At 36.7% G+C, this 72,089-nt stretch overlaps 1 protein-coding gene and 1 pseudogene across 2 annotated transcripts; one reads left to right on the top strand and one right to left on the bottom strand.

Annotated features, from left to right (window-relative positions):
* The first annotated feature begins 25,133 nt into the window (after positions 1 to 25,133).
* On the top strand, positions 25,134 to 48,170 carry MACC1 (MET transcriptional regulator MACC1). Its single transcript, XM_017956857.3, is given in 5 exon segments — positions 25,134 to 25,164; positions 25,167 to 25,247; positions 26,758 to 28,799; positions 33,222 to 33,410; positions 45,969 to 48,170. Coding segments are annotated over 5 exon segments (2,556 nt in total). The 3' UTR covers positions 46,182 to 48,170.
* Positions 48,171 to 51,448: 3,278 nt separating this feature from the next.
* LOC101019589 lies at positions 51,449 to 54,671 on the bottom strand (annotated as a pseudogene). The gene has a single exon (XR_160363.5). The product of XR_160363.5 is annotated as an E3 ubiquitin-protein ligase TRIM68 pseudogene (transcript).
* Between the last annotated feature and the right edge of the window lie 17,418 nt (positions 54,672 to 72,089).

Genomic DNA, 72,089 nt, shown 5'->3' with positions numbered 1-72,089 from the left:
GCCATGAAATATTAATTCATGCTAGAGTTTACCTCAATTTTAAGAATCTTTTTTTTTGTTCCTGTTGTGGTTTCCTCTTCACTCTGTTTTTCATTAAATGTATTCCTATCCCTCTTTAATTAAAAACTAGTTACGATTTTATTACTATTGTCCTCTCTATGTAAAATAATATCTTAATATAAAATAATGTGTGGTCATTAAAAATTAGAAAATATAGAAAAGTTAAACAAAATTAGTATGATCTTCCCATTTACATGTGTTTACATGTGCTGGCAATAATTTTGAATGCAGGTGCTTCCTCACTTATCAGTGGGTTACATCCCAATGAGTCCACTGTAAATTCAAAAAATTTAGAGTTGAACCATTGTAAGTCGGGGACTTTCTTTGTCATTTCAGTCTTGTTTCTTTTCATCTGATTTTATAAAACATGATAGTAATTATTCTGTGTATTTTGTTTTGTACCATGTCTTAAGTTATGTCTTCTTACTATACTCTCCTAAGCATGTGTTATGCTGTTAAATACTTTCATCAAGATTATTTTTAATGACTGTGTAATATTCCAATGAAGGGATGTTTTATAATTAATTTTGTCTACATTACAGGATATTTATACGAATTTTTTGGGTATTAAAATTGAGTAGAGATTAACATCTTTATATATAGGTTTTTTAAAAAGTGTTATTTATATTCCCTAAGGAATCTTTATAAGTTCATTCTTCCTTTTTTTTCAAACAGACTAATTCAGGTTCCTCAAACTAATTCCTTAGACCTTGTTGTTATTTATATAAATTGTCACAGTTTCCACATAGTATTTTAATAATTCTTCCAGTGGATTTAACTATAATAGACTAATTTTCCATTTTTAGTATGTTTGACTCTCGTTTATTTTATTATTTTACCTTTTCAATATTATGCTACATTTTTTATGGTGCCCTATTATGACCAAAGCCATAAATTCACACAGCCTTATTATTGTTTTGGTGATTATAACAATACTGTAATTTTTAATTACTTAGTATGAGTTAGTAAATATAGTATTGGACCAATTTTTCTGCTGAAAGTATCCAATCCTGCTTAGAATGTTGTTGGTCATAAACACCTCATATTACTTATATTAGAAAACCTGGAAAGTGTCCCAGTTAGCAGGTCCCTTTCACCTCATAACAATCAAATATGATTTTAGATTACAGGAGGTTATGGAACGGTAACAGGAGGGAGTAAGGAAGAAAAACAACTTGTGCAGCCAAGAAGCTAGGCTTTACTGAACTGGAACTCTATTGGAAATGTAATAGTAGCTCTGTCCGTTAGGTGGTAATTCTGTAGTTATTCCTTCAGAAGAGCTACTCAAGGCTTTCTACAATAGGGTCCAAGGACATTCGCCATATGTGACTTTGTGTGTAGTCAAAACTGTAGTCATTGAGAACGTGGACTCTCGGGCAAGAATCTTGGGATTTTTCTCCTGTCTTCTTTACTTCCTACCGGGATGATGTTGGGTAAGTTAATTAATCTCTATGTATCTCAGTCTCCCCAGCTGCAAAATGTGGACAATACTGTTACCTATTGCACAGTATTACTGTGAGGGTTAGAGGAGATAACAGGTGCCATGCATTTAAAAGCCTGCCTGCACAGAACATGCCCAGTAATTGCTAACTATTATAAGTTTCTGAAGATTCAAGTTAATGTACATTGGACAGTCTTTTCCTTACTTTTGCTAGATTTCTTACGTTTTCAATTTCTTTATTTTCTCATATCTTATCTTATTAGTAATGATTTTAAAACATTAAAAGTAATTTATTTCACTTCGTTCTCTATTTTTATACTCCTCCCTTTATGAAAAAGCAGAAAATTTTCTTTTTCATATTTATAAATTAAAATCTGTTTAAATAAAATATTTGTTTGTTTGTTTGTTTTTTAAATAAACTTTGTAAGCGCCATCTCATTTTTAGCTTGGGTGTCCAACCCAATCCCAAGACTTTTCCTTATTTCTTGTTCTTTTCTATGATTACATGTCAATTTCATTCAGTTGATGCCTCCTTGGTTTAGGTAATTGTAATGCCAATTTTTGATATTTTTTGAATACCAGAAGATAGATTTTGCAAGAATAAATATCTCAAATATTCTTTTAAAAGCTTCCAAAGGAGAAATGGCTGGGATATTGATAGAATTTGAGAGAGCAATCTTTCTTATGAGTTCTTATGATAGCAAAGTGTAAGCCTCTGTTCAAATAACAAATAACAATTTTTGGAGGAATTCAGGCTTAGTTTTTCTAGCTCTTAGAGAGAACTGATACTATTTATTCTTCACAATCTTACCAGGAGATTGAAAAGTAATGGCATGTGTTCTACCCTCACGATTAAAGAGGCAAAGTTCTCTGTGAATCATAATCAAAGAATCTTTGACCTGAAGTAAGTTCAAGTTGAGAATATTCTTGTCTCTAAGACTTACTATAATAATGTTTAACTTGCATGCCTTTATTATAAAATCAATTATAATATACCTTTAAAGAAAATAAGAAATAATATGAAATATTATAAAACATTTCTTCCGGTTTCCTTTTGAATAACCTTTCCTTGGGAAATGTTACGTCATTTCTTTCAAATGTTTCACCAATATTGATAGAAAACAGTGCTCCTACGCAAAGAAAAATCTTTCTAGTTAAGAGAAAAGAGTGTTGTTTAATCAGTGAAAATATTTCAGCAGACAAAAGGTAAACATTTCTATCATACAAGGAGCTGAATTATATTTTTCTCCCTCTGTGGATCATTCTCCTGAACAGATATCCAAGAAATAGCATAAGTATAATTATACAGATATAAATGCAAGAAATTAATTAGATGGGTTGAAAGTTTATAACAATTCTTTACTGCTTGCTTCTATTTTTTAGTGAAGTAGTTAGCCAAGAGTGTATTTGGTAATGAGGAAGAAAAAAGGAGTTTTGCAAGTTTGAAATAAGAGTAGAAGAGATGAGAAAATTGTTTCAGAGAGTGGGAGGGTGAGTTAGGTACAAGCATATAAGATTTGGTGTAGTCTTTGTTGGGCACAGTTGAGATTGCTGCTCATGTTTAAATCCAACCCATTTCAGCAAAAGGTAACAAGTTGGATGTTGTTAATCTTGGGGTTTCTCAGATGAGTATGACTGAATAAAAGTGGTCTCGGGACACTGCTCGGGTGATGGGTGCACTAAAACCTCAGAATTCACCATTATATAATTCATCCATGTAAAAAAAACCACTTGTACTTCAAAAGCTATTGAAACATTTTTTTTAAAGTGTGTTTGAGAGTTGAGAGCAAATGACTACAGTGTTGGAACTTAAAACCTAAACAGATGAAGGAAGCCAAGAAGGACCTAATGAAGTGAGGAATAATCCTTAAAAGTTAGAATCAGGGGTTAGGTGCGGTGGCTCATGACTGTAATCCCAGCACTTTGGGAGTCTGAGGTGGATGAATCACCTGTATTCAAGAGTTTGCTACCAGCCTGGCCAACATGGTGAAACCCCATCTCTACTGAAAATACAAAAATTAGCTGGTCGTGTTGGTGGACCCTGTAATCCTAGTTACTTGGGAAGCTGAGGCAGGAGAATTGCTTGAACCCGGGAGGCGGAGGCTGTAGTGAGCTGTGATCATGCCACTGCACTGCAGCCTGGGCAACAGAGTGAGACTCTCCCTCAAAAAATAAAAAAGCTAGAATCAGGTATTGAAGGACCCTGACTTGACTAACTCTTGGAATTAGGATATTACAGGGAAAGAGGCGAAAGCAAGAAAAATATGTTGTGGAGAATTTCTCCTTCTGATGAATGTTAAAGCATCTCATTGCATTAGATTCCATTTCTACAAAACAAATTACCATTTAAACCTAGAGATTTAAGGCAATAACCATCCATTAGTTCACAGTTCTGCAAGTCAGAAGTCTGGCACAATAAGGCTTGGCCCTCTGCTGAAGGTATCACAAGGCCAAAATCAAGGTGTCCAGTTGAACTGAATTCTCCTATGGAGGCTCTGAGGAAAAATCTGCTTCTAAGATTGTTTTTGTTAGTGGAAAGAATTAGTTTCTTGCAGCTGTAGGACTGAAGTCCCTGTTTTCTTGCCAACTACAGCCAGGGACCACTCTCAGCATTTAGAGGCTGCTCATATCTCTCAGTCTTCAGCCCAGCAATGGTTTGTCAAATTCTTCTCACGCTTTTAATCTCTGAATTCCTCTTCTGCAACGAGCTAGAGAAAATTCTGCTTTTAAAGGGCCTACTTGATTAAGTCGGGTACATCCACAAAAATTGCATTTTGCTGTATAATGCAACATAATCATGAATGAGGCATCTTATCATAACAGCAGACTCAACCCACATTCACAGGAGGGGATTGACATGGTTGAGAGTCACTGGGGGTGATCTTAGAAGTCAGGCTACCCCACTAGTCAAATTCAATTAAGTTATATTTAAATATTTAGTTTGAAAGATTGATATCTTTCTAGAATAAGAAATTTCTACAGTTTAATTTGTTTTTACATAAGATTTCCACATTTGTTTTTGTAAATATTGTGTATTATAGATATTGCTGCTATTGTTAATGAGATTTTTTTCATTACATTGTCTATTCTGTGAAAGGGCCATATATGAAAAGTGACTCCCGTGTTTCAAAGGAGCCCAGAAACCAAAGAATGAGGAAGACAAATTGAGGTTGTTAGTATTGGGTGTTTTACGGGGGGAACTTACAAACAGAAGCATGGACTTGGGCGGTAGCAAGACAGGCAACTATTCGCACTGTTTCTTCCCAGGCCCAGGGCTTATCTACAGTAGGAAAAGGTATATAGGGTCCAACAAGACAATTAAAGGCAACCCTCCAGAATAGGCAAGAATGCGATGTGCATCGTATCCTGTAATTTGTGCAATAATATTAAGGTTGACTTGTTCTTACACTAAGAACAACAAATAGGAATCAGGAGGCACTCATGGGACTGGGGTTAATCAGAAGTCAACATGGTGGGTTAGCAGCCATGATGGAGTCACTTTTGTCTCCACATTATCAAATTGATGTATCACTAATTTTTATTATTTGTCTTTTATTTGACCTCCTAGACTTCTCATTAGTTCTAATAATCTGTCAGTTATTCTTTTGAATTGGTTAGGAGTATCATCATATAGTCTAGAAATACTAACTTTTCTCTCTTTTGAAATTTCTATGTTTTAATTTATTTTTATTGTTTCATTGCATTGGTTATGAACCCTTTGGTTACTCTGAAGCAAATTAACAGTAATATGGAATCTCATTATATTGTACCTTTTAAAATGCAAATGTTTTTAGTATTTTATCATTAATTATGATATAAGAGAAAGGTTTATAGTAAATACTCTTTACCAGATAAAAATTTTCATCAATTTCTAGGTTGTTGGCATATTTTTATGATATTCAATATGGAATTTTAGCAAATGATTTTTTAGAATGCATTGAGATAATCATAGTTTTTACATATTAAATTAATACAATGATTACATGAATATATTATCAAATGCTGAAGCAGTCATTTGTTCCTGGGAAACCTATCTTTGTAAGATGTGTTATTCATTTAATACACTTATACGTTTTATTTGTTAATATTTTATGTACAATATTTAATCTAATATTCAGTGGAATTTCACTATAATACTACAATATTTTATACTGTAACTGTCCTTTCTATCATATAATGCTTGTTACAAAGATTCCATTTTTCTTTGTAATAGGTATTATTTATATAATGAAAGATTTTTATCACTAAAAGTTTTGTCAGAACCTGGTATGGAATCAAATTGTCCAGGTCATTTTTAGAACATAGTTTTAGCTGGCATTCCTATTTCTTTCACGTTTATTTGTACATTGAGAATTTTTACTTTGTAAGTAAATGTTAATTATACACACACACACACACCACCACATACATACTTAGAAAAATTTGTAGTATAGTCATTCAAATTTATTAGCTTAAAGTCACATTTATGCTTTTTCAAAATCATTTATTGTTCTTAGAATCTGTAGTTACATTCCTTCTTTGATTTTGTTTTAATTTCCTTTTTTTCTACACATATTTCATAAACATTTGCCAATATATATTTGCCTTCTTAATGAATCATACTTTGGAATTATTATTATTATTGTTATTTGAGATGCAGTCTCATCCTGTCATCCAGGTTGGAGTGCAGTGGTGAAATCTCACCTCACTGCAACCTCTGCTTCCCGGATTCAAGTGATTTTTCTGTCTCAGCCTCCTGAGTAACTGGGATTACAGACACGCACCACCACACCCGGCTATTTTTTTTTTATTTTTAGTAGAGATGGGGTTTCACCATGTTGACCTGGCTGGTCTCAAATTCCTGACCTCAAGTGATCAGGAATCACTGATCAGGAATCAGTGGGAGTACCTTGTTCTCCCAAAGTGCTGAGATTACAGGCGTGGCCACTGTGCCTGGCCACACTTTGGAATTATTGATCAATTAAACTGCTAATTTTATGTACAGTATTTCAGTTTGGCTATTTATATGCTTTGCTAATTTAAGCCTATACATTTTTTTTTCTTTTCCCTTTTTTTTTTTTTTTTTTTAAATGGAGTCTTGCTTTGTCACTAGGCTGAAGTGCCAGGGTGCAATCTCAGCTCACTGCAACCTCCTTTTCCTGGTTTCAAGTGATTCTACTGCCTCAGCCTCCCGAGTAGCTGGGACTACAGGCACGTGCCACCATGCCCAGCCAATTTTTGTATTTGGGGTTTCACCATGTTGGCCAGGATGGTCTCAATCTCTTGACCTCGTGAACTGCCCACCTCGGCCTCCCAAAGTGCTGGGATTACAGGCGTGAGCCCCTACGCCTGGCCATGCCTATACATTTTTGAACATACTTTCTTTCATTATCTGAAGTGAATAAGTATATTCTCTCCTGAACAAGGCAATACTTTTACTTTTTAATTTAAAAATTTAGCAGAATTTTGATCAAGATGATCAACTTCAGGCTTTGACACTATTTTCTCTCTCCTAAAAGTATCAATAAACAGCTCATATTAAAATAGAAAAAAATATCTGGGCCCCAAAGCAAAGTTGACGATTCGTAGAGCAGAATTGGAGTAGAAATACAGTGTGATAAGGTGGTTGAAACCACAGACCTACCATACTTTGTGTGTGAAAGCAAGAGTGGCAGCTGAATTTTGGCTTAAGTAATTAGATTTAGTCTTAAAAGATCTTTGTTTGAGACAGAAGACCAGAATCTTATTTGTTGGTTGAAACCACTGGTTGATGTCAGTTACCCTTAACCCCCAAATCATGGAAGCCCTTTGAAAACAAAACAAAACAAAGCAAAAAACTCCTGCTGGCTTCCGTGTGGGGGCTTCAGATATTAACAAGAAGCAGCCTAGGAAATTGAAAATACTCAGAAACAGCCTCCAATCAGGAACTGAACTAACTGTTCACCAGGCTTTTTGCATGGATCTGCAATATATCTAATACCATCATGGGACAGAAGCAATACCATTTAGTGAAGCCAAGTGGAGGCAACCGAAATTCACTAGACAGAGAGAAGAGAGCACAGAATTGAGGAGAGAAACCCAACAGACAAAATACCTTCTAATTAACATGACCTTGGAAACCAAAAATCTGAAACATTCGAATAGAATGCTGAGTAAAATATCTAGCATAGCCATAATCAAAATGAATTAATTATGTAAAATAATCTGAAAAAAATCAGATTTTAAATGATGGAATTTTTCTTTTTTCTGTAAGATAGCAAGACCTTATGCAAAGGACAAAAGGAAAAGAAAAAGCACTGATCAGAAAATTTAGAATTGACAAATGCAGTCAGAGTAATGGAAACCTAATATATGGAAAAAGAAAACCTCAACAAATTGGACATTAGCACTGATTTATTTGTTGAGAACACACCATGAAGCAAAAGAAGATAAAAGTTCATAAAAGTCAATAAATATGAAGAAAGGAGTATTCATTTCATCAGAGTTCCAGAAAAAAAAAATTCAGAGAAACTAGGATCGAAAAAATAGTTGAATATTTTTCAGTATTGAAGAAAGGTATGGGTTCTCAGCATGATAAAAAAGGTAAATCTGGGCTGGGCACCGTGGCTCAGGCCTGTAATCCCAACACTTTGGGAGGCTGAGGCGGGCGGATCATGTGAGGTTGGGAGTTCGAGACCAGCCTGACCAACATGGAGAAATCCTGTCTCTACTAAAAATACAAAGTTAGCTGGGCGTGGTGGCGCATGCCTGTAATTTCAGCTACTCAGGAAGGCTGAGGCAGAAGAATCGCTTGAACCTGGGAGATAGAGGTTGCGGTGAGCCGAGATCGTGCCACTGCACTCCAGCCTGGGCAACAAGAGCGAAACTCCATCTCAAACAAACAAACAAACAAACAAAAGGTAAATCTGCATAGGTGTACTGCAAAGTGAAACTAAAGACTATCGAGAATATAGAGAAGTTCTTTAAAATTTAACAGAAAGATTAAAAAAAATTGCCTACAAAAGAACAGTAACCAGACTGTGGAAGATGTCTCATCAGCCTAACCCATGCCAAAAGAAAATGAAAAAATGTCTCAAAATGTTGAAGGTATACAACTATAAATCTTGTGAATTCAGGACAAAAGCATAGATCATAAGAATAATTATGATCACAGAATTGTATAAAATGTAGGCGTAAATTGAATCAATTATTCTCTGGGGGGGGGGTGTGTGTGTGTGTGTATGAAATAAGATTAACATTCTGGGCAACAATAATAGTGTGCAATCTTTCAATAAGCAGAGATTTTAATGATCATTTTTTGTTTGAGTATTAGTAAGAAATATAAAATAAATTTATACATTCTTATGAATATTTATAAGTAAGTAGGTAAACTGAGATCTTAAAACTTACCACAAAATGTATAGAGTTTAGAAACCTGGAATTGGGAACAAGAGGAGCTGTTGAACATTTTATTCATCTAATAGAAGGGGGAGATAAATAAAAGCAAAAAAGTAAACACAAAATAAGGTAATGGAGAGAAATTTAAAAATGATGTTTTTAAATGATGTTAAAGGGATGGAACTCAACTATTTAAAGGTGAAGACTTCCAGTCAGTGTGAATTGTTTAAAAAAGTCCAGCAATTTGGGGCTAGACAACCAGTCAAATGGTTGAAATAAGATGGGAAAAGATATGTCAGGTAAATACTTTATTTCGTTGGATTTAAGACTTCCCCCATCTTAAGATGCATTATTATTTTATATAATACCAAAAAAGCCAGCTAAACTCCAAAATTAATTGCATATGCATCACAATTTCAGAGACATTAAACTGTGAAAAACATGTGTGTTAAAATGGTAAAGCACAATAATCAAAATAAAGTTGGTATAGCAATATTAATATCACATAAAATATAAATTAGAACAAAAAAGCACTAATAGGGATAAAGAGAAACACCAGAGAAAAATAAAGAAAAAATCCTAAGAAAATATAACCTTCACATACTTACTTGGATTAACAGCAAAGCCCTGAACTATTTCAGATAGAAAGCACAAACTGACTGAATTACAAGAGACTGAGACAATTTCAAAATCATGGTGCGAAATTTTACCACATCTTCAACAGAAACTTAAAAATTAAACAGGTATAAAATAATTATAAGAATAGAGTGTATTTGAACAGCATAGTTTAAAAAGTTGATACAATTAGATACAAAGAGACAGAAATTTCATGCCTAATGCTATAATTTATTAGTTAATTTCAAACATTCTGTGATTGTGTATTTCCAGTTTTTTGACTTTTTATTTTAAACTAATCATAGAGTCCCAGGAATTTGCAAAGATAGTACAAAATCCTATATACCTTTCACCTAGTTCCCCTAAGTGACCATCTTACATAACTGTAGCACAATATCAAAACCAGGAAATTGACACTGGTACAATGTATGCATGTATAGTTCTTTGACATTTTATCATATGTGTAGATTTGTATAACTACCAGTGCTATTAAGATACAAAACCAGTTCATCACTACAAAGATCTCCCTTATGGTACCCCTTTATAGTTACATCCACTCCTCTTGCCTTCACCATCCCTATTCTCTGGCAACCACTAACCTGCTCATCATTGCTATAATTTTATCATTTAGAGTATGTCCTGTAAATGAAATTATACCTTATGCGACTAGCTTGTTTCACACAGCATGATGCCTCAGATGTATCTAAGTTGTTGCATGTGTTAATAGTTTCTTTCATTTTATTGTTGAGTAATATTTCTTGGTTCTTTAAATCATTTACTCACTGAAGGACATTTTGGTTGTTTCCAGTTTGGGGCTATAAAATACAAAGCTGCTATAAACACTTGTGCAAATACATTTCTAGGAAAATAAATTTTCATTTCTCTGGGATAAACATCCAGGGTGATTGCTGGGCATATGGGAAGTTTATGTTGAATTTTTAAAAGACATTGCATAAGGCTAATCTTTTAAATTAACTATTATTTTATCCCTATTTTCAAAGAACCGAGAAACATGATGATTAGTAATCCAGGCTTTGAAAACAATAGACTTGATCAATTCAATAGGGGTTGAATCTGGCACTGCCGTCATCAACAGTGAGACTTGACAGATTAATTAACCCTGCTACAGTTCTATGCCATTTTATCTCACATATAGACTTCTCTATCTTTTCTTTTTACCAGCTTTATTGAAGTATAATTGATGAAGACTGTGTATATTTAAGATGTGCAACATGTTTTATGTATACATTATAAAATGAAATTAAATTATAATCTGACCATAAAACAAGTCTATTCAGAAACCTAAAAATATACTCTATTAATAAGTTTTGAGAGAACACTTGTTGTACTTAATAATTTTTTTTACAGTTTACAAATCACTATAAGTTTTGAGAGAATGTTTGTTGTACTTAATACTTTTTTTACAGTTTACAAATCACTATCATCTTTAACATCTGGCTTGATTTCCACACCTGCCCTATGAGATGGGCACCACAGCATGAACGGCGGCTCAAGAGGTGGAATACTACCCAAAGATATGGAAGAGGTCAGTTGTAGTGTCCACTTCTAACACTGATCTCTGATTTTCAGTGTTGTCTTTTCTTTGCAGCCTACAATGGAAAGATTTTTATTAGTGTTCCAGCTGAATATTCGCTATATTCCAAATAGTTCTAAGGAATTGATTTAAGGCTACTCCAGCTTCACCGTCAGCAAACATATTAACATTAGGTTTTATCATTGGGGCCAAGAGTCATGTTAAAATGCTATTTCTTCATCCAAGTGAAGGATAAGAAGGAGAAATAGAAGAAAAGCCTGCTTTTAAGATTAAACACGTTGACAGTCTTCTGGTGAGAGGATGAAATGTTACCTAAAATTTTTCTTGGTTATTTACCAGTGCCAGAGCCGCAAAACCCCCTAATATATGAATATACAAATATACATGCATAGTTCTATGAACATATATGCATGTATGCAATTATATGAAAATGCTGATTTTGCAATACATTTGAAAATATATCAAGAGTTATATATATTAGATGCAGATATCTTTGAAAATAACCTATAATAAGTGTTTTTTATGTTCTATTGCTAGATCAATTTTTTAAATCTGCCTTTGCCTGTCATTTTTTAAAGTTGATGATCCGTGAAATAGAACAGAAAAACCAGAACATTGATTAAATATATGTATGTATTTTGTACATATTCACACACATTTATTTTATGATATTGGTGGTAACAGATTTCTTTTAATGGTTGTTGGAATAATGGGTAGTTTGGAAAATAGTGCTTTCAATTTTGCATCATATACCAAAATAAAACATTGCCGGGTTAGAGTTCATCAAAAAAAGTTAAAGCCATAAGGAATCAAAGCCAATATAAGTTAATGTTCATTTTATCTCAGGGTAGATGATATCTTTCTAACCATAAGTATAGAAACAGAGGCCAAGTCAGAAAAGAGTTATAGATTTGTCAACATAAAATTAGAATATGACATAAAATATCGTAAATAAAATAGAAGAACTGAGAAGATACTGGGAGATGATATTTGCAATATGTGATATTCAATATATAAGGGTTGATATATTTAGTATTAGAACATTTTTCAAGTTTATCAACAGAAAACTGGGAAAATGGTAGTATAGGATTTTCCAAAAGAAATACAAAATAATGAATATATATTTTTTAAATTTAAGGATGTAAATTGTTCTTGAAAGGCAAAGAGTATTTAAATGAATGTTGATACCATGAATAGTCATATACAAATGTGAACATTATTTCACATTCAGAGATACCCACACAGTACCTACTTTTACTATATGCTTTACATTTCCCTTTTTAATAATATTTTATGTGAATAGGGAAATGCCATTTGAAATAATACACACGAAACAAAACATCAATAGCAGATTTTGGGGGTAAGAATTGTATTTTATTCTCATACTTTTCTTTATTTAAAAACTCTGTACGCTGTATATGTTTGTATACCCACACAAGGCATTATACCATATAAAATATTTTATATCTTGCTTTTGCACATACCATAATATCTGCAATTTCCCAAATAGTTATAATTTTATAACATTGATTTTGCTGGGGCCATGAAATTTAGTTAACCATTTTAAAATTTCTTTCTCCTACTTGAATTCAAACAGTAGATTCATTGTATTTGATCCTAGAAGTCTTAAAATGAACTTCTCACATTCCTTCCCCTGAAATATTTAAGTTTTCCCCGATGTTGACAGGGGAAAGCTTCCCAACACGATTCTTACAGATGAACTGTCATCTTATTCACTGACAAATTCTGTCTGGTTCTCTTTTATCTTTATACACATATTGCATTATCATTTAATTTTAATAATTATACCAATATTTATTCAGAACTTATTCTAGAATTATGCTAAGTGCTGGGGTCTAAAGAGGATTAAGAAAATCCCTGTGATTCAGGCAACCTCAGATCATCAGGAAGTCACATGTAAGTGCTAAATGTTGTCTGTTCATCCAACTAACCATCCATGAACTTACCTACTTCTTTGAAAGCATACACCCAAATCAATTTTTATAAATCAAATCTGAATCTATATATGCAAAGGCAGGCAGTTATCCATGTTATGAACATACTCATGTGATGCAACTGCTCCTCAAAAGACAGGAGAGTTCCTTTAGTCTCACTTTCAGAGCTAGTTTCCCCATCACATCCAAGAGCATCAACCTCAGTGACCCCAGTCAGTACTAAAACAGGTTAATGGCACCATAATTTAAATGAATTTATTACATTTTAGATACTACTGGTGAGTTGGGCCAAGATGGTTTGTGGCTAGGACCCAAGATCAGATTGTCCATTAGCACAATGGGTTTGAAGCAGATAATGCTAGGCAAACACACAATTTTATGAGTGGCTGAGCTCACACTCTATTTGCAATGCACTTTTTGCAGAAGCTACAGGCAGAACAAGGACTTATGCCAAAGGCAACCTTTACATCACCTTACTATCCAGAATTGTCTCTATCTAGATCTTACAATTCAAAGGAAAAGAAAAGACAAAGATATTGACCCCGACAATCACACTAAGGGAGGAAGAATTTGTCCCTAAAACCTAGAACAAAACTAGTCTTTCCTATAATCACAGGGTTATACTAGAAAGGGCCATGCCACAAGAAAGAGAGCTATAAATTTTTCCTTTATCATAGTGAAATCGTATGTCTAGCACAGTGTCCTGAGACATGTTTGTGCCGGGCTAAGGATGGGCATCTTCAGCTGCCATATGTTTTATTATGTTTAATAATATACTTTTATGAAACAAAACAAAATATGTGTATTGTCACCTCATACTTATGATTTGGTGGCTCTCAATTTATCTCCCAGGAGTTTTTTATAAAAATAAATGAAGCCTGGGATCCATCTCGGACTTTTGGGATGATTTCTGGGCATCTGTATTTTTAAAAATAGCTCTGAAATTGATTTTGATGCAGAGGAAGGGTTGAGAACCCCAATTTTATACTAAACTGGTTAGGGAAAATGATAAGGAGATAGAAAGCAAGAACAGGACAAAACTCCTAAACAGCAGTCCAGGAAGACCCCAACCTGGCACCAGGTGGTGCTGTGGGGACAACTCTGAGCCTTTTTCCAGTCTCCCCAGCTGATCACAAGGAACCCACTAGCTTCCCCAGAGCGGCACAGGCTCTCGGCAAGGAGGCAGGCTCCCGACCTTAAGTATTCCACCTGCATTAAATAAAGCGGGGGATGGAGGAGAAAGGAGAGGAAGAGCTCCTTCTTAGAGAGGTTCACTGTCACTTCAGGCGGTTAAGTGACGGGGTTCAACTTTTAGGTCGATCGAAAGAATTAAAAATGACAGTGATGGGCAGTTCTGCCTATTCTATTCCGAATGGTTTCTTCTGTATTTTATTTTGTATTTTATTCTGTTTCCACTACAATTTAACACCTGAAAGTAGAATAACGAAACATTTCAATAAACATGAAATTAAAGTCGTTCCTACATAGCTCAACTATATATGTTTGTGTATATCTATGTATATATATTTATATATTTTATTTTCTTCCTCATGATGGTTTAAAATACTTTAGAAATCCATACAGATAGAAAAGAGATTTACATTGAATATTTTACATTCTTTATGTTGGACTATGTACTTATATACTAACACGTTCCTGTAACTGTGGTAACCAGTCATCCTGGTTTGCTCTGGACTGAGAGGTTTCAATTTTAAAACAGGGCAGTCCTGGGCAAACCCAGATCAATGGCGGTTCACCCTACTTGTAACCCGTATGTTCATTTGGGCTGCCGTGTTTTCCTTTTATTGCTGCTGTTAAGTTGGACTCAACACCTCTTATTTTTCACTCTAAATGTTTCCTGAATCAGTGAGTAACATAGATTTTTTCTGAAGATCGTGTGGGAGAACTGATGCTAGGGTTGACAATGCATACCTCTCAGTACTTCCCTCAGAATATCCTCATTAGTTATGCCTTTTTATTTCGTATTTCCCTTTTGGACTGCAATCACTTGTCCCCATCCTCAGTCTCAGTTGGTTTCCTTTCTTATCCAGGGCAGTTTTCCTCTCTCTCAGTTTTTTCCTTCAGACTTCTTATAACTTACATCACTGCTTGATACTGTGTTGAAATAAATGAAATTTTGAAGATGTAATTGTCTCTGGGAGGCCGAGATGGGGAGATCACCTGAGGTCGGGAGGTCGAGACCAGCTTGGCCAGTATAGTGAAACCCCATCTCTACTAAAAACACAAAAATTAGCTGGGCGTGGTGGTGGGCACCTGTAATCCCAGCTACACGGAGGCTGAGGCAGAAGAATTGCTTGAACCTGGAGGTTGCAGTGAGCTGAGATCACACCACTGCACTCCAACCTGGGCGACAGAGCCAGACTCCGTCTCAAAAAAAGATATAATTGTCTCTAAGAAAGAAAATGATCGACCAGTTGTAGTGGATCACGCCTGTAATCCCAGCACCTTGGGAGGCCGAGGCAGGCAGATCACAAGGTCAGGAGATCGAGACCATCCTGGCTAACATGGTGAAACCCCGTCTCTACTAAAAATACAAAAAATTAGCCAGATGTGGTGGTGGGTGCCTGTAGTCCCAGCTTCTCGGGAGGCTGAGGCAGGAGAATGGTGTGAACCCGGGAGGTGGAGCTTGCAGTGAGCCGAGATAGCCTGACTCCCGCCTGGGTGACAGAGCAAGACTCCACCTCAAAAAAAAGAAAAGAAAAGAAAAGCGTCTTCCAGTTTTTAGTAGTCAGAAAGCAGTGGAGCATTAATAATAACAAAAATATTTTTGTTCAGCTGAATCACATATATGTATGTATCAATATCCATCTTTCTCTATTAGCTCTCTATATTTCTGAATAGATAGATGCACACATGTATGCACATTAGCATTTTTCAAGTCAGTGCTTTGACAAAGAGTTCATACTGTTGCACACCGTTCTGTTTACAAAAATAACAAATAGAAACGCTGTGATTCCCTGAAACATTAAAAACTAGATGTAATAAATTGTTGAGAATTTAAGGGAAATTCCTGCTTTAAGAATTGGATGGTGTGGTGTAATGAGTCTCTCTTTAATCTTGCCCGTTCTACCAAATTTTATTCATAGGCTCTTTCTCACAGCAAATGTTGGTGCGTAAACATTCTGTTTTCACTTAACAGTGACCAAAGTTTCATGTTTACTCTCTTTCAAGTAGGTAGCCTTGTCACATGATATTCAAATGATTCACATTGGTGTTTGAAGTTCAAACCAAGGAAAACTGTGGGTATACACAAAATGTCAGAGTCTTTTTCTCTTGGCAAAGAATGCTGGGAATCTTACAATTAATTCCATACAGTAACAACTGAGCAAGTGTTGGCTAAAAATACTTGATTTTACTGTAAAAGTACTAATACAAATCTAATTTTAAATGATACAGTAATTTTTACATTACCCCTTCAGAGAGGTGAAAAGTATTGTCAAGTTTAATAATTAAGCTAAAATGACAAACTTTCACAGTGTTTATTCTGTTCCCTCTTTTCCAATATTCTTTACATATCTTTGTCAGTAACAACTCATTATATTGGCTAAGATCAACGGAATTGGCACAGAAGTGAAAAACAGAGAAGAATTATCATTTTAAGCAGCAACTGATGTTCACTGGGGATTTATGTTATTTAATTTAATATTTGCAGCAATTTTTTATAAAAAGCTTTATTGAGATATATTTCATGTATCATTGTAACCACTTTTTGAAGACAGTATTTTATCCTCATTTTGTAGATTAGAAAATGGTGCTAAGACCAGTGAATTCATTTCTAAGCATTGGTCTGAAGTTATATCTGTCTATTTTCAAAGACAGCGTTCTTTCTATTGCACTCCAGTGCCTCTGTTGTGATGAGTCCAGTCACTCTTTTGGCAGGAATCATCGCACTGGTAAAATTTTCTATGAAGAATGAAGAATAGGATACAGGGTCTCAAGACATAACTTGTAAGCTATTAGAGATTGAAGTATCAAGCCATCTGATTGAGAGGAGAAGATTCTGAAATGGGCCCAGTTGGCAAAGTTATTTCTATATGCACTGGAATAATCAGGAGGGAGAGACCAGAGGAAAAGCAAGGGGTCCTCTTGTGCCACTTTTTATACAGTATTTCCTTTGATCCTTATGAACAGTATGTGGTGTTATTATATATTAATAGTAATACTAACTATTATGTATTGTAGTTTAGTCTTTTACAGATGACAAGTAGGGTTCCAGAAATGTTTAGTAACTTTTCCAAGTTTATACTAGAAGGACTGTAACCAGAGAATTCTAACTCCAAAGCCTATATTGTTTCTACTTTACAAAAATGCATTTACATATAAGAAAGGAAAGACATTCCTGGTTGATGACAACCAGTGAGGTCTCCTGATTTACCGTCAAGTGTTCCAGGAAGCAGTGGAGCTTTGCAGAGAAAACAAAACAGAATTTGGCTCAGTTCGCTAGAAAAGGCCATGCATGTGAGGATCCTACATTTACAGCTTTATTAGCCACACTATAAACCCCTGTCTTGTCCATCCCTTCTGAATTGGGGTTTGATCTTTATATCTTTTGAAAAATACAACCCAGAAAACATCTTTTGCATTGAAAGGTACAGGAAAGAAAAATGACTACAGGTCAATAATTACACAAAGTCATATCCAACTACTCTTGCAATAATTAAACTTGTCCAATCCCAGGGACAAGATTTGTAGTTAATTTATTCCTTAGCATTTGCTTGAAACATCTATTGCTTAAAGTTAAACTTGAGAGACGTATCATTGGGAATATTTTATGGCAACAGTGGGGATTAGGTAAGAGAAGTCATTAAATGTTTTTCACAGTGAAAGTACTACAGCTTTGCTCTATGTCCTTGAAAGTTGGAAATGTATGCTCTTGTGTGGGAGCAGTAATAAAACTGTTTCTGAGGAAAACTGCAGTCCATATCATGGCACAGCATGCAGAGGTAGAATGATCTCAGGCTACATTTTAGCTACTCATCTCAATTTTCATCTCAAATTTACTCATCTCAATTTTTACAAGAGAATGTGACTCCCATCTTTAACTTAGCGAATTGTTTGGGTCTTCAAGAGAAAAAGCTGCTCTGGATCTTAGGCCTAGAATGTCTCAGTCAACTCTGGCTTGAAAAGTGGAAAGGGAAACTCTGTTGAGAGGAACCAAGTATAGTGGACTTTACTGGACTAGGTGCTGTCCTTTCGGGATTGTAACCTGACGTGTGTGCTTGTCTTAGAATACGGAGGCAGATAGCTGCCTATCTGGGCCCACTCTTCTCCACCTGGCTTGACAGAATTGCCTTTGGGTGAGATGACATCACACACATTAAGAATGAGTTCCATGAAAGAGATTTACTGTTGAACATACTGTAAAAGGCGGGGCTGAGGATGTTGTCCCCAGTAGTTACATGCTCCTCTTCACCCCTCTTTATTCCGGGTATTGCTGGTGCTGCTGCTTTTGTATCCTATGATCACTGTGAAGCTTGTAACTAATCATGTTTGCCTTATTTTGGTCACTTTCAGAAACTGGAGAGCCAAATGTGTGGGCTGTTGCTAGTAGGTATACTGGAATTTACAGCATGATGTTTGTGAAGCTGCTTTTATTTGAAGTTGTCCTACCAACTTCCTGCAAATGTCACCCTTATTTATTCACTTATTTTGTTTTTAAAAATTTTTTTTTTTACTGAAGAATAATATACACTTACTCATTGTTTAAACTCATTGTGTTATTTGACTGTTTGTAAATTTCTCAAAATATTTTTAAGACAAGGAAGGGCATATGTGTTGTGGCTATGTGCGTGCACACACACGTGTAAAATGAACATACTGTAGGGAATTCAAATAAAAAAGACAAATACCTATCAACTTCTCTGCAGCTTGCCTTCATTGTCTGTAAAATGAGAATTCTTCATCCAAAATAATGCTTTTCTCCTTTCTTCATGGCCCCTTGTAATTTTAGTCATTTCTTTGGGTCTGAAGAGTAAAGGTTGCCAACTCTGTGAACCAGGACCAGCTGCATAATTTGCAGCACCAGTGAAAAATGAAAATATGGGGCCTCTTGTTCAAAACATATTAGGTAGTTCAAGATGGCAGTGGCAGAGCATTACACCAAGCATGGGGCCTATCCGAGAGTGGGGCTCTGTCTTACTATACAGGTCATATGCCCATGATGCAGGTCCTGCTGTGAACTTAGAGATCTTCTGGGACCAATATTGAGGCTTGATGCTACTCTCCAGCAACAGGCCCAGGGTATAGTCTCAAATTTCACTTCTCCCGGAAGAGAAGGTTTAACCCATAGGTAGAAAGCATTGTGTAGAGTTAAAAAATGTGTTTGCTGGTATCTAGTATCCTTAAGTTCAAAGATTGGCTTTGCTACTTAGTGGCTTTATAATCTTGGGCATATAATGTCCCTAAGCCTTTATTTCCCTACCTTTAAAATGAGGATAATGGAGGCCGGGCATAGTGGTTCATGCCTGTAATCCTAGCACTTTGGGAGGCCGAGGCGGGCAGATTGCCTGAGCTCAGGCATTGGAGACCAGTCTGGGCAACATGGTGAAACCCCATCTCTACTAAAATACAAAAAATTAGCTGGGCATAGTGGCATGCACCTGTAGTCCCAGTTACTTGGGAGGCTGAGGTAGGATAATTGCTTGAACCCGGGAGGTGGAGGTTGCAGTGAGCTGAGATCACACCACTGCACTCCAGCCTGGGTGACAGAGTGAGACTCCATCTCCATTGAAAAGAAAATAATAATAAATTTTAAAAAAATAAGGATGATGGTAGAGCCAACTTTCTAGAGTTGTTGCAAGTAAACCAGAAAAGCCATGCATGATACCAGAAGTGTGGCAAGCTCCAAAAAAATAATAAATAATAGTTCTTCGGATTATATTTTATTTATTTATTTATTTTTTACAGGCCCAAGATATTCCTTTTGTGTATCTGTTCAGAGAGTCCTTTATACCTTCTCTTCCAGACCTAGGTTTCTGGGAATGTTCCTTGACTACATCACTAAGCTACACATCAAACAGTTTCTGACCTACTGTTTTTATATCCCTGATTTATTCTCACTAATATGATGTTATGCTGCGAAATTATTATGATTTTCCTGAACTTCAGTTCTGCCAGTGTTGGAAGGATAATAAGGTATCAAGAAGTGATAGACATCTTGACCTGGTGATATTAACAAGATGACGTATTGATGAAATATTTTGAGTTCCCAGGGTTGGAGGTATCATAGAAATTATGGATTTATAATACTGCTTAATGCACTGGGGGGCCTGCTCCCTTTCCTGGAGAGTCTTCTGAAACCCTTTGCCTTGGGGAAAAGTAATGGCTGACATTTGCCGTGTCAGGTCTTTTAAATATTTGGTTAGAATAATCAGATGCAACACTCAAAGTATTTAATAACTGGGAGAAAGTGTGCTTGTGTATGTGTGTATATTATTAAAAATTACCAATCAGAGAGTGCCACTAGTCCATCAGAAGTTGCCCTAGGGCAAGATCCAGTAAGGCCACTCACAGCATGGTAATGTCCAATAAAATCATACCAGGTGAGTATCATCAGCTGATTATGATCCCTTTGTGGGCCTTTTTTAAAAAAAATAAAACACTGGTTGCATTTATAAGTAATACAATGTTACTTGGGCAGGTTTGGCATTTGAGGGGTGAAGGAAAAGTCTACTAGTCCAACAGTTGCTCTCCTGACATTTTAGTATTTTCAGTCACCTATAAGAGTTATAGCCTACAAGGACATGTTTTTATTATCACATAGATCAAGAGTTAAATACAGTACAAATTCATGGAAATCATCGGGGTTTCAGGTATTCAAGGACTAATTGGAAAATACTCTGATCCTGCCACCTGGCTAACACTAGCAATTTTCACTATGTAATTACTACCATAAACAATTCAAAGGGCACATTTTAAAGAAATAATTCTTTTAAGTGGTATTGTTTTCTTGGTTACTTATTCCAAACGCTGCATTGCTCCCCACCCCTTACCCTCACAAAAATGTCTCCTGACATTTTGTTTGCTAAGTTGTACATTTGGTAAATGTTTCTAGTTGCTTAGGGCCTAGTTTAAATAGTAAAGTAAATAAGGGCAAAACTTTGTTGGCTTTTTAAGGAAAAAAGTAATGGATCATGCAAAATCAGCATAAGTGTTTTTAAGAGGCGTATTGAAAAACCATGTCCCAAATTAAATGAATACTAGAGTATTCTATTCTCATTTACTCATTCCAACAAAGACTGACTCATGTTTCTCTAGACAAAGTAAAAAAAAAAAAAAAAAAAAAAATCCCGTTTTGGGCAGCAGTTGTCATTGAGGATAGGATTTAAATGGAAGAAAACATAGGGAAATGCTAAATGTGGCTAGTGTGATTTGCACCTGTGTAAACAAGCAATGCCACCGGCCAGGCAGATCTTTGTCCTTCCAGCCAAGGACTTTTTTTTTTCCCCCCCTATACCACCTCTCCTTGGATTCATGGCAAAAAAATTTAGATTTAGTATAGTACTGTGAGGGATGTGTTGTGCAGAGAAAGATCGTGAGATGGAGAGGATTTGTTGGGGGATAGTGAGAGTGGCTAGGGAAACCATTTGGCTAGGGAAGGAGCTTTTAAGAATGGCTTTCAGAATGTGGTTCTCAGCAAGTGCCCCCTGGAACCGAACCACAGCATCAGCATCATTTGACAGCTTTGTTAGAAATAAAATTCTTGTGCACAATCCCAGACCTCCTGGATTAGAAACACTGGGGTGGTTCCAGAGGGTTGTTTGATTAAGCCTTCCAAGTGATCCTGGTGCCACTGAGATTTGGAACAACTACCTTGAAGGACAGTGAAGACCTGCTTGAGTGACTGGAGAATAGGGATAATCCACAAAGAATCTCAGCTAATGACCACTTGGTGCCTTTGTTTCTGAGAGGTTATGAGCCTTCAAGGTCATAGCTGCATAAGGCATCATTCCTGGTTTTTATGTGGTTGAGGACTTCTACCTACATTCCATTTGGTTATAACTATTTTTCATATCAACGGTTATGTACCTCAAAGGAATCCTCAGTACATATTGCTCATTTTGCTCTTTCCTCATAAAAAATAAAAGAGTTTAGGTAGTTTACTAAGTTGATTTTTTAAAAATATATTTTATCTTTTCGGAAATATTTTTCCATTTAAACATTTGTTCCTCATTTTAATTTAGTTTGTTGCATTTTGCTGAGGAACTTGAGCTCAGCTTTTCTACCTCAAAGTTTTGGCTACTTATACTGTGCTAAAAACTTTTAATTTTGGACATTATATTTGGTAAAATCAACCACAGCATTTGGAAGGTTTGCCAGGAAATTTGAGGTTTCAGTGCAATTTGAATATTGCATAATTCAACATTTTACCCATTTTTTCGATGTAGTTTCCCTAATCAGGGAAAAAATTGTTATTGCAACATTGGATTGTTTTAAGCATGCCACCTTATGAGACAATTTTTGGATTTATTTAATTATCATGCTTGGAAACACATGATTCCCTCCTTTTCCTTTTCTTTTTCTTTTATTCATTTTCCCTCTTTTCCATCTTGTTTTAATTTTTTCTTTCGTTTTTATAGATCAGAAAAGGCTTTTGGTTTCTTTAAAAAATAAAATAAACTACTTGAAAGGAAAAAAAAGTCAAGAACTAGAAAGAAGAGTATAACAAAAAAGAAGGAGGGGTCACAGGTGAAGGAGATGTGGTCAACACACACAAAGGAGAACAAAAAATAAGGTTTAAAGTAGCTGGGCTGGGCATGGTGGCTCATGCCTGTAATCCCAGCACTTTGGGAGGCTGAGGTGGGCAAATCACCTGAGGTCAGGAGTTTGAGACCAGCCTGGCCAATATGGCAAAACTCTGTCTCTACTAAAAATACAAACATTAGCCAGGACTGGTGGTAGGTGCCTGTAATCCCAGCTACTCTGGAGGCTCAGGCACGAGAATCCCTTGAACCCAGGAATTAGAGTTTACAGTGAGCCGAGATCGCACCACTGCACTGCAGCCTGGGCAATGTAGCGAGACTTTATCTCTAAATAAATAAATAATGATAATTAAAAAGATAACTGGAAATGTGAACTGGAAGGTGGGACAGTCTCAGAAGTTACATTGGGAACCTTGAGTCTGACATAGGATATGCGGTGTCCTAAGTTATGGGCTGCATGCAGTAGTTATAACATGAACAAGTAACTTCTGGTCAGTGGCTCACTTGCTATTTGACCTTGTGGTTTAGTTACATTCTATTGCTGAGATTCTGAAAGTCATATCTATAACACCTATTTTTCAGTGTTGTCATGGGATGAAGAGAAATTATATAGGTAAAGAAGACTGAGTCCCAGACATGAGATATTGACTACTAGTATGTGTTCATACTTTCAGATGTGATTCATCTGTTTCAATAGTTGTATGATACTTCATTGAGTTAGTATGCCACAATTTATTTATCCACTTATATGGCAAAGGATATTCTGGGGAATATCCTAGGGATTTCAGGGTTTTTTGATAATATAATGAATATTCATGTATATCTCTTTGATGCATATCTGCAGAGTTTTCACTGAAATAAATAACTGGGATTGGAATTGTTGGGTACTAGGCTGTAAGCATATTTCCTAGACAATGTCAGATTAAGTTCCAAGTGATTGCACATATTGACACTTCCACGATGAATATATAGGCTTTCCCTTTGTTGCACTTATTTGTCAATAATTGGTGTGGCTAGACTAAAATGTTTGCAAATTTCGTAGGTTAAAATTGTGTTTCTTAGGGTTTCATTTTGCATTTTCCTAATTACCAATGAGATTGATCATATTTCCATATATCTAGGGATCATTTGTGTTTCCATTTTTTGAGAAATGTTCATTCACAGAATTTTTTCAAAAATTTCTATGGTGCTGTTTTATTTTGTTTATTGATTTGTGGGAATCTTTGATATTTTGGAATCCCATTATTTTTCCTTTTTCAGTCATGTGCAATGAAAATAAATTGTCCCAGTTTTGGCTTGTGTTTTTACTGATGTCCTTTGATATATAGGATGTCTTATTCTAATGTGTGGTTTTATTTTTTAGGATTTGCATATTGCATAAGTGTGTGTGCCTTGTTTAAGAAATTCTCTCCTTCCCAGAAAACATAAAGACAACCTCTAGACTACCTTTCAAATTTTAAAGGTTTTTTTTCACTTTTAGATTTTTTAATCCTTTGGCATTTATTTCTGTGCACCGGATGAGATAGTAATCAATGTAATTTTTTTTAAGCATACACAACCAATGGCAACATCACTGTTTAATGAATAATCCACCATTTCCACACCACTCTGTATGGCCACCTGTGTCATGTATCAATCCTTCATATAAGGGTGGGTCTGGTTCTGAGATCTCTATTCTATGTCCTTCATCTATTCATGTTCCACTTCCATGTTGTCTTACTTAGAGCCTATTTATAATAAATGCTGATATCTGATAGGTAGTGCATATTACTTCTGTTGTGCTTTTCTTCTGGATTATCTTGAGTATTAGCTCCTTGTTTTTCTATATAAATATTAAAATAGTTTAAGAAGTTATTGTTGCTGTATGTGTTGTTAAACACAACATGCTTCAAAACAATATGCTGTATGCAATAAATACATACAGTTTTATCCATTAAGACATAAATAAAATTTTAACTATTAAAAAATAAGTAACAAATACACATACACATCACATGCAATCTTTCATGGAACTGCATTGAATGTATACAAGGATTTAGGGGAAAATTTTTAGTTTGTGATATTTAGTCCTCCAGTCACCAAACAGGAAATGTTTATTTACTGAGTTTTTGACTTACTATTTTTGTTGTTGTTGCTGTTGTTGTTGTCCTTGGGATTCTCATTAATTGCTTTTACATGGGATCAGTAATACATTTCCAGATTTGGTTATTGGTATTAATCTGGAATTTGAGCATTTTTTAGTGGAGTGCTAATATGTATTTTAATATATCTAGTCAAGTATCCTACCAGGAGTAGAAGATTTATATAGAGGATTTTCACATGCAGTTCTTTATAGAAATATGTATGATGTCTTTGAGTTTATTTTCTCTGCCAGCATGTGTATGTATGCTTACAAAAAATACATATCTATTTACTCTGTAGGTGGAAAAATGCTAATCACTGAAAGAAAACATTTTTTGTCAGAAGAATTGCACAAAGTAAGTCTGAAGCAAATTCGGTTGACATGGAAGCTGGAAAACTCTCAAAAAGTTGCAATATTACAGGTATGGGAATTTATTACTGTTGTGCTTTGTCCATGTAAGTACATGAAATTCATCACCAATAACTGTTGAAGGTCTACCTCTGAAAATGCTTTGGAAGATGGAAAGAATTATAAAATCTTGTTTTTGTCATAGAAATAGTTAAAAAGGTGTGCAAAATAAAATAGTGCAACCAACAGATTATGATAAATATTATAAAAAGGAAAAATGTTGTTAATAAATGAGTGTTATATGCAATAACTATAATGAATTTGGGGACAAAAAGGCTCTCTCAAGGTTGGTCGACCTAGGAAATCTTCATGGAGCATCAAAAAATTAACCTGATACTCAGAAGAAAAGTAAGTTTTAAGAGAGTTAGGGGATACTGTATTAAAGAAAAGTGTGAATGTAAGAGAAATGCCATCTTTATTTTTCAAAATCCATCTTCTAATTTTTAGCATATAACACTTAAAAACATTTCATTCAAGACAATGGTTCTATGTATATTAAACAAAAGAAATTCTGACATTTAGCTTGAATTATTTTTTCAGTAAAACTTCTGAAAATTTGGGTAGCTATTCTGCCTGTCTCTAAAAGCAGCACTAGCTTCACAAAGTCTGCAGAGTCTTTATAATTATTTACTAGGAAATGAACAAGTATAAGTTGCTCTACACACAAAAAAAATGGCTTCAATGTTGTGAGCTATCTAGAAATTCTTGTAATAGAAGTGTAAATATTTTAATGTTACAAATTCTTAAGACACTTACTTTCCAAAGTAATAATGCTTCAATTTCTAGTGATAAAATTATTATTTGCCATTGCAATCTTGAGTGCAACGAATTCCTTTGATCGATAAAACCAGTGGTGGTCTAAATTTTCAATGTTCATTTTATTAATTCCTTTTCCTGAAAAATGTTCATTAACATTTTTCAATAGAAAGTTATCATAGAATTATCTAATAAATTAATGACTTTCTAATTTAGTGTATTGTTTTAAATATTATTTTAAATGTTAACAGATGTATTTGATATTTTCTACATATTGAATATTATCTGAAAAGGAAAACATTAAATTAATATTCTGAATGTAATGAGACCAACAATCCAATGTTTAGAAAAATGTGGATAATTGAATAACTGATTTATTCTGTTTGACCAGAAATGTGCGTTTGTGAACATGATACATAAAATAATAAAGCACAAACACATGCTAGTCTGAGTCATTTTCAAGAAAATGTGCTAAATATATTATTACATCCTATTAAATATTTATTTGTTTAGTTTATAAATCATGATTTCTTAAAATAACATTACACATGTTCAAAAAATAACCTGGTAGAAAAAATATTCTTTTCTCATTACATACAAATCTGACCAAATTTAACATTGAGTTTGTGTTAGCTGGTAGCCTAGACATCAGAAAGAAAAATGAAAAGTAAGTCCTGAATTTTTAAGCTATGGGAAAAATTAATCTTGATTATAACTCAGAATGCCACCTTATCTTTGTTTTGCTTTGTCTTTCCTTAAATAAAAAGAATGCCAGGATCCAGACTTGCTTCACAATTGGCTGGATGCTTTCACCCTTCATGGTAATAATGCTTCCAAAGTTACAAATCCATTCTGGAATCAACTGTCTGCTTCTAACCCATTTTTGGATGACATAACTCAGCTAAGAAATAATAGGAAGAGAAATAATACTTCCATCTTAAAGGAAGATCCTTTTCTTTTCTTTAGAGAAATAGAAAATGGGAATTCTTTTGATTCCTCTGGTGATGAACTTGATGTGCCTCAGTTACTTAGGCAGTCTTCCTCAAGAAAATCTGGAAGATCGAAAAGCGTTTCAGAACTTCTGGACATTTTAGATGACACAGTACATTCCCATCACAGTATACATAACTCTGATCAGATTCTACTACAAGACTTAGAATGGCTTAAAAATGACCGAGAGGCTTATAAAATGGCTTGGTTAAGTCAACGCCAGCTGGCCCGCTCCTGCCTTGATTTGAATACAATTAGTCAGAGCCCTGGATGGGCCCAGACACAACTTGCGGAGGTCACCATAACTTGCAAAGTAAACCATCAAGGAGGATCAGTACAATTACCTGAATCAGACATCACTGTTCATGTGCCCCAAGGTCATGTGGCTGTGGGGGAATTCCAAGAGGTGTCTCTAAGGGCTTTCCTTGATCCGCCACCCATGCTTAACCATGATCTTTCATGCACTGTGAGCCCATTGTTGGAAATCATGTTAGGCAACCTCAATACAATGGAAGCCCTTTTGCTGGAGATGAAAATTGGGGCTGAAGTGAGAAAGGATCCTTTCAGCCAAGTCATGACAGAAATGGTGTGTTTACACAGCTTGGGTAAAGAAGGCCCTTTTAAAGTTTTAAGTAACTGCTACATTTATAAAGACACCATCCAAGTCAAGCTAATCGACTTGAGTCAGGTAATGTATCTAGTGGTTGCTGCACAAGCTAAAGCTCTTCAGTCACCAGTTGCCACCATTTGGGATTATATCCACAAAACCACCTCAATTGGAATTTATGGACCCAAATATATCCATCCCAGTTTTACTGTTGTTTTAACAGTTTGTGGACACAATTATATGCCAGGACAGCTTACAATTTCTGATATTAAGAAGGGTGAAAAAAACGTATCTCCAGTCGTGTTTCAGCTCTGGGGAAAGCAGTCATTTTTACTTGACAAGCCACAAGATTTAAGTGTTTCTGTTGTTTCCTGTGATCCTGATTTTGAAGTAAAGACAGAAGGAGAAAGGAAAGAAATTAAACAAAACCAGTTGGAAGCAGGTGAAGTAGTTCATCAACAATTTTTATTTTCTTTAGTTGAGCACAGAGAGATGCACTTGTTCGATTTTTGTGTTCAAGTGGAACCTCCCAATGGTGAACCAGTTGCACAGTTCTCTGTCACTACTCCTGATCCAACTCCAAACCTAAAAAGGCTCTCAAATCTGCCAGCCTATTTGCAGAAGAAGGAGGAAATCAAGTCTGCTCCTTTATCACCAAAAATGCTTGTTAAATATCCCACATTTCAAGATAAAACATTGAACTTTACCAACTATGGGGTAACCCTGAAGGCAGTGCTAAGACAAAGCAAGATTGATTACTTCCTTGAATATTTCAAAGGGGACACAATAGCTCTCCTCGGGGAAGGTAAGGTAAAAGCTATTGGGCAGTCCAAAGTGAAAGAATGGTATATAGGAGTCCTCAGAGGTAAGATTGGACTTGTACACTGCAAAAATGTCAAGGTGATTTCAAAGGAACAAGTAATGTTTATGTCAGATAGTGTCCTAACAACCAGAAATCTTCTTGAACAAATTGCCCTGCCTTTAAAAAAGTTGACTTATATCTACTCAGTTGTATTAACCTTGGTGTCAGAAAAAGTTTATGATTGGAAAATTTTAGCTGATGTCCTGGGTTACTCACATCTGTCCCTGGAAGATTTTCATCAACTTCAAGCAGACAAAGAATCAGAAAAAGTTTCTTATGTTATAAAGAAGTTAAAGGAAGATTGCCACACAGATAGAAATACAAGGAAGTTTCTGTATGAACTTATTGTGGTGAGTATTGCTTGATCACAGTAATGAATTGCCATAAAGAATTATATTAACTTGACAATATTTATAACCAAACATGTGAGAGGAGAAATGTTTAAAAATTCAACAGTCTTAAATACATTAAAGATACTTTATAGCAAATATAGTTTTTCCTACATAATCATAAAACTGGTTTCTTAAACTTGAGATTCAATTGTGATTTCCCCCCAAAACTGGATCATCTTTTAAAAGAAAATTAAAAGTTCTGTTTGTGCTGGGCTTAACAGTTCAGATACGACTTATCTTCCTGTCTCAAATATTTAGACAGCTCTTAAGATACCAGAGAGGCTCCATAACATGAAAGCCAAGCTAAAGAAAACTAACTTGGCCATTGTTAGAGATCACTTTTCAGTGTGTGGGGGATTTTTTCTTTTCTTTTCTTTTCTTTTCTTTTCTTTTTTTTTTTTTTTTTTTGAGACAAAGTCTGGGTCTGTCACACAGGCTGGAGTGCAGTGGCATGATCACAACTCACTGCAGTTTCAGCCTCCAGGGATCAGCTGCCCAAGTAACTCAGACTACAGGCAGGTGCCACCATGCCTGTGTATTTTTCATTTTTTTTCTTTTAGGATTGGGGGTCTCATTATGTTGCCCAAGATGCTCTTGAGCTGCTGGCCTCAAGCAATCTTCCCACCTTGGCCTCCCAAAGTGCTGAAATTACAGCCATGAGCCACCACACCTGGCTATTTCTTTTTTTAAAATGTATTACCAATATCCTTTAGCAATTTAATATTCTTATGTATGCAACGCATTACAGCCCAAACAATGATATGAGTATTCTCATCTTAATCCTCATGTTTAAATAGGATTCTTAGGGTCAAATTCTTTAATGTAGTATCCAACCCAGTGGAAGGCTCAGTGGAGAATTACAAAGTACTTTTTACCTTTAAAGTAGAAATTCAATATTTTATACAAATAAAAAATATCAAGAGCATATTTCTAAAAATGGTTAAGACATGAGTGCAAAAATAATGATTGTTAATACTTCTCTAGTGCTCATTTAGCCATTAACAACTCTATGGGGTTAAGTATAGCTAGTATCTTCATCTTTTTTTTTTTTTTTTTTTTTTTGAGACGGAGTCTCGCTCTGTCGCCCAGGCTGGAGTGCAGTGGCCAGATCTCAGCTCACTGCAAGCTCCGCCTCCTGGGTTCCCGCTATTCTCCTGCCTCAGCCTCCCGAGTAGCTGGGACCACAGGCGCCGCCACCTCGCTCGGCTAATTTTTTGTGTTTTTAGTAGAGACGGGGTTTCGCCGTGTTAGCCAGGATGGTCTCGATCTCCTGACCTTGTGATCCGCCCGTCTCGGCCTCCCAAAGTGCTGGGATTACAGGCTTGAGCCACCGCGCCCGGCCAGTATCTTCATCTTACAGATGGAAGAAACCAAGTCTTAGAAAGTTAGGCAATTTGCCTAAGTCCTATAGCTGCCTATTCTTATAGATGGGATTTAAATATTTTTTGGTTTCATGCTTAAAGCCACTATGCCTTCATGAAACAAAGTAATGTGTGTGTGTATAAAAATGTTTGTATAAATACTATATATGTGTAGGTATGTGTATTAAATATCATTATAATTGTGAAAGGCTGGTGCTCTGTAGAAGGTAAATAAAATTATATAGGCAGGTTCATGCAAATGGGCAAAGTTTTAATCAAGATGCAAAAGAAGTAGAAAATATTTGGAGGACAAATTTAATCTGTGACATTAACAATGATTCATATAATAAATAAATATATATAACATTATCTGTCTTTCAATATTTTTGATGATTCTACAGTGATACTTAGAGGAGCTGAAATTCAAAAGTTCCAATATCCAGTTGCTAAGTTGATAGATTTTTTATGGTGTGCTGCATTCTTACCTCCCCTGGGACATTCAGAACTATTGGAGACTGAATGTTCGAAGCTGCCCTACCTGGTGGAAGCTGCATGTGCATTTTGTAATAGCTCATTAACTCTCATAGCTCATATTCAATATTCACCTGCAAAGGTTTGAATTGGAAAAATAATTTCTTTTGTTCTTTTAGTGGCCTAAAAATATTGTAATGGCCAAAGGTCATTAATGATGGTCTGAAAGTTCAAGCCTGATCATACCTGTACTTTTTGGGGTATGATAATTATCCGAGTGCCTCAAGTGTCCAGCTAGAAAATCTAGTAGAGAGTCCATTCAAGTGTGGAGTTTCCAAGCCTTAGTGGAGGTTTCAGGATTTCTGTTTGAAGAGGCTCAGGCCTGGTTCTCTGACTGGCAGGTGATGGAGCCTGGGGTATAGAGTTGTCTCTTGAAAATTTCTTTGCATAGTAAATATACATTTTCCTAGGATTGCATATTAATTTGGGGTGGCAGGAAGAGACCTGATAAGCTGAAAAAGATTGTGGGATCCAAACCCTTCAGTCATCTCTCAACATTGAGACTGGCTGTCCTTACATGCTTGACACTCTCTAAAGCACTTCAGCATCCAATTTGATTTTCACAATGATTATGGAGGTTTAGACAAAGTAGAATTAACACTATATCAATTTTTAAAATCATTAAATAGAGATATTGTGTGATGCATCTGAAGTCTTATACTATGTGGGGCTGGATTTTAAACTCATGTTTTGTGACTCCAAGTACAGATCTTTTCTCTAAAACAAGAAACTGGAATATAAAATAGTAACCCCACTCCACAGATTACTAAAAGCACCACCAGGGACCCGCTGGCTCAGTATTGTTTCTCACTGAGGCTGTAACTCTTCAGTATAAAGGTTTGGATCCATTTATGTATCAAAACCACAGGTAGTCCTTCTAACTGCATACTTCCAGGGGAATGAACATGCTATCAACTTTCATAGTTGCCTTACTTGCTCATTCATTTTTACTTATTGTTTCATATTGGTAGATAAACCCCCAAAGTGCCATCAAATAATGAGGGGCTACAAAGCATGTTTACAGTAGTTCCCCTTATCCACAGTTTCACTTTCTGTGGTTTTGGTTACCTACCATCAACCATGATTGACAAATAGGTGAGTGGAGTACAATAAGGTATTTTGAGAGAGAGAGGTCACATTCATATCACTTTTATTAGAGTATATTGTTATGATTTTTATATTTTATTACTATTGTTGCTAATCTCTTACTGTGCCTATTTTATAAATTAAACTTTTCCATAGGTGTGTATGTATAGGAAAAAACATAGTGTGTATAAAATTTGGTACCATCTGCAGTTTCAGGTATCCACTGGGTGGCCTAGAAACGTGTCTCCTGGATAAGGGGGAGCTACTCTATTTTCTCATTTGAACAAAGAAGAAGTATGGATAGATGTAATCCCATATTTTAAAAATAGTACTCAAGGCAAAACACAAACTTGTAGACTTGTTTGAAACATGCGTGGTTAGGTAAGAGTCTGATGGTTTTCTATTTTGCATTGTAGAAGACTAGGGGTGTGTGTGTGTGTGTGTGTGTGTGTGTGTGTTTTTTGAAGGAGTCTTGCTGTGTCACCCAGGCTGGAGTGCAGCAGGGCGATCTCGGCTCACTGCAAGCTCCGCTTTCCGGGTTCACGCCATTCTCCTGCCTCAGCCTCTGGAGTAGCTGGGACTACAGGTGTCTGCCACCATACCCAGCTAATTTTTTGTATTTTTAGTAGAGTCAGGGTTTCACCATGTTAGCCAGGATGGTCTCGATCTCCTGACCTCGTGATCCACCCACCTCGGCCTCCCAAAGTGCTGGGATTACAGGCGTGAGCCGCTGCGCCCGGCCGGCGTTTTGTCTTTAATACCTTGTAGTTTATGTTTAATACCATTCTATTGGTGATGAGGGAGAGTATTTTAATAAACATATATATATATTAAACTTATAAACATCAATAGCTTTGTTCAAATTTGAAGGAATGTCTCTTTTTTTCCCACAACAGATATGATTCTGGGACGTTTTAAGTCATATTTTGGTGAAAATAGAATAATATTTACCATCACCAGTTCACATACACTTTAGAGAAATTCTTATAGCCAGTCCTCTCAGAGAGCAAGGCTTTATTTCTCATGAGTAAATAACCAATCCTAGACTGATAAATTAGACTGCTGGAACTTCAGAGTACCATTGGAAGTGTGTACTTTAACTTCCTTTTTTCACAATTAAAGATACAAAGACACATATTAGTTAAGTGGTTTATCCAAGGTCCTATAATTAGCCACTGAATTAGTTCTAAATCTCCCCTAACTCTGACTTAGTTATGTCTACTGTAGTTTGCTTATAGAATTTGCTTAAATGTGAATCAACTTCTTGAGCTTTAGAAAACTCAATTATATATGTTGTGAAAAAAGGACTCCCATTTGTAGAATATGTAATAAAAATGCCAATTTACAGAGAAAAAAGCCCAAGTTAGTTGCTTTTAATTGTGACATGTAATTGTTGCTGCAGGCTCTTCTGAAAATGGATTGCCAATGGTTAGTTGCACGTCTCATCCAAGAAGCTGCTATTCTGACTTCAGCTGTCAAGCTTGGAAAAGGCTGGAGGGAACTAGCTGAAAAGTTAGTACGACTCACAAAGCAACAAATGGAGGCATATGAAATTCCTCATCGAGGAAACACTGGAGATGTTGCTGTTGAGGTAAGACTTGTTTGTGTAATTCAATAGTGAAAAGCTGCAGACCAAGTAACACTAATGTAATCAAACCCGTACCACATTCACGGATTCACTGGGGGAGTGTCCAAGATGATCCACTAACTGAATCACTGCACTAGTAACTCCTCAGTACAATCTGAAATATACACACACTCTCTTAAAAGGCATTGAGAGCCTTTAAAATATTGATATTTCTTCTTTTGGATTTCATATTCTCATGGCCTTTGATCAATGAATTAATTGATCAAATTGGGCCAGTAAGTGGGGATGGCTATAAGAACTTGAGTCATAAAACAGGTAAATTTTGAAGGTGGGAGACAGTATCAAGTCAGGACAATAGAGGACAGTATAATAATATGTATTTGTCGGCCTCAGGCATAGACTTAGTCACTTGTGATAACTAATGCTCAGTGACAAGAAGCATTAAGAAAGTGGATATAGAGCCACTGGTGATGAGAAATAGATACCTAAGAGCTTCATTATCTCCTTCACAATGTTGCCTACAATAACTACAGGCATCAATTGCAGAATGATAGCACTTAGTACAAAGTAAATATTTAGCATGAAAATATTGTTTTTTATCAAAACAAATGTATGCTGTTAGGCACAAGTTAGATAAATATTTTTCTCCAGATTACCATAAAGAACTGTGAGTCAATTTTTATTGAATTAAATAAATAAAAATATTCCAGTGAAGGGCACATGTAAAATATTCTGTATCTCTCTCTCTAAATGAACAAGCATTTTGAAGATATTTATGTTTCAGGAAATCTCTCTCTTATTAGAGATGACTTGGTGAGGGCAGAATAGGTATTCTTCACTTTGTTTTTGGCATAGAGCTGGGAATTCATTTTTGGAGAAAATTTTCTTACTTTGATGCAACCATTCCAGTTGGGTGAACAGGACAAAGCCACCTTTGCATGAAAAGTAGAGACGAATCAAGTCAGCTGAATTCCAGCAGCTGCAGTGGAAGTGTCAGCAGGCTGGTGTCTGAGTTCCTGCAGCCTGGCTCTCCAGCCAGGACTTCTCCAAAATAAGACTCTTTAGCCAGGAGCAGCCAAGGACTGAAGATGTCTTTCCCCTCAGAGACTACATTTATCTCCATAAACTTAAAAGGGCATTACAGCCTGTAAATAAGCATAATGGAGCATTTGGTGCAGTACACAAAATGGACTCAAGTGTTTACAGAATGAGATGAAAGATGGGAAGCCTGTGAGAAGGAAAAACAAATATTATGAGGGATACGCTCTTCTGATTCGGACATTTCAGTTAACTGATTAAAAAGTTGTCTAATTGAAAGCAGGACCTTTTTTTCTTCATAAGGTTCTGTTTTGAAAGAGTTTTGTTGTGAGTTATTTATCAGAGTTATTTATTCTGTCAGCCTCCTTAAGCATCTGGCTTCTTTCTAATTGTGGTTGTTTATAGTTTGTCTTCCCCTAAATCTTCATGGAGGCCAGCAAACCACCTACTTTTCCATTATTTACTTTTGCAGAGCCCAAATCATAAATGACTAAGTCTTTGCCTGAGGCTGATAAACACTCAGAAGGAGAAAGGAAAGCCCCTAGGTGACTTTCAATGATAGTTCAACTTATTGTGATTAATAGTAATAGTCATCACTCAGATTCATGTTATTCAATACTTAGAAAAATCCACAGTATATTGGCCTAAGGTCATTCCAAATAATCTACAGAAATCTTACCTATGAGGTCACTTAACTAATGGGTAAATATATGCTAATTTCCAACCTCCTAAAAAAATAGCTGTATAATTTTTCTCTTTGGGAGGAGATTCTTAAATATGATCAATTTACAAGTCAAGTAGTTGATTTCAAAGCACACTGATATTAGTTCTGGGTAGGGGGTGCAGAGGGGGGGAAGTGCACTGGGGCAGGGAGATAAGCAGGTCTAGCGGTTACTGGGCTGCTTTTTTTCCTGTATCTCATTTCCTCAGAGGGCACACACTGCAAAAATTGCCTTCTATGTGTGCCAATGCCTACAGTTGGGCTCTTTCACTTACTTTCTCTCCTTTAACTTCTTTCTCTTCCCTTTGTTCTATTTTTATTGTATCTTAGGGAGAGTTATCTGGCACTGACTCCGTGACAGGCACTGTTCTGGAAATATTACAAAAATTAACTAATGTAATCCTTTCAATAAAAACTTATGGGGCAGACACTAATATCTAAGATAGAGAGAGGATCAGTAACTTGCTTAAACATACACAGCTAGAAAGTCCTGGAACCATGTTTAGAGCACAGATGTTTGACTTCAGAGTCCATGACTTTAACCATTGCACTCTGTCCATCACTGTTTAATATGGTGACTAATTTGCAGAGTCAGAAGGTGCGGCCAGGGTTAAGCAACTCATTTCATTTTATATTTGTCCTCTTTTCCGGCCATGTAAAGTAGCCATAATAGTATCAAAATTTGCCTCAAAATTAAATCTTTACCAAGCCTCAAGCTGATTAAAGAATTAAGTATATTAATAATACATTTGTCAGATTTTCTGAATACCTTAACCATTTCTTAATTTTTTCTAAGGTGAAGAAAAAGCCTCTCTTTGGACTTTTGAGAATGTCACTTTTTAAATTAACCACCTCCTCAAGTTAAATTTTAAGAAATGTTACTCAGTTTTTCTAATGACATGATAATACTACCAGAAAACAAAACTGTAAAGCTTGAATCTGATAATAAACAAAGTGTATTTTTCAGAGCATTTCTTTCAGGAAAAAATGCACTTATGCTATACAAAGATGTCATTATTGCCAAGGTTCTTCCGTGAAAGTTAGTGAAAATTTATTGGAGTTTTCTGAATATATTTAGAGTTTTAATTTTTTAAAAAAGGAATCAATAGAATATTAGAAAAATAGCTCACTTTTTAAATGTTGAATTTTACAAGGGGACCTGCTGGGGATTCAGAGATAAAAAATTCACTGGCCAAAATTGGGTGCTCTTCACTGAGCCTTCTAGGGATGATTACCACAAATGACAACAATTGTTCTACAACTCCCTCATTGGCCCCCTGGCTTAACAATATAGATTATGCTATTTTTATCTCGTTTAATAAGGACGCATATTCACTAAGGACATTAAAGTTTCACTTCCTTTCTTTCTTTTTTTTTTTTTTTTTCTTTGAGATGGAGTCTGGCTCTGTTGCCCAGACTGGAGTGCAGTGGCACAATCTCGGCTCTCTGTAATCTCCGCCTTCCAGGTTCAAGAAATTCTCATGCCTTAACCTCCTGAGTAGCTGGGATTACAGGTGCATGCCACCATACCTGTATGATTTTTGTATTTTTAGTAGAGGTGGGTGTTTCACCAGGTTGGTCAGGCTGGTCTCGAACTCCTGACTTCAAGTGATCCACTCACCTCGGCCTCCCAAAGGGCTGGCATTACAGGTGTGAACCACCGCTCTGGCCTCACTTCCTTTCTTAAATTACCTTTGCCCACTGGGCTCCACCTCAACCACAGGCACCAATAGTCCTGTCGAGAATGGTTTCTTATCCGACCTGCCAGAATGGGCTACTCTCCCAGTGGAAACCAGCGAAGTCTATGTTCCTCATGGTAATTTTTTTATCTCAGAAACTACTCACCTGTAGAGATTCATAACTGGGAAGATGTATTTTAAGTCTTTTTGTAGTCACCATTTAATCAATGCAGATCTAATTTTCCTTTGTATCTTCTATTCACAACCTGTTCCTCATTTTCTGACTGGCTGCTAGAGAGTTCAAAGTACTTTATTCCAAGTCTAGATTAAAGATGGGAAAGTTGTTGATTTTCAAGCAGTTTTATTCATTTTCTATAAGTGAATAAAAGATTCCACATGGAATTCTTTCCACTTGTTTCATATCTTATATCTGTGTCCTAGCCTTCCGTATTTAATTCATCCATACACTTAACGATTATTCTGGGTCTATCAGTTCTGAACATTGGTTTTGGAGCCATAAAAAACACAAAATATGATTATTTTCTCCTTAAAAACCAGGTTTTATTTTGGCCTGGGAATTGGGATAAACTGTTAATATTTGAATTGTTACAATATTTCTTAAAGGTATATGATTAGATGACAATGGTAATAGTTGTAATTTACCAAGTGTTCATTGTCAGCTAGTCATTATGAGCATTTTCTTTACAATATCTCTATTATTTCAATATACTTTGTAAGGAAAACATTATGGCCATCTGCTCTTTACATATATGTAAACTGAGGGTGAATGTATTTGTGTAATTTATCCAGTTACATGGCTATTAAGTGCAAGTGCTTAGATCCGAATTCACTTTGTCTTATATAAAGTCCTAACTGCTGTATTATACTAATGGTAAGTCCTTTCAAATTTAACTTATTTAAAAAATATCAAAGTGGTGAGGAGCAATTAGAAGACACATCCTAGCTTTGAAGGATGGGTGGCCTTTGAGTAATTGGAGAGGGATAGAAGTAGACTTCAGTGCTTCTAAATATCAGTGAGCTTTAGAGACCACAGAGAAGATATGGCCGGGAGGGGAGAGTTCATTTTAATAATTACTGGGGGATGTGGTCAGGTACATATGTTGGTATCAATGGAGGGGAGTCTTCAATGACTACCAGAGCATAGAGGTTAAGATTCTTGGCTGGACTTCTGTTCCACCTCTATTATCTATTACCCCTCAAGCCTTGGGCAAATTACTTTACTTTCCTGGGAATCTATTTTGTGTGTCTGTGAAGTAAGGAAAATAATACTATCTTACTCATTGGATGTTTAGAAGATCAAATGAGATAACAAATGTGTAATATTTGGGACATTTTTTGCATATTGCTTTCACTAAATACATATTATTTATTATTTTAACAAAGAGGAAGAGGAAAAGGTGAATTTGACAACTATATAACATTGAGTAGTTTTTGGAAAATATAATAAAATACACTTTTTTTTAGTAATATGACTGAGAGTGCCTATAGGAAGAATGTAAGGAAGAAGTTAGCAATTATTTCAAGGTTTCTCATCTGAGAAACTGGCAGAATAGCAATGCATGGAAAAAAAATGAGATAAAGGCTTGGCTGATCAACTTATTTCTTAAGGGCTTAACAACATTTAATTTTCCTTGGAAATTATCTCTCGCAAAAGTTAAGAGAAATATCCTTGGGCTATATGGTTTTCTGGCTTACATGGCAACTTCTGGATTCTGCTTACAGGGATGTTGAATTATCAAGTTCTGATCGGGGCCTGGTTCAGTTCTAGCCTTGGTACTTAATTCTTTTGTTGGCTGTTCTTTTGAAATGAGAAATATATTTATAATTTCTTAGAGAAGGGAAAAGTATTATATGGAAATTCACATACCAGTTGTAAAATGTGTAGAATGATATCTCAAATATTCATTGTTTGAACTAGAGATGTGGCACAGTGATGTTATTTAGATTACCATTGTCTACTCTGTACAATTCTATACTTGTTAAAACCTTTAATTTCAAAAAGATACTCCATTTTGGGAGGAATGAGGTAAGAAAGCAAACAAAGCACAGTGAAATTTCTGGGGTAATACATTATATTCCTATGATTTTTGACTTAATTCTATATTATACACTGAAAATCAAATAGAAATAACAAGCATATTAAGTTAAACATTATTAAGAAAATGTAAAATGGATTTAAAGACATTAATTTTGATTTTAGGTTTTCTTTTTCAAGCTTTAGTACTAGGGAACATAAATAATAAGGAATTTCAGAAAACCAAAATCCAGCTATATGTAAGACCAAAATCAGAATTTGTTAGAACTGCTTAATAATGAAATAAAGTTGTGGCAATACTTTAATAAAATGGCCCTAGATTTATAGCAAGGTTACCTGGGTTCTTTTCCTAGATAGTTGACTGTGATTTTGTTACTTAACTTTAAACTCAACTATAATTAGCATTAATTGAGCACTTAGTGTGTGCCGAAAACATTTACATCCATTCCTTTGTACACTTAGCAATTCTTTTATAGCATTGGGTACACCTTTTTTTTCTCATTTGCCAGAAGGGGAAAGCAAGTGTGTAAAGAAGGTTGATAGCTTACCTAAGATCCTGGAGCTACTAAATTAAGAGTCTAGATTTAAACCAAGATGTGTGCCTCTAAATCCAGAGCTCTTGACACTATATTTTTTCATTTGTTTTAATATTTACATTGAAAAGTTAAATTGGAGAAGCCCAGTTTCTTTAAACACTGATGTCAGTTGTCTCTATGAATATATGTTTTTGGCAGGGGCATGGGTGGCAGTGATGATGAGGAGGCAATGAGGAATCCTCCCAACTAGGAATTGGTAAGAATGGCTTAACTAGCAGGTTTTCCTACAATGTTTGACTATTTAAGCAGGTGCACTAGCAAGGAATAAGGTCCTCTGTCTTCCTCTAGCTCATGCTTAACCCCTGAAGTTCCAAGTGGTTATTCTTACCCAAATTTAGCTGGTTGTCCCCAATTATACTTTTTCAACAGAATATTGTGTCAAGTTTTAACCAAGCAGCATCTCCTTGGTAAGGACATAGGGGCCCCCAGATATGTTAGCCTCCCTTCTCTTCTGAAGACAACAGCAATCTTACCTTCAACAGTATTTATGTACTTACTAATTATAGGTAATGTTAAAGCTTACCTGAATATTGTAAATGATGTACTGAGGATAGAACATATGTAATAATCATTAAGAAGGCAACCTTGCCTTAATACTTCTTCAGCTAATGGTACTGAAAATGAAATGTTGTTCCTAAAAGTTTCTGAGAAAAGTAGGTGGATTACTAATCTTTTAATGTGACAAAATGTAATTATCCAAAAGTAGTTAAAACCAATTGCATTCTTTTTGCTATTCATATTTTATAAGCTAAAAAAAGACACAGAATGCTATGCTCAAATCTGAATTTATTTTACTCATGTTGCATTTCATTTTCTAGTGCATTATCTAATGAGTCTTACTGGCTTCTGGAAATGAGCACTCTAAATTTGGAAAACTATATATATTTTTTGCCTTTATTCCTATTTAATTTATTTCGGCATCCCCACTTATTACTTTTTATTGCTCCATTACTTTTTACTTTGTCCTCTAACACTGACAAGATAACCTAAGACTCACTTCTTCCACACAAAAGCTGGAACTTTGGAAAACTGCTGAACTTCCTATGTTAAATACTTACTCACGCTGCTGCCCTTTTTTTTTTAATAAGGAGAAAAGCACATAGATGAAAAGTTAACAACTATGTGCCTTTATCAGCCTCACGCTTCCTGTTTAAGAATGAAACTGCAACATCATGAAGTTACCATTAAAAATCTAAGAATAGGGTGCTGATGAGTTGATGGGTGCAGCACACCAAAATGGCACAGGTATACCTGCACGTTGTGCACATGTACCCTAGAACTTAAAGTATAATAATAACAAAAAAAAAATCTAAGAATAGAGGGGTAAGAATGCAGCCTATGTATTAAATATTTGTGATAGAAATGAGAAGGCTGAGAGTATTTTTGTGGTTAAGAATAATTTAACAACTAAACAACAAATCCTCAGGAGCATGCTTTCCTTTTGATTTTTCGAAACACAAGTGCAGAGTTTCTGCATATCTTTTCTGAATCACAACATTGAGCAAGAGAGGAAGAACTATTTTTAAAACGCAGAATAGATACAGGACGACATAAATCTGGAAGAGATCTTGGCGGTCTGCAACTCCTTTCTAGCCTTCGGAGGATTAAATGTTAGTCAGTCCAGAAAGAAAATTATTTATTCTACCCATTTTATTCCTTCAAACATTTCCAGAAAAGATGACTTCATTTTCTTTGCAACTTGTTACAAAATCTAGAATTTTTTGTGACCTAACTGGGTAGGTATTTTAGGGCTTAATTTCATAGAGTCTATTGTTAATTAATGTACACAAATTACCTCTTATGTCTCTGTCTTGGATAATATGTATTTACTTTTTAAGAAGACTAGAATGAAACGAGTTAATAAAAAATGCAGAAAAAATAAAAGTATCTTTAGAACTTGTGTCCAAATGTTCATATATCTATTCCATTTATTCCACAAAGGACAATCAAACAACTCATTAGCCTATTTATTGTATTGATGAGACCTGGACTATTAATCAGATTTTGTTAAGGCAAAGCTCAAATAGAGATTTTTTTTTTTTTTTGAGACCCAGGCTGGAGGGCAGTGGTGTGATCTCGGCTCATTGCAACCTCCGCCTCTGCCCATTGGTTCAAGTGATTCTCCTGCCTCAGCCTCCCGAGCGGCTGGGACTACAGGCACGCACCATCATGCCTCACTAATTTTTGTATTTTTAATAGATACAGGGCTCATCATAATGGCTAGGCCGGTCTCAAACTCCTGACTTCATGATCCACCCACCTTGGCCTCCCAAAGTGCTGGGATTACTTGCGTGAGCCACCACCCCCGGCCTAGAGATTTACTTATTAAGGGAAAACATAATTCCCCAAATTTTATATTTTCTATCAGTGTATTAAGTACATAACTCTTGACATATGCTTTTGTTCCCATTCCTTCTCAATTTCTCATGATACTTGCCCCTCTAATTTTGTGCCCTAACTCCATAATGATTTTAACATCATTTGTATTTACGTTTCTGCCAAAGGAAGTTAACCTTTCTTCTTGGGTGCTTCATATATGCTACCTCTTTAAGACTCATTAACCTTAAATTCTCCATATGGCAAAGCTAAGATTCAAACCCAAATCCCCTTGCCATCATAGAATATTACTTAAACTTTTTTCTTTTAAAAATACCTCTATTTTCTACTGCTGCTTGCTAATTTCCAAAATCCTGGATTTGCCAAGTTTTTCTTTATATTCCCACGTTGTTGATGTTACAGGTAGCAGTGGAGGTAACAGAAAAGGGAAGTCCTGAGTGTTACACTGGCATATGTTTAACATCCAGCCCTGCAAAGGGAAAAACCCTAAACTTAAAGCTTTTGTTAATTTTCTTAGTGTAAATATTCCAATCGGACATCATTTTAACCTACCATTGTGGTGTCACTGAACTGGAGTTGGGAGGATATCCAGGGAGCTTGTGTGAGCTGGCTCCAGCAAGCCAATGCATGTCCTTTTTCGGATGTTATTATACTTCTTGGCTTTTGCAAGATGAAGCATGTGATTCACTTTCTTTCCCTTTGACTCCAGCTTCTCCCCATCCTTTTATTGCTTCTATTTCTCTCTTGTAGCCACTAATCATTGACTTAGTTGAGAATTAAATTTTGTATCCCTTTATTCTTTTCCTTGGCATTTTCTTCTACTCTCATGTGTTTTGCCGTCCCTGTAGCACAAGTGGTGCCAAACCCTTGTCTGTCCTCTCAAGGTTGTCTCCCCGTTCCAATCATAATTTTTTATCAGATACCCTCCCTTTTGCTTGATGCTCAGTAGGGCTGAAAATAACTCCTTAGCTTGCCCCTACCAAAAAAAAATAAGTAACTTCTTCCCTATCTTTTGAAAAGTATAAATGCAAACTATATGCCAGATACTTCCTGAGGTATTTTGAACACAAAATTTGGGAATGATTATCCATATTTTATAGATTAAAAAAATTCTAACCTGAGATAACTTGATTAGTTTATCAAACTGACCTATCAAATAGGCAATGGAACTCAGATGTAAACACAGGACTCTGACACCCAAACCTATCTTTCTTTCCATTATGGCATCATGCCTCTCAGTGAATGGAACAATCATTTTTTTCTCACACTGATTTAAAATATGCAAGTAATTTTTGAGTCTTTCTGTTATTATCACATCCTATTATATCCATTGTGCCAGTGTTTGTGCAAGTATCTATCTCCTTCCTATGCTATAAGCTTCTGAAAGCAAGAGTCATGCAATATTCATCATTTTATTTCTTACTATAACAAAATTTATTGTAGTGGAAGGTACTCAATAAACCTTGATTTAATAAGTGAAATAGTTAATGAACCATGATAATGTTGAATATTTTCATTGTATTTATGCTATCAAAGCATTTCTCTATCATCTTTATTGAGAGCTACCAATGATTTTTGTATATGGAAGATGAAATTTTGCACCAAAGGAATATTCAGGTTTAATTTGCTGCAATGAGGAGGAAAACTGGAATGCAGAATATGCTCATATTTTAGTGTAAATCATAAAGTTTATCAACGCCCTGTTGTTTTCAGCCCAGTGCTCTTTTACCCATTTCTAGCCAGATTATGGTTTACACTCCAGGGAATCTCAAATTGGTTTAGGGCAATATTCCCCCTTGCATTTCAGACAAATTCAGGGGACTCTTGGGAAGTCTTTACACCTTCAAAAGTCTTAATTAGGGCCTGGGACTCAGTAATGTACCCAAATTTCTCTGATTTGCAAAAGCTGTCGACACTACTCTGTTGTTAGTGCAAATTGCCAAATGTGAAGACGTTATATGGTGCTCTGCATAAGTGCATGAGTAGATGTGTCATTGGACCTTTCCTGAATCTGTAGTTTCTATTTTTTGCATCACCTCTGGCATTTCCTGCCCTCAGCAGCATGGAGGAGCTGCTGCTTGATTGAGTGTGCCTAAGGGCTTTTCTATACATAGCAATTCACAGTCCTGCAGCCACAGATACAGAGCTTTTCTACTCATGAAAGTAGGTGGGGCCATTTTGGCTGCTTCTGACTATAAAAGTATTTGAATCTGTGGTATAGTGGACAACCCAATATAAAATTACCCGTTTATAATTCTTGAGACATCTGTTTTCTGCGATGCTTTACGCTAATCTACTATGCCATTCCCTTTTTACAGAAATGTTTTAAGTTGCTGTTTATCATAAAATGTCTCCAGATACATCATTTGTCAGACTCAATCACTAACGGACTTAGAACAGTCTTAGAAGCCTTTAGCTATAAACACCATTATTTTAAAAAATACGTAACAATTTGAACCAGTTCGTTGGGCATCAGGGACTTTTAAGTGAATGGAAGGTAGTATCCATGTCTCAGAGATTTTACAGACAGAATATACCCACTACAGAATAATCTATTTGTTTAGTGATTCTTTGCATCTGAGCAGTGACAACCAAGATTGAGTCTGACAAAAAGGTTCCATTATTATGTCTCAACTGATATTTCATTGTTGAGAAACTAGTGGCAATTGTACTTTGAGAAGTTTGGTTTCAATGTACATCTTCAGAAATGTAGATGAGAAGATACCTCATTCACATTCTATCAGACATAGAAGATAAATTATTAATCTGGTTGGTGAGGGTAAAACTTACATACAAAAATCTGAGGTGAATTTTGTTGCTGCATCATATAGCGATATGGCATAACTTTGATAATTGTCTTTTATTCTCTACCTTGCAAAATTAAGCTTTGTCAAGAGAGATGAGGAAATGGGTTGTCATGGCTTCCCAGGAATGTCAATTTGGACAAATAACATAAAATTGTCCTTAGAGCGTTTTATGTGGATTGAATCAAATACATAATGGAACTCCCTATTTAGGTCTTTAATTCTGTTAACTTTAAAATTAGACTGTATGAGGATGTTGGAGGATGTTGAAAATTATATGCCAAGGCTTTAGTTCATGTGATATCACTAAACTGTGATAGAGGCTCTACTTTAAAAGGGCAGTTCTGCATAATATGTAGCTCAGAGTCTGTGTTCCTATATTTTGAAAGTGATAGAATCACAACCAAATTAGTTCAGTGAAACCCCCAAAATAAGCAAATAACTAAGCTTATATTTCAAATATTCCAATTATAAGTGTAGGGTTCATTTTGTTGTTTCCCTAGAGAAAATTCATTTTAAGCTGTTGTGTGTGTGATGTGTGTGTGTGTGTGTGTGTATTTTACAGTTTGTCTTATTTGGTCTGCCTTTGTCTCTATTCTCTCTCTAGCCTGGTTGCCTTGGTTACCATTACATACATGCTTGTATGTGAAGTTTCTCTTTGACGTACATTTATTTCTATGGAAACAATGACATCATTGGTATGGGTAGGTGCTTAGGAAAAGCAAAAAGAAGCAGCATTGAATATTGGTTTTTCTTTGGATTACAAAACATATCATGAAAGAAATGTTTTAAATTAGAGAACTGTATTTTTGCTTTCATCATGACTTGATCAAGAAGCTAGATTTTTGCTTGTTTATAGACTTGCTCGAGTAAAATGATTTAAAATGTTAAATATAGTATTTCTCCCTTATATATTATTTGGTGTCATAAAACTCATCACAGATAGGTAGAACAATAATAATTAACCTTAAAAGTCTCTCAAATATTAAAAAGGCTATCTCAATAACATTTGTTATCATCAAAAAAATTGTCCAAGGAATTTTATATTCACATTAAGGCAACAGCAATGTATAGATGATGGATCAATGGAAAAAAGGCCCTACTTGTAGTTATTATTTTTAAAATCTCTAGTTTTAAAAATACAAGGATATAGCAAGAATCTGATAGTTATTAAACCATATTTTCTATGACATCAAATAAGTTCATGTATAATTGGCATTCCGTTTTCTTTTAAATCTTAAGAGGTTTTTTACATCTTTTTTTAAAAAAGTATTTTCCTCTCCTTTCTACTTCCACACTACTCCAATCTATTTTTTTTTTTCCTTTATAGATGATGTGGAAGCCTGCCTATGATTTTCTATATACCTGGAGTGCTCACTATGGAAATAACTACAGAGACGCGTTACAAGACCTTCAATCAGCTTTGGACAGAATGAAAAACCCTGTGACCAAACACTGGAGAGAATTAACTGGAGCTTTAGTACTAGTAAATTCTTTGGAGGTTTTGAGAGTAACTGCCTTCTCCACTTCTGAAGAAGTATAGAAATAAAGGGTGTGTTTTTGATGGGAGGGAAAATAGTAAGGGGAAAATGAGGTAATGGGGTGTGTGTGTGTGTGTGTCTGTGTGTTTGTGTGTAAGAAAGAATCTCAGAAAAGCATTATACTAATTTCCTTCATTTTCAAAACCAATTCTGTTTTCTGATGAAAACACAGCCTGACTGATAGCCAAGATGGGTTTTATCCTCAAATATGTATTTTTGTGTATGTTTCAAGCACAAGTATCAGGCTGCTTTGTTCTTAGAAAGGAAAGAAAAAAGAAAAGTGGCCTCTCTCAGTGTTATTTTAAATTTACTAAGTTAAAGCTGTTTGAATAATTACATCACACAGATATCTGGGTAAACTAGAGGCTATCAACATGAACAAAGCAGTGTTCCCAGGAGGCAGCTAGAAAGAGGGGAAGCAAGCATACGCCCTGTGGTCAGGCACGGCTGCCTGCTTTCCACACCTGACCTCTCCAGTTCATCAGTGGGGTTCGCCAGCATCACCCCCATTTTTCATGTGAAGAAACTAAGGAATGGAGAGGACGTCTGAGGCTACATAGCCAGTACAAAGTAGGTTTTCTGCTTGAAAACCTGTTTCTATTTCTTTTTAAACAATCATACTGCATAACAGAATAGTAAAAACAAAATGCATGTGAAGACTTACAGGGAAACAGACGCCGTTTCATTTTAAGTGAGACTTGCTACTTTTTTTCATCATCTCTTGAAAGACTGCCAGAAGGAAAATACGACTTATCAGAAATCTGTTGTCTGCATGCATGGACCTAGTGTTTTCATCAGCTTCCTTCAGCATCTTGGGACCTCTCTAAATCCTACCTAACTTGGGACTTTTTCTGCAGGATTATAATGTAAAATAGTTCTTTAGCTCTTGGGGATTTTTAATAATATGAGTTATTAAAAACCACCACCACCAGAAACTTGATTATACTGTTGAGTAGAGAGGTCTTGACCACCAAAAATACTGATATCTTTATGTTGGCATGCTCATGCAAACAAGTGTGTGTGTGTGTGTGTGTGTGTGTGTGTGTGTGTACCACAGTGTTTTATAAAGCACAGCCTAACTAATTATATAGGACAAAAATTATATAGGACCCTAGGTCAGTATAAATGCTAATGGCTGGCAAAGTTCACAAAGAGATGTTCTGTGCTTACTCATCTGTTCAATCTCTGGTTGCCTGCCAGTGTGTATGTGTGTATTTGGGCAGTCATTCATTTATTGTCATTCAGTCAATAGGCAGAGTATATGTGTCTATTTTTTGGCAGGCATATAGATGCTTGAGGCTAATAATGGGGGGAAAACCGGCATGAACTCTGACTTTAGTAGTGCTAAGTGATAGATAACTTGAAAAAATGACACCGTTAAATATAAAATGGCATGCATAATAGCAGTTGCAATGGGGAGAGGCTGTGATGCTACGACATATAAACAGAGATATGCCATCATATGAAACTGGAAGTGGGGGTGGCTCAGGGAAATTTCCTCTTGGAAAGAAATAATGAACCTGAAGGAAGAGTAGGCATTGTCCTGGTGTGGTGGGGTGTAAGCGGTGATCCCACAAAGCACTGAAGCTCTTAGATGGGTGGGAGCTGAATAGGTGCGGGAAGCAGGGGTGAAGAAGTGAAAGTATAAAAGATTCAAGGATGAGATGAGGATGGAGCAAGAAGAGGCCACATTAGGGCCATTAAAGCTGCTAGAATTTAGAAAGAAAACACACAGCCTCAAAGAAATGTGGGTAAGCCAAATAAGGATTTTGTTTTGGGAACCTGAATAAAAGCTGTCCATTTGACTAAAAAATAAAAACAGAATCTTTTTAGAGCTTTTAATATACCCACCCTGGGATATTTGGTATGCCGGCAATGGTAATTCAAATTGGGACTTAAGAATAATCTTGGCCGGGCACAGTGGCTCACGCCTGTAATCCCAGTATTTTGGGAGGCCGAGGTGGGCAGATCGAGTTAGGAGATCGAGACCAACCTGGCTAACATGGTGAAACACAGTCTCTACTAAAAACACAAAAAAATTAGCCGGGCGTGGTGGTGGGCGCCTGTAGTCCCAGCTACTCGGGAGGCTGAGGCAGGAGAATGGCGTAAACCTGGGAGGCGGAGCTTGCAGTGAGCCGAGATCGCACCACTGCACTCCAGCCTGGGCAACAGACTGAGACTCCGTCTCAAAAAAAAAAAAAAAAAAAAAAAAACAAAACAAAAAAAAAGGAATAATCTTTAGGGCTTTCAATATTTATATTTGATGATAAGGTAACACAGCCTGACCAAAGAATTATGTACACACATTCAAGGACAGAATTTATTTTAATTAAAAATAAATTATGAGAGAAGGAAAAAGAAAACACGATTTTTACTTTCAGAACACAATAATGTTTAGTGGCGATTTTGCTTTATTTAGAACATTCTTGGAATCTTATTAACATGTCAGCTAACCAGAGAATTTTGGGAAGGGATAGTGGGGATTAATAACTGGGTTTTTCCAGGCTCCAAGATCTGAGAAAACAGAGATCTTGTTAGCTGATTAGTGTAGTAAGATTAAATAAATAATTTCAGGTTTACATTGTATCATGTATTATGATTGTGATTGAGAATAATAAGAGTTTAAAAAAATGAAAAACAAGATTTCTGTAATTTAAGGATGAAATAATGGTTTAAATATTAATACACACAAACATATTTCATAATCTTGTAACAAATCTTTCCAGGGGAAATTTTTTTTTTTTTTTTTTTTTTTTTTTTTGAGCCAGAGTCTGGCTCTGTTGCCCAGGCTGGAGTGCAGTGTTTTGATCTTGACTCACTGCAACCTCCAGCTCCTGGGTTCAAACAATCCTCCTGCCTCAGCCTCCCAAGTAGCTGCGATTACAGGCATGCACCACCATGTCTGGGTAATTTTTGTATTTTTAGTGGAGACAGGGTTTCACCATTTTGGCCAACTGGTCTGGAACTCTTGACCTCGGGTCATTCACCAACCTCGGCCTCCCAGAGTGCTAGGATTATAGGCATGAGCCACCGCTCCTAGCCTTCCAGAGGAATTTTAAGCCCATGTCCACATATTCTTTTTGTATAAATATATTCTAATTTTTAAATAAATAGTTTCTACTTTTCTGAACTTTATATTTTTTTCTTGCTATAATGGATTTTCATAATCGGAAAAGATTAAATGAGTAATCATGAATTGCCTTTAATATTTGGCAGTAAGTCAATGAAATAATACGGCACTTATATCCAATCTTTGACATCATTAAAAGCATCAAATTCCATTAATCTAAAACTTCTTTAAGCATTTTGAAGGTGGAAAATGCTTACATGGTTCTTTCAGTTCCTCAGGCTTTTTGTCTAATGATGCATGACTTAGGATAAGATTTTAATTCAGTGCCCAGCTTGAAACATAATAATTTTTCTGTGTAAGCCACAGATCCTCTACCTCCTTTGTGTTAAAGCCTTTATATGAAACCATTAAGGAGGAGCATTCAATAGTGTATCATTAACTGTTCGTACTAATAAATGGATACAGCACATTTTCATGGCCCGTAATGTAGAACATACTATATAAAGTTTTCAGTTTGGGGATGACTAGGTTTCTGGAAGGAATAAAATGCTAAATCAATGGATGGCACTGGGCTGAGAAACATTGCTGCTACTAATCAGCCTTGAATGTGTGACGTGAACATACAATAGAGAAAATACAGACATTCAAATTTGTATAACGCTGTAACTGGAAGTTAGAGGACTTGAATTTTTATATTGTGCTACTGCAAATTACGTTTTCTGTAATTGTTTATATCTAAGGAATATTTGAGGTAATATAAAAGAAAAAGAGAATAACGAACAATGATGTCCCTGGAGGCTTTTTACATTAAAATAGATCATTTTTCTTCTTATACATAGGTAAATCCCTCCTCCTCCTTCTGTATGAACTTTTCTCCCACATGTTGCTGTATGGTTTAGTGAGAGTGAAGTTCTAAAGAACATCAATACGATTGGTGGGATAATCCAAAGACATTTTTTTTTTTTTCAGAATAAAATGGCATGTCAAAGGTTCATTTCTTGCATATATATTTACTGGTCCACAACACAAAATAAAGTGACTGCATATACAAGGAAACTTGAATTTGTACACATGTAGCATCTGATATGTATCTGATGTTCAGCATCAAGATTTCACTGAACGTTGTAGAAATGTATATCTTTTGCATGTATATTTTACATTGATTTTCTATTTATGTACATCTAGAAAGTTTTAAGCCCAATAAATAGTTTTATAATTTTGAGTAGTAGCGTCAGTTTATGTGAGAGGAAGTAGAGATGGAGAGGTTGGCACTGGTTAATAATTAGTAAGGCCAAGGGAGACAATTTCATAGTAAATATTATTGTTGTTATAATGAGTACAGCATGAAAGGCTTCCTCTACAAGACACTAGTGCAGGAGTTGAGAGCTGTGGTTTCTAATCTTTGTCCATTATTCCCTATGAGACTGTGGACCTGTCACGTGGCCTCTCTGGTCTTCAGTTTTCTCACCAGTAAAACAAGGAGCTTAAACCAAATGATCTCTAGTGTTTCCCTTGGGTTTAAATGTCTATAAATGTTCAATGAGTAGAATGTATTGTGTTTTGCTTTGAGAAAAGAGAACATGAATTAAGAGTAATAATTTGAATACCAATTTATCCACATTAAAATAATGTCCTCTATGTGTGAGGCATAGCACATTTAGCACACATACATAAGCACACTAAGCACTTTACAAATATCCTCATTTATTCTTTACATAATCTTTTTGAAATCGAGTATGTAGTACGCACTGTTTTTGAATAATAGGTGACTTCCAGCTATTTAAAACAAGCTAGAGTATGGTGCTTGAGTACTGAGTTAGGAGGTCAGCATTAGTTTCACCAAGAGCTTCTCAAAGCACGCTGCCAAACATGCTCCAGTCTCATTTGCAAGGCCTTAGACAAGGCAATCATTATGGCAGTGGTTCTTCAACTGCAGCAGCAGCAAAATGATCTGGGGGGCTTGGTGAAACAGATTGCTGGGCTCAACCACCAGAATTCCTCATTCAGAGGGTCTGGCCTGATCCCTTGCATTTCTAATCAGTTCCCAGGTGATGCAGATGTTTCTGGTCCAGGCACCCCAGTTTGAGAACCACTGTATTAAAATTTCCTTCATCTGTATAGAAACGGAAAGATTTTTGGTAAGTCCTCTAATTTGCTTTAAGATAAATGAGATTTCACCTAATTCTTTTTTTTGGGGGGGGGGGGCAGAATGAGTTTATTTCTCCAGTTTAGCCTGTTTTAACTCCTACATACATGAACAGCCAATACAATAAAAATAAAGTAGAAACACAATATTTAGTATTCCTTATCATAGCCATTTGAAGCACCTTTCTGCCTAAAAGGCTCAAGACTGTCAGGAGAGGCCCTGAGACAAAGGCACTGCTATAAGATGCGGGCTGTATGTAGCGCAGTGGCAAGGTCACCACGTGCAAAATCTGTGGCTTGCCTGCCTCTGTGCCTCAGACAGAACAAATGCATGGGATGGATCTGGGATCTATACAACAGCTCCATGAGGCAGGACAATAATATGAGGTTTTATGCTGAATTACACCCATTTTCCCAAGGAGGACACATAAAACCTTCCAAACATGTGAGAAGTTTCAGACCCAAATATAATAAATGATGTACAGGCATGTGACCTGTGAAGTGAATTTGTCAACCTTGTTTCATTTGAGTGTGAAAAATGCTTTATAATTTTTATAATCTTATCTTCAGCAGCTTTGTAAGAAATAACTTGCCAGGCATGGTGGTACACGAGGTCAGGAGATGGAGACCATCCTGGCTAACATGGTGAAACCCCGTCTCTACTAAAAATACAAAAAAATGAACCAGGCGTGGTGGCAGGTGCCTGTAGTCCCAGCTACTTGGGAGGCTGAGGCAGGAGAATGGCGTGAACCTAGGAGGTGGAGCTGGCAGTGAGCCGAGATTGTGCCACTGCACTCCAGCCTGGGTGACATAGCGAGACTCCATCTCAAAAAAAAAAAAAAAAAAAAAAGAAAAGAAAAAAGAAATAACTTGCTCCATTAAGGTCATTTCAGTTTCCTCATTCATAAAGTGAAAATACAAACTAAGGCTCACATGTTTTCTGATGCTGCCACGTAGAGAAAAAAAGCAGGACTAGGACACTGGTCTCCTGGGAGTCCAAGGGACAGTGATTTGCCCAGGTTGTGCTCAGAGAGGGAACGGCAGTGGGGTGGCTTGGGCAGGTCTGTGTCCCGCTGCTGCACTGAATTTCTCTTGCCAGGTGGTCAGAGAGTGCGGGTCACATAAAGGTTGCTTAGTTGTAGCAAACCTCAGGGGAAGCATCCTCTGACTGGCCGCAGCACAACAACCAGCTCTGGGTATGGGCAGCATTTTTTTGGCCTATTGGGAAAGCCTATCTGATGGTGTCCTGAAGATTGTGTCTACTTCATCATCCTCACTGACTTAACTGTGACACCGGATAGGAATCAGGGAAGGGGGGGGTTGGCTACTCCACGGACAAAGTCCTGATCCTTACCCCAACAAGTCACCTTAGAACTGGTCTGATCCTCACCATCAGCCCTGTCACACTTCCCTCATGGGGTGCAGTGCTCATTTGACTGGGCCTCTGCTTTTTAAAATAAGTGGTTTCATGACAGACTTCAGCCTGGTAGCAATGACCAAAGGATCAGACAGAGGAATCCTTGGATTCTGAGCTCAGGTCAGTTTCAGGAGATACCTGTCAGTGGCTGGGTCCTCCAAGCCCCATGGGGGCCAGGCCCAATTCCAAGGCCTCTCTGGTTAGGATGGTAGCCCTCTTAGTCTTCCCCATCCAGGGAGCAGATGGCCAGAGGAGCAGTGTTGTTGGGTCCAATGCTGTAGCAAGGACTAAAATAGGGTAGGAGGCGCCCAGGGAAGGGATAGCGGGGGAAAGCGAAGATGTGGGAGCCATAGTCAGTCACATTGTAGAAGGAAATGTCACGGGCCTCATAATCCATGAAAATTCCCACCCGGCGAGGAGGGACTGGCAAGGACAGGAGGGGGTACTCATCGGTGCCTGCTCGGTACTCATTTCTCTTCCTCAGCCTTATCACCCAAAATCCATAGCGAAGGGACAAGTAGACCACCTCCTTCCAGTCTACATTTGGCTTACATACTCCCAGGCCCCACTCAGACCTGTCTCCCACCTCCACCTCCCAGTAGTGCCGGCCTGAGGAGATGCACTGGCTTCCCGGGACAATATTATAGCGGTAAAATCTCTCAGGATTATCTGGCAGTTTCTCGTTGGTGTCTCCATAGTGCACACGTTTTCGGTCCTCAGACACGATGAGACGGGAGTAAGCAGTATCTGGATCCAGGCGCACGTCAACTGCATAGGTCTTCAGGATCTCTCTTAGCCCCAGCGCACGGCAATCTGTCTTCAACTCCAGGGAGATTGGTTCTGGCCGCTGCAAGCTCCAAGATTTGCTCCTGTTTAACACTTCCTGAATATCCTGCAACATTCAGCCGACAGGCCTCTGCGACCGCTCTTTCAACTCTGCAATCATCCTCCCCAGGACCCGGCTCTGCTGGATGAGCTCACTATGGTTCAACTCCAGTTTCTGCATGGTCTCCGCCACCTCCCATTGTAGGCTGGCCAGAGCTGCTGCTACCTCTGCCTCCAGCTGCCGATGTGGTGGCTGCTTTTTCTCTAGTAATCGCTGGTATTTCTCAAATTCCCATAAAATACTCTGTTTTCGGGTTTCCACCTATATCTTCCAGGTGGCAGTTCGTTTCCTTTCACCAACTTCCAGCTTCCAGGCCTCTTCTTGCTCTTTCTTCGGATGTTCGAGGGCCTCATGAAGTTCCCACTTGTCCTCCCAGGCAACATCCTCCATTGGCACAACACTGTGGCCCTCATGCTATGGGGACCGGCTGCAGGCTTCACACATTATCAGAACATCCTCTTTGCAGAACATCTTCAGTTTCTCCCCATGGCGCTCACACAGATCACCCTTCAGCCCCATTCCTGGACGTAGCCTTAGCAGACGGACTTTTTCTACAACATTGGCCAGCTGCCAATTAGGCCGTAGGTTCCTTGGCTGGACAGGAGCTCGACAGAGGGGACAGGTGTAACCCCAGTTCTGGGATTCTCCTGGGATCTCCCACAGTCCGGAGAGGCAGCTGTGGCAGACGCTGTGGCCACAGTCAATGCTCAGGGGCTCCCTCAGGAAAGTCATACAGATGGGACAGGCCACTTCTTCCACAATGGCTTCCACCAAGGCTGTGGGATCCATGGTTCCTTCTCACACCCTCCTCAGAGCATGAATGAAACCAGGGAGAAGTAGTAAATGCTCCCTCCTCGGCCCGGACTGGCCCTTCGCGGCGGAAACTCAAAGTGAAGAAGCCGGTTTCCGCAGCCTCCAGTGGCCCAGCGTCAGAAGCGGCCGCTCCCGGCAGCTCAGCACTTTGGGCCAGAGAGCGCCCGAGGCCCAGAGCCCAAAGCCCGGCAGCGCAGGGCCCATATCCCACCGATTTCACCTAATTCTATTGGAGAAATCGTTTTAAAAATTGTACAAAAGAACCAAAACTCACTTTATATTAAGGCTCCATTTACAGCAAGTGAACTTTTCATGAGTTAATAAAGGCCTACAAAAATAATTTTGATTACAAAAGTAATTAAAATCTCTGTGTTTCATTTAAAGAGTAAATATATTTGAATAAAAATAAGTTAACAATAATTTGGGACATTTATTCAGCATAATTTTAAGATAATTTTACAAAATATACGTAAGATTGCATTTGTTTCTGTAAAATGTCTTTGGAAAAAGCCTTGTTTTCCCTAGTGTGTCATTTGTTGAATTTCTTGTTAAATGTATTTTTTCCCTTTGAAAAAAATGTTTTTGATCAATGTGTTCAATACAGCTATCTATATGCCCTGCCTTCATTGTAGAATTAGAAAGTGTTAATAAGGTGGTCAGATGTTCTTTCCAACGATCATATTCCACATTTAAAGAGATGGCAACTGAGAAGAGGTGGCAAGCTGAACCACCTCACTTTGAGATTAATGTAACACATTTTATCCTCTGCCACCATTTCCTTGTTAATTGTTTTTCTTTGGGTGATTGGAAGAATCTATGGCTTCCTTTTTTCTGTTCTTAAAGATATCAAGACTCTGCCCTTTTGTGACTGGAAGTAGATTTTAAATGTTCCTAATATTTACATGCTCACTTAAACTCAATACATGGAATTTACTGGGGCATTTAACTTGTTCATGAAAATATAGTGAGTCGTTGAAGGATCAAAGCTTTAGTTAGGATTGAGTTATTGGTTTTACTTAAACTGGTTCTACCAAACTCAGTCTTTTAAGCAGAATCTGGAATTGGCAAGTCTGATGTAATGTTTACCTTATACATATTAGGTTAAATGACTTAATAGAACCAGCTATTGCACCCCTTCTTAGCAGAGCAGAAAAACCCATTCTATGGGTTTACTCCCAGGAAATATATACTCAATGCTCACTCAGATGTTTTACATCATGATGAAAAATCAAGAAAGGGGTGAAGGGGAGATAGGGAAGAGTTTGATTATGGTCTAATGAAAGAAGGCTGCCTATTCATGACAATGGAAACTCTGTCTTCTCTTTGTGTTGGCTTTTTTTTTTTTTGGTAAGATCTCCTTGTCTTACCCAGGCTGGAATGCAGTGATGCAATCATCACCTGGCCTACATCCACCTTCCAAGAGTAACAATGCTCCTGCTCCTTAGTGACCTTCCAAATCTGACATAGATTTCTCTGTGGTCAACTCTAATCAGCAACACTCAGAGACACTCAGTGAAGAAAGCCCTGGGAAACATTTTTTAGTTTAGCCAAGGGGAAATTACAAGGCCACGACACCCTGAAACTGGAACATGAGGAGATATGAGGCTAGAGCTTCTGCAGCCATTTTGTTCCCAAGAAGGGAAAGCCCAGAGCTGCTGGGCAGCTTTCTGGAGCCCAGGGATGAAACTAATACAATCAAATGCAGATAGGAGAACTAACAAAACACGAACGAAACACAAGTTTGATCACACGCTTCAAGCCTTGGATACTGGAATGCCTGAAATTGCCTCCTGGAGTTTTTAGTTGTGAGAGACAAATTCTTTGTGCCTAATCCAGTTTAAAATAGGTTTTCTGACACCAGCTCTCGAAAAATGACTGATAAATGACAATTTTGATGTAGGGCTGCTGCGTTTGCTCTAGCTGAAGTTTCTTAAGTGTTTTACAAAACAATCTTAGATAGCATTAAATCCATCCAGGAGAAAAACAAACAACAGTTACTTGGTATCTTTTTATTAATCAGGTAAAGAGAAAGAAAGAAGGATACTGTATTTTCCATTTGTAAAAAGACCAGGCCAAACACTGTGGCTCATGCCTGTATTCCTAGCACTTGGGAGACCAAGGTAGGAGGATCACCTGAGGCCAGAAGTTTGGGACCAGCCTGGGCAACAGCAAAACCCCATCTCTACAAAAAATACAATTTAAAAAAATAGCTGAGCATGGTGGTGCACATCTGTGGTCCTAGCTATTCGGGAAGCTGAGATGAGAGGATCACTCAGTCTCAGCAGTATTTGCTGCATCAGGAAATCTTTCTCCCTCAAGTGCAACTCAAGAAGCTAGTTTTCTGAGTCCTTAGTATGAGACTGGCAATGGGCCTGCTTTTCTATAAACTTCTGCAATAAACCAAATGATAAGTAAATGGAACTTCACAGGCAATATCTGCTCTCTGCATGCCACTTTACAAATTGCTGATGACATGATGAAACCACCTACAACCCCGTTAAGGCCACATGGGCACCTGACCTAAGAGGACCAGAGGCAGATTTCCTATGACTTCGATCACTCTCAAGCAGGACCTATAACATAGTAGATGCACTTCACCTACTGCCAGAAAGAAGCTGAGGGGAAGAGAGGGACAGAGGAGGAGTTCCCAGAATGCTTGATTGTGAACATTGTAAGGTTAGAATCGAGTGTCGTGACCTGCTAGTGAAAAACAACCATGGCAAATTCCTTCAAACATTTCCCGAATGAAACCATGAAAGCAGATCCAACTCAGTGGTATTTTCACCTTTCTCAGCCATCTGACTTTTCACTGGAGATCTTTATCTCTTCTTTTGACTGAGTAATAACCCCAAAATGTTGCCCAAGGGGAAAGTAGAACAGCAACAGCAATCAAAGTGAATTGCATGATTCCAAGACATCATCAAAAAATAGGACAAAATGTAAAGGACAACAACCAATGTTGTTGGTGGTATGTTTGTTATTTTTTAAAATACCTAACAGCTTTATTAAGATACAATCAACATGTCACAGAATTCACCCTTTCTTTTTATTTTTAAGAGCCCATAATCATTTTTTTCCTCAATATATAGTTCCTGTTTAATGTTTGTTCAAGTATATTCATAATTTGCTGTATATAGAGGAATGCTCTTTGGGATGAAATCGGATATTGTTAGGGTTTTCAAGGTTGAATGGAATGGTATAGGTTGAGGTGAAATAAGAGATTAGTGATCGAGGTTATTTATAAGAGGAAGATACACTTGATATTACATTCCTAAAGCTGTTTTCAAGAGATTTCACTGATAGTTTGGAAGAAAAAGGAAAATCGAATATCCTTTCACACTGTTAGAAAAGGTCTATATTTATTTCTGTTTGATTGCTTAGAAGTTACTGTATGCTTAGGGAGTCCAGGTGCCAGTGAGACAGGTGCAAACCCACTGCACATAATTAATCCACCCACCCTGGGTTCCTGTCTCGAGCAAAGTTTTAAATCCATCTTTAATGAGAGCTCTGTTTTGACCACTTAGTATATTCTGTGTTTATCTAGTAAAAAGCTGCATTACTGTCGTCCCCCATTATCTGTAGTTTCACTTTCCATGGGTTCAGTTACCTGTGGCCATCCTTGTTTTGAAAATATTACATCAATACTCTTGTACATTGGGGCTATTATAAAGTAAAAAAATGTTACTTGAATACAAGCACAAGGACACCGTGACACTCAATCTGATAACCAAGATGAGTACTAAGTGATGACCGAAAAGGATAGAGTGAGATTTCATCACACTACTCAGTATGCCATGCAATTTAAAATTTATGAATTGTTTATTTCTGGAAATTTCCATTCACATCACAATGCCTACCTCATCCACCTCACTTCATCTCATCAGGTACGCATTGTATCGTTTCACATTATCACAAGAAGGGTGAGTACAATGCAATAAGATATTTTGAGAGAAAGATCATGTTCACATAACTTTTTTTTTTACAGTATATTGTTGTATTTGTTTGATTTTATTATTAGTTATTGTTAATTTCTTACTGAGCCTAATTTATAAATTAAGCTTTATCATAGGAATATATGTGTAGGAAAAATTTACACAGGGTTTGGCACTGTCAGTGGTTTCAGGCATCAACCTCGGGTCTTGGAATGTGTCCCCTGCAGATAGGGGGGATTCTGAGTGGCTTAGAAAACAGAAATGTATTTTCTTACAATGCTGGAGGCTAGAAATAAAATCAAGGTTTTGGCAGGGTTGCATTCTTCTGAGGGCCGTGGGGAAGAATATATTTCTGGCCTCTCTCTTTAGTTTAAAGATGGCCATCTTCTCCCTATATCTTTACATGCTCTTCCTTTTATGAGTGTGTCAATGTGTCATGTCCTTATCTCTTTAGGACACCAGTCATACTGGATTAGGGCCCACCCACTGACCTCATTTAAGTTCCCTCCTGAAAGACCCTACCTCTAAATATGGTTACATTCTTAGGTACCAGGAATTAGCACTTCAACATGAATTTGAGAGAGGGTACAATTCAGCCCATAACAAAAATTATTTGGTCAGGATTTTTTGTTGTTGTTACTAAAATCAACTAATTTGTTCAAATGCATTTGAAACAACCCTGCAATGAGCCTTTTAACATTTCTGCCCCCTTATTTCTCTATCACCAGAAAATCCTCAATGCCTGAGAAATGAGGGGCATTCCAAGCCACAGATTGATCTGAAATACAGAAAGATGATAGACCTACACAGCTGGAACTGCCATTGTTCTTTTAACTCAGGCATGATAAAGAGTCAAACTCTGCTTATGGGAATTAATGGTAAACGATATTGATGTAGTTAATACAAGTTCCAGTCCAGCCTGGGCAACATAGCAAGACTTCATCTCTAGAAACAATAATAAACAAAACAAATAAATAAAAAATAAACTTATTTAATACTCTTAACCTACAGAACATCATAGCTTAGCCTAGCCTACCTTAAAAGTGCTCAAAACACATAGTGGCCTGCAGTTGAGCAAAATCATCTAACACAAAGCCTATTTTATAATAAAGTGTTGAATAGCTCAGATGGTTTATTGAATACTATACTGAAAGTGAAAAACAGAATGGTTGTATGGGTACTCACTCAAAGTTCGGTTTCTAATGAATGAGTATTGCTTTCACACCACTGTAAAGTCAAAAAAATCATAAGTCGAACTCACAAATAAATTGGGGACTGTCTGTTCATACTTGTAGATAATTTCCCTTGGGTTTTCATTGTTGCCACTATAGGATTTAAGTGCTGCAGAAAAAGAATACTCTTTTTCCTGGTGGGGCACTGTGAAGGCAGTCTAAGAACAGATTGTCACTCCTTTGATTTTTTGTTGTTGTTGTTCTTGTTGTTGTTCTTGTTGATGAACACTGGGATGGCTGGGAAGCAAATGTCTCTTACAGAACAAACAAAAACAAGGGGAGGCTTGGATCACCCAGAGAGCACACTCAGCCAAGCATCTGGGAAATTTTTCTTGAAGGGTGTGGTGGTTAAGAAAAAAGACAGGATGTGCTGAACTCCTGAGGAGACCTGGTAGATTATCCTAAGCAGGGATTTGAGAGAACAGGCTAAGAAAATCTCCAACTGAGAACTGCAATTTGAGATAGAAGGCTAAAAAGTTTTTCTCAATTGCCATTTTTCACAGAATTCTTTCAGTGCACTTATGGTGAAGAGCCTTTCCTAGTTTGTCCAAGACTGAGGGCTTTCCTGAGACGTGGAATTTTCAGTGCTAAAACCAGGGAAGTTTCAGGCAAACCAAGACCATTGGCCACCATAAGTACAAAACACGGAAGTCTCTGTTAAAAGTAAAAGTGGCAGCTGGGAAAGATAACACCATGTCATTATCAGGCTCTTTGTGCTGTAGCTTAAATAATCACCGTGTTAAACCTATGGTAAGCAAAGGACATGAGATATTTTTATAGATGAAGGGAATCATGGAAAGTACCCAGAATGGGCAAGACTTAAAGAAAGTACCAGATGCAAAAATTGACAGGGAGAGATACTGAGGACAAACAGGCTGAGGACCAGACCTGATGCAGCTCACACCACTCTGATATGGATAATTCTTGCAAGGGTATCTGGAAGTTCCTTACTCAATTACCAGTTTCTCTTGACTACAAAACAATGCACTTCATTCCATCAAAAAATAAATACAGCAGTGGAAACAATTTGTAACTTTATATAAATCTAACAGCTAGTTTATCGGAAGGACAAAGTGTTCCTTTTAATTTATGGAAACTAGTATTAGGCTTGTTTATCTGCACAATAAATTTAAAACATAGAGATAGCTTTAACTTGCAAGAGGGAGAGGAAGAGAGAAAGCTAATTGTTTAACTTTTCCATCTTTGCAAAGGGTCTTTGGAAATCCTCCAGATTCCCCAGAGCATGACAGTGACTTAACATGGATACAGATTTTGCAGTTATCAACCAACCCATCAGTTAGCATTTATGGAACACTAATTGGTGTCAGTCCAGGTACTATAAGTGTGAGCAATGATCCAAATCAATTTAAATGAGAATTGATTGTTTTAATTACGGCAATCCAGTCAATGTCAGGCTCTTCTTTCTCTGCTTTTATTTTCCTTCTCTTCCTCTTTTCCCTTACTTTTCTCTTTCTCATTCTCTTTTTACTCTTTCTCTTCTTTTTTCTCATTGGAATAAAAAAATCAGAGGGCTAGACCTATTATTCTTAGAACAATAGATGAAGTTACTACTTCTGAGAAAACAATGTTAATTGTATATCTATTCTTAGCAAAGCACTATGCTCAACATAAGACATGACTACAGAAAATCTTTCAATTTTTAGGCCATTTTTAATCACATGGAGGACATAGATTAATATTTATACACATGGCATAAAATATAATTGGTCATCAGTTATTGAATTTACATACAGAGAGGCCTTGAATTAACGCTCTCTGTGTTAAAGGATTTTCAAAACATGTTAAACATGAAATGTAATGAGATCTGTTGTCATCGTTACAATTCAGTCCTGTTGCTTCCTTTGTAGTTTTGTGCCACAATAACAGACATGCTTGTGTTAACTGCAAATTGCTTTTTTAAAAAATATATCTACCTTAGCTAGATTAAAACCTGATTTGACAGTTAATCTCAACTATTGAATATAGTAAAAACAGCAGACTTGAAGATTTATTCTTTCTGGACTACCTGCTTCTTAAGTTCCATTTTCCTGTGTACTGGGATTGCAGAGTAAGCACAATCAACAAGCTTTCCTGCCTTCTCAGCCTTATTTGTATATTGATAGCTTCTATACCATTTAGTAGCAAAAACACCTTCAAATGGAAAGTTTCTAAACTCCTAAGCAAGGTTTCTTATTAAATATTACAGTGACAAGTACATTAATGCACTCCTTGATTCCTTGAGGGCAAAGAGCACTTGGAACGCAGCCTTTAAAGCTCTGGGTAAATTCAGGAATCTATCAGCAAGCCCTGACTTAACAGAATTAGCTCAAGTTTATGGGCATGGCTCTTACATTAATAAAGGAGATTGTATTTCCAAAACATTCCGGTGTTTAAAAAAATCTTAGAAAAACTACAACCCTGACTAAACAGTACTCAACTAGAAATAATTAGATCACTGAGTACTTCACACAAGAAAGGACCTTGAGAGACATCCAATTTATAATTAACTATGAAGATTTGACTTAGACAGAGTTGCTCTTATTATCAGAAAAACCGAAATAAATATTTTGTTGATTGGGAATATAAAAAACGAATATTTTCTTTCTGGATATCAGATAAAGTAATTGGCATGAATTCTTGGGGCGTGGAGGGTCAATATAGCTCCCTAAAACATCCTAACCAATAAAACTATAGACTATCAAAACATATCTGTGAAAGGATTATCTAAAATCATATATTGTGTAGTATTATTTAAAATGGCCCTATCAGTCTGCATATTGCAGCAATTTTTTAATAGAAATCTGTAAAAGGATAGCTTTTTGTTGTTTTTATTTGTCTATTTTCATGAACAATTGTATTTTCCACATAAAACATACTTTTCATTGTTTGAAGTGCTTTATTGAAAGAGTTTAATAGAATACCTACTTTGAAATCTTGTTATTGTTCTTATGTTTTTCTTTTGGCAGTAATGATGGATTGAATTTATCTATTTATGTATCTTTTCTGGAGGCCTCTGGATTAATACTATGATTTTCTACATGACTGGATAATCTCACTGGTGAAGCAATTTGTGTGATTATCAATCACATTCATACTTGGGTATAACTTTCAGAACCAATTGGCCCAGAAAATATTTAGTAACTCATTGGAAGTCCCAGGCATAAATCAGGAAATGTTAGAATTAAACCCAACTGATGGTTATCCACATTTTATTTTAATGGCCTACATTTTGTAAAACTTGCCACCCTGGAAGGGCATTCCATTTTTGAACAATTCTTTTATAAAGATCTGCCTGTAGTTGAGCCCAAATCTGACTTTTGTACCTTATTCATTCGTTTATTCATCATTTAATAAATGCTGACTGAGTGCCTAATCTGTACCACAAATGCTGAAGATAAAATGATATGACTCATTCCCTGTTCTCATGAATTTTGCTTTCAGTGGAAGGAAACTATTTCACTAATGCCTTTCTGCACGTACTTCCTTCAGACATTTGGAGACAACAATCATTCCCTCAAAGTTTTAAAACATTCCTTCACTAGGCTGCACACCCTAAGTCCCCTCGTTCCAAATAAAGGATTTTCAGATTCTTCCCTGCATGTTGCTTTCATAGTGGGTTGCCTATCTTCCTCTTCAAATAGTTGCCCCAACTAGTGCTAAACCAAGTGTCTTGGTGAGGTCTGTCCAGAGCACATTTACCCATTCAGTCATTTATCTGGAAAACTTATTTGGCATCTGTTACAGGTCAGGCAAATGTGAATATGCCCATAATTTCAGAAGTTTATGTTCTAAACTTCATTCAGAAGTTTATGTTCTAAACGAAGTCCCAAATGATTGAACAAGACAATTGCTTCTCTAATTGTGGGCAACATAGTCCTGTTAATTCAGCCTGTGCTTTGCAAAGAAGGAAATGGGTCTTGATGGGCTTGTGACTCAACTTTTTCTTTTGTGTTAGTTTAAGGAGTTGTGGCCCCAGGCATAGGCCCAAATACAACAAAATTCACTGAAATAAGCAAATAATCTGCAACTTAAAAGAAATAATACAAGTTGCAAAATAATAAGTTTTTAGTAGGTAGAGTGGAATGATTGCAATATAATCCTCTTCAGGGTTGAGGTAAGCTAAATTGATAGAGTTATAATCAGTATTAGTTTGAAAATAGCAAAGTCTATACAAATATTTATGGTAGAACCAACTAGACTTACATGTTGCCATCATTGTTAATAACATTTTGTTTTGTTTCTTCCTTCTGCTCTCAAGTAATGACAGCTTCTGAATCTGTAACACAGTCCTATCATTGATATCTCAGAACTAAATGTCCCTTCTCTGCCCTCTTGGTCTCTTTAAAACTGGTAGAAGTTTCCTCCCTACCTTGTCTTCTGTGTTAATACTCTCTATTTTGAGAATAATCCATACTTATTCTACAAGAGAGAATTAGTAATCATCGTAGTTTTAGTCATTTGTTCACTTATGCATCTACTCATATTATTTTATTTATTCATTAAATTTTAAAAAATGAATTTAGTGCTTGGTCCATGTTTGGAATTCAGTTAATTTTTGTGACATGAGTGAATAAATGGATGAGGACCTAATCAAGCTCATGTATTTGTAGATTATAATATTCATTGCTTAGTAGATAAGAGCAAGACCAGGGTTTCTCGCAGCTGGAGGAAGCTGTAAGTCTGTGATAGAGAGGTGATGCTGGCAGTGTCAGGAACATCACAGAGGGTACAGGCCAATGAGTGGCAGGCTAGTTGTATCTCTGATGTAATTCTGGCCTCTCCAGTGGCTAATAAGTACCATGATGATATACCTGTAACAAAGCCAGGGACTCACAGTAAGTTATTTGGTAAATTTTAATATTTCTTTAAATCTATCTCATGATTAATTTGAAAATGCTTCATATTGCCTCATAACATGTGTCAGTATTGATTGGTTTTTGTGCTTGTACCTTACTAGTTATTAAATATTTTAGATATCACCCCTGCCATCATGAGATCTGCTTTTAGCTCAGGCACCATTTGGGAATGGCCCTTCCCACGAGAGATCCATGCTCCTCCAACTTCCCAGCTGTTTGGAGAAAAGGGCACAAGTGCTCAGGTTGGTGAGCAGCATTTCCAACTTGATAGAACAGGCAGGTGTCATTTCCAGGGTGATAAATTTGTAGGCAGCCAAGTTTTTGCAAGATGAAAAGAGCTTATAGACATTTATTGCTAAATGTTATTGCATACATTTTGGAGAACTGTATAAACAGAGATTAAGAAGTAAGGATCCAGGCACAGAGAAATTTTCATTCCTCAAAGGGAAAAGAACAACATGGGAAAACAGAAATCAGATGAGAAGGAATTTAGGTGGGACTAAGCAGAGGCTTACCTTCATCACTGGTTATCACTAGCACCTTAGTAAGAAGAAACCAGAAACTGTAGAGTAATTTCATAAATCTGGTAGAAGCAGTTATAAGGATATAATTTTATGCCACATTTGCCTCTATAGTACTGTGAGTATGGTAGGATGAGTTTCCTAACCCTCCTCACAACCAGTTCACGAAATTTAACCTCCTCTTGGAGTATGTTGCATATCAAAGTTCAAATAGTAAGAAGGGGTTGTTTTATCATGGCAAATCACATTGAAGAACTGATAAAACATATTCTGTACAACAATACATACAAGATCTGATGGCAAGAGGGTGGCTACATTTCATGGAAAATGTTTGATTACCCTTTAGACAGTGTGCCTGGAGACCAGCCCATATAGAACTTGTTTCTTTTCAATGCTCAGAATCTAAAGCTACTGGGCCCCTATCATCACCAAAATCCATGGTACAGAGGATGACTGACAAGCCATGAGGCAAAACCAAACAAAATGAGAAGGAGGGCGTTGGTGGAGAGTGACTGGGCACCAAGGTTGAGGGTTTTTGGATGAGGAAGGTGAAAGTGCAGGACCCTTGTGATATCTTATCTTGATTACAAAGTTGGCCATTTGGTGCACTTGAAATATCCAGGACTAATGTTCTTTGCTGTTGGAATAGCTTGCTAGGGTTGCCATAACAAAGTACTACAGACTAGTTGGCTTAATCAACAAAGTTTATTTTCTCACATTTCTGAAGAAGCGAGTCCAAAATGAAGGCGCTGGCAGGTTGGTTTCTCGTAAGGTTTCTCTCTCTGACTTGCGGATGGCTGCCCTCTTGACACCTCTTCACATTGTTGACTCTTTGTGCACTCAAACCCCTAGAATTTCTTCTTCTTCTCTGAAGGATGCTAGTCAGATTGGATTAGGACCTCATTTTAACTTAATTATCTCTTTATAAACCTTATCTCCAAAATGCAGTTATATTCTGAAATAATGAGGGCTCAGACGTCAACTTATGAATTTGGGGAGGGGGGGAAACAATTCAGCATACAAAATTGCCATGTATGGCGTTCAAGAGACAAGTTGAATACTCCAGAGAAGATACACCCAGATTCCAGAAAACTCTCCAGGCATGGAGTTACATGTGGCTGGGGTTACAGGAGCACACACAGAATTGCCAGTCCTAAGTGTAGACTATAGCAAGTTCACCAATCTTTTGTTGTCTTCATGCAATTCTGAATTATACACCTTTCCAGATGTTGTTACAGATATTTAGGTTGGTTGACTCTAATTTCAATGTTTCATCAAAATGTCCACAGCCAAGAGGAGGTATTGCATGATGAGTAAGCCCCTGTAGCGAAGACTGTCTTCATAAGGTTTGTTTCTCTGAGTGAGCTATGCATTCATCTTCTTAATTTGGCATCGCGAAAGGCAAGACTCTCTCTGGCTTTTGGCTGCAGAACTCTGTAAGGATGTACTTGAAAATAGAAGCAAATTAAAAGGCTAATAGTCTGCATGTCACTCATTTTTAAACCTCTTACTGTTGTGAAAATCACATGAAGTAATCTAAGCAAACGTGATTTACAAAACTTAACTGACATACACATGTGTATTATCACTTTGTAGTTATTTTGGCTCCAGTCGTGGGGCTCCTGGAGTTCTTCTAGTATTAGAATGAGTTATAAGCCAGTACTCTTATTGTCATCTTTAACTTCAGACTTACAAGTCTTAATAGGAATAATAAGATATTAATCTTTCCACTTGAAAAATCCATACTATACGTTTTAGATGGGATGACAATAGAGTTCTGGAGAAACATCACTCCAGAAGCCACCGAGTTATTACTTATGATTGCTTATGTTTTAGTCACACAAAATAGGCATGGAAAATGAAAAATTTGTGTCAAAAGGAATAACATGCCTTGGGGAGTTATTTTATGAGGCTAAAAGCATGAATAATGCAACAAGTCAGAAAGGCAAAATAATTTGTAGTTAACAGGAGGATGTTTGCGAAAGAACTCCAGTGACGGGGGACTTAGTAGGAGGCTTTGTTGGGTGACAGAATTTCAAGAGAAAGGAAGAGGATGTTCCACTGGCATTTTCTCAGGCCAAAACTCAGAGCTGGGCTGAGAGAAGATAAAGAGGGCTTGTAAGCACAGGAGAGTACGATAGGCGGGGACAGGAGTATTGAAAAGGCCAGAGCAGCGGATGGGCAATAGCCCTAGTGGCTCAGCAGGACTAGAATCCAAGAGCATTTGGAATTCTTTACCCTTCTCTGGTGGACCTCCCTTGTCCTAGATTTTCATGATGTTTTAGCAGTTGGTTCTCTGTGTGTGAATACTTGGTTTTGTTTATATCTCCACTCCACTTTTATCATGTCAATTTTTCATTTCTATTTAAGAAGTATCCTATCTGCATTAAAGATGATAAAATACATAATAAGATACACAATAGTCTTTGCCTTACAGGAATCTGTTATTTAAATATGTGGTTGTCCTTCACAGTCATATCTTAAACTCACATTTGTCACATGCCCTAACATCTAGGGATATCATTTATATACCTAAAGATAGCACTCTCTTACTGAAAACTAGAACAAAACATGATGTCAGGGAAGAAAGTAAAGTAATATGGATTTGAATAATAGATAACCTCTCAAATCCTTTTTTTTTTTTTTTTTTTTTTAACGGAGTCTCGCTCTGTCACCCAGGCTGAAATGCAGTGGAGTGATCTTGGCTCACTGCAAGCTCTGCCTCCCGGGTTCATGCCATTCTCCTGCCTCAGCCTCCTGAGTAGCTGGGACTACAGGAACCCACTACCATGCCCAGCTAATTTTTTTGTATTTTTAGTAGAGACGGGGTTTCACCGTGTTAGCCAGGATGGTCTCAATCTCCTGACCTCGTGATCTGCCTGCCTCGGCCTCCCAAAGTGCTGGGATTACAGGCGAGAGCCACCGTGCCCGGCCCCTTCAAATACATTTTTAAACATGTAAAATTATTGTGCATTACCTATGACTGCATGCATACGTGAGTAGTAAAAGTATATAAGACATGCGTAGGGATGATGTATGGCCATTTCAGAACAGTGGTCACATTTAGTAGAAAGAAAAAGCAGATGGTAGTAAGGCATTAACTGTTTTTATAATGTTTTTTGTTTTTGTTTTCTAAAGGGGCTTTAAACCATATTTAGCAAAGTATTAATATATGTTTAATTTAGGTATTTTTGTACACGAGTACTTGCATTAACAGTAGTATATCCCATACATTTCTATATGTTTGTTTTATCTAAGTAAAAATGAATTAAAAAATCAACAGACAAAGCCTAAACCCACTTTTTCTGCTAAGAGTTTCCTCATCAAGCAGAATCTCAAATCACTCACAGCTAATGTTTTCATTTAGTAGTTGGGAAATATTCTTCCATCTGGCATTGAGGTAAGGATGCTATTTTTAAGACAATACATTATTATGTATTACTGTTTTATAAAGGATAACACATATGCCATGAAGATAGTATGCAAGGGGCTGAGAAACTCTGAAAGTGCTACAGGTTTCCTCTAAAACATTAAAATTGCACAAAACTATGTAAATGAATTACTTCCCTTACAGGAACGTATGTTGTAGTCAAATAATTTTGAAAGTAGGATCAGAAAACTGGGTTCTAGCTCAGTTCTGCTAGTAATAGTGTAAGCATGGGCAAGGCGGTTAACTTCTCTGGTTCTTCACCTCTTTATTTGTAAATGAAGATATTTTTTCTAGCTCTGAGTCCTCTCAGTAGGTGGGAGAGTAGCAGAGTGTAAAGGGAGTAAGTTCAGAAGTCAGACTAGGGCATCTAAGAGCCTTTACAGTCCCCATCTTACAGGGTGTTTATGAAAAATTTATAGAATAATACAAACAAGTCCTTAAAACAGTGACTGGCAAATATAAAAGGGCTCAGCTTCTTAAATTGCTGTGTTGAAGTGTTGTGATTCAGTATACTCAGAACCATGATAGGCTTGTGAAAGATTATAATACCAAATACATTGTTTTAGTTTATCACTTGTATTTTTCCACTATTTTGTTGCATCCCAGAATTGAAAGATATAATAAGTGTAGTACATGAGATAATTACTAATCCATATAGTCTCTAAGAAGAGTGAGGTGGTGAGGTTCATCCTCAGTCTAGAAGAGGAGCCCAGGGATGAGACATGCCAGTGATGAGGCTTGGACTGAGTCTAAAAGGATTTAACGAATAATATGGAAAACCAGCTTAGTCTTAGTGGCCATTCTTACCTTAGTCTCTTCTCAGTTGTCAGTGCTAATTATTGGAATGAAATAACAAAGTCCTAAGTAATTTTAGCACTAACAAAGAGAGTTCTAGGTTATGGGAAGAATCTGACTTAATTCTTTACAACCTGAGTCATGGATTGATAATTTATTTCTTAAGCAGGAAGTTTATTGCCAAAATTTGCATTCCTCTACTTAAAAGTATGAACTCTATTTCTTTCTAAAGTTCAAATACTCTTCTCAAACAAGCGGTTTGTAATCCTCTTTGCCAGGAATCTCTCTGCATGCTCATCACTTTTCTCTTGCCCAGTGAGGAAATGCACTTGGTTTTGCGCTTCTTAGATTGAACCAGGAGAATTCAGCTCTCACCAACAAAGAGGAAACCAGCCTTGAGCAGAGGCTTACGTCACTGTCTAGAATTATCAATGCCTTCCCTCTAGAGGAAAGGCAGTTTCTCTTGGAGAGCTAACCATTAAATTAGATCCTTCTAGAAATTATACTCTGGAAGAGTTTATTCAGAGTCTCTGGCTTACTGGGCAATATGGTGAACTGCAATCAGCAAAGTTTCCCAGGCAGGTGGATCTAGGTTGGGTCTCTCTCCTGCAAGCTACTGAGATTATTGTGGCAAATTACTTACCTTCCCTGAGACTATTTTCTTATTTGTAAAATTGGAATAAAAATGAACCTACCTTATTGGGTTATTGCAGGGATTAACATGATAGTTCATTTACAGTATTTAGCAAACTAACCAATCAAATGAGCTTTACTTATGTGTGTGTTGCACATAATTTGGTATATCTATATTAGTTCTCATCCCTTTGCCCTTTCTTCTCTTTCCAAAAAGTAAACCACAGTGTCTCAAAATAGTAATATTAATGTTTTATATTTGTTCTCTAGAAAATATAAAGAGAAAATTCAATATAACCTCAAATATATTGAGATATACTGACTCTTCAAATTCAGTATAATCTCAAACAGTAGATATAAAACTCAAATTTTATTTGGTCAAGAGAGAGAATACTACTGTGAAGAGAATAGAATGGCACACAGTGTTCTTTTATATCAAGCCAGCTGTTTAGGTAAGTAAGGGTGTTTGTTTCCCCAGTCCACATTGTTACTTCATTAACATGTTGTTTCTGTGAGGATCCCAACATGCCTTTACTGATAACCTCGAACGTGGCCTCCTAACATCTGAGGTTTTGTTGTGTTTCATTTTGTAGTTGTGCACATTTCTCATGTTGTTTGATGTAAAAGGATTTTGAATGGAGATGGTTTTTAATGAGTTAAGTGATCTCAGAAATCTGATTGAGAATCCAAATTGAGGTATTTTTTTCCCTTTTTGGTCCCATACTAATCATTTTATTCACCTGAGCTGACTCTCCAGTCACAAACTAATCAAGTCTTTGAAACGCTTTCATTTCCTCTTTTATTCCGTCTTTCGCAAGGAAGCAGGAACAGAGTACTAGTTTTGACAGAAAGGAGCCACTGACTTCTGCTTTTATATCATGGTCCTCTCTGTATTCTCAGTGTGACATTGCTCTCCGAAGAGATGGCTAGAAAGCAGCTCCTGTGAGAGTGGCTCTGAATATCTGGTAACTTTTCCATTGCTGAGGCATTTCTAGAACTCAAGTATTTTCTTCTGTTACCCTTATGTAGATTAAAAAACCACGGAATATTCAGACCTCTCCTGGAAATGACAGCGGTGAAACTATAGATAGCTAAAGAGACCAAGGACATAACTGTATGTTCTATAATGTATTGATACCAGATAAATCGAATGAGAATAGATTCCATAAGTGATTCTCATTTTTTCTTTTCTGTATATCTAGCTACCTTAATCATAGTAATAATAAAAGTTTGTTAGACACTAACTGTATGCCAGGTATTTCTACTGTCTTAACATTCATAGTACCTACCTCTGAGGTGTAGGTACTATAATCTTACGCACTTTATCTATGAGGGCACTGAAACACAGAGAAGTAAAGTAAATAGTTTATAGTCACACAGCTTGTAAGTTTAAGTGATAGGCCCTGAAATTTAACTTGAGTCTTTGGACTGTAACTCCAGCAGAACCAGATTTGGAGACTGTACTTGCAAAAGGCTGCAATTTGTCCAAAACTGCTGCTGCTTCCGAATGTCATTTGGATTGTGTGAACAAGATAGTTTTGAAAAGGGAGCTCCCCACTGAGATACAGGCTTTCTTTAGAATAGCCTTGCCTCAGCTCCAATTACTTTAGTGTTTCGCACACGCAGTGAGGCTCCTAACTCTCTCTCAATCTCAGATGGCTGTAGGGATTATTAGAAAAGGCATATGCGATATTAGGGTACTATCTGAGGACCTATTATAAAAAGATTATTTTCTAAATTTATTATAAATTTTCTCTGGCATGTACTAGATATGTTTGCTATTTTAATGCCCAGCTGTTTTTCTCAAGGATTCATTCTTTTAGGAAAATAAATAGCAAGGTGCAACAGAGAATGCATATTTTCACTTTTTCAATGTGTATACTTTATCATATGTATAAAAAGATAGACAACACATTTTGTTTTGGTGCTAAAAAGGAATTACAAGAAGAACCTTAAATCACAGAAATATGCTATGTGTAAGCAAGTCACAATAGAGAAATGAAAAAGGAGACTGTGAATCAGAAATACTTAGAGGAAACTCATTTTTCACACTTCCTTGGTAATAGGCAGTAAATGAAAGGGCTTTTCTAGGTATAGCTCAGAGGGGAATGAAAAGGGCTTTCTTAGGGAGAGCTCAGAAGGAAACAAGCAGTGATATCATTCATTCCATGAGGAAAAAT

The sequence above is a fragment of the Papio anubis genome, chromosome 4, assembly GCF_008728515.1.
Source record: "Papio anubis isolate 15944 chromosome 4, Panubis1.0, whole genome shotgun sequence".
In the NCBI taxonomy this organism is placed as follows: Eukaryota; Metazoa; Chordata; class Mammalia; order Primates; family Cercopithecidae; genus Papio; species Papio anubis.
Note: the sequence above shows the minus strand (reverse complement) of the source record. Positions and strands in the feature narration are given on the sequence as shown.